Here is a 72089-nt window from a genome sequence, read left to right on the forward strand (position 1 = left end):
CCAACCAAAAACTTTTAAAAGTGAATGAAGGATCTTATGTTGAGATTTCTTGTGCTCTTTGTGATGTGAGTGAAGTTTTTTGTGAATCTCTTGTTCCCACTCCTTCCCTCATTCCCCATTCCAAAAGAAGAAACTCAACATTTATCCTTCATTTCCTATTTCTTTTCCCTTTTTGTCCCAACTCCAGCGCTTGAGGATTCGTTTTCCTCTATTGATCCTAATGATTCTCCTTTCCCAAAGGAGCATGAAGAAGGGAGTATTTCTTTTGTTTTTCATTTTGATTTTTCTTACTTTTGGTTCCCTACCCCTTGTAGGCATAGAGTTGCATTCTACTTTGTGCTTGCATCTCATTTGACTCTTGCCTACTTGTTACTATTGGATATGTTTGCCATTGCATATGACAAACTATTGCGATCGTTGTCGGGGTATTTACTAGAGGTAAAAGTCGTCAAGCTAATGACGTAAAAAGAGCGCTTCTCGGGAGGCAACCCGTGGGTGTTGGCCATTTGGCCCATGTATACTAATTTTACTTGATTTTTGAAGTTTTTTGTGGCTCAAGGTTTCTTGATGTGGAAATTTTTGCATCCATCTTTTCCATGTCCGGCTATTCTTATTGGTGAGTTCGTTGGTTATTACGGTTCTTTGCTGGACTTGCTCCCACGATATTTCCGGTAATATCATTCTAACTCTCTTGCATTCTTTGGGGTCAGGCATCATATATGCGGGGCATTGGTTGGATGGGTAGTTGTGCCCCTCCTATTTTCGTTTTAGGCCTTGAGGACATAGCCTAATTCGAGCTTGGGGGGAGATTCTATTGTTTGCTACTTTGATCTCCGTGTGATGGATTGCTTGATTTTGTGAATATTTTGGATTTTGTGCATATTACTTGATTAGTTTCATTGATTTTGTGAATATTTTATTTATTTTCCTTTTCTTTTTACTTTATTTTTCTTTTCCTTATTTTCTTTATCTTTTCTCTTTCTTTCTTTTTCCTTTTCGATCTTTGTCAAGGCAAGCTTTTCTAGCTTTTTAGGCATTATTCTTGATTTGGGCAAATAAAATTGGAACTTGTAGGCTAGAATGCTTTTATTCCTAATTGGTATATGTTTGTACGATTTTCAATGTCTTGGGTCGAATCTAGGATTTAGGTGTTGAGAAAGTTGGTTGAACTTTGGGTAGCATGCGTCTTGAACCCTTGGCTTGTGGTAAGATGGTGTCGATCTCTCTAGTGACTTGAAACCGGAGAGAATGGTATTTGCTCCCATGTGAGGTTCATGTTCAAATTAGCCCAAACACATACACATATATTGAGTGGCATAGATCCTTGGCATTGACTTTCTTATCTCCCGAATTTGACTATTTCCTTCCCGAGACCGCGACCGAACTACTTTAGGGGACGATAGAGGCATTTCTTTCGGTGACTATTTTTCTTTTTAGTTTAGGACTTTATTTTCTATTTTTCTCATATATTTTTGTTTGCATTTGCCCCCTTCCTAGCCATTTGAGCCTTGCCCCTTCATTTCTTATAAACACATTACAAGCCTAATAGCCTTTGTTTTATTTTCACCCTTAGAAGTGATAGTGAAGCTTTGAGTTATGATGCTTGATGGTTTTGAATGATTATGCAAAGTTGAGGAATGATTGATATTGGTATGAATGGAAAAGTTTGGGAAGTATGGTGTACATAGTGAATAAATGATGCAAAAGCAAAAAGAGAAAGGAAAGTTTTGAAAAAGCCAAAAATAGAGAAAAACAAGGCAATGAGAAAAGTTTCAATTGAAACACAAAAAAAGAGAAAATTAAATCAAGAAAAGTTCAAAAAGAGTTTTAGTTTAGTTTTGTTGTTGAATAAGCTTGGGGGTACCCCAAATAAGTGGTATGAATTTGTTTTTGGTTCGATTTGCTTGAGTTGAGTTCTTTCATAGCGCTTAACTTTAGGTATGAGCACCAAATTACCAAATTTGTTCCACACCTTACCCCTAGCCTACGTTACACCCTAAAAAGTCCTCTTGACCCTTTTGAGTTGAGTCATTGTCGGTGGAGGGAGGATTTGGTCAAGTTTATGGAATGGGATTGTCATGCTAAGATGTCGGGTGGCCTAGTCTTGTTTTCCGGCGCCTTCGCGGCGTCTCGAGACGCTATTCTCAAGGGTGGATAGGATCTAGAGATTTGACGTGGTATGCTCGGTTGAATAGGAATTGATTAGTGTTTGCCCTTAGTTCTCTTTGCTTGGCACTTGAATCTTTCACTTGACTTAGGACATTGGTTATCGTGCATTTGTTTATTTAGTTAGTAATATTAGCATTCTCTTGTGCTCGTTCCATAATAAAGGCCCTTATCTTGAGTTTTGTAGTTTCGTTTTTCTTTCTTTTCTTTTCTTTTCCTTTCTTTTCTTTTTCTTTTCTTTCTTTCTTTTTCTTGGTTTGCTTTTCATTTTAGGTCTTGCCTTGATTCAAATTTTTGGAAGAGTTATGGGTGTTTCTCTTTGGAAACCCTTGCGAGATCCCACTCGCCCTCATGAGCGATTGTGGGGTTCAAAGAGCTTGCTGCATGCGCTTAAATGCAACCGTGATTCCTACGAAAGTGAGTTAGTGTGCATTCTTGTAGTTCCTATTTTCGTAATTTTGATTTTTAATAAATAAGCTCATTCTCCTCCCCGTTTCTCATTCTAGCTTTGCTTGAGGACAAGCAAAGGGTTACCTTGGGGGAGTTTGATGAGCGACATTTATGTCGCTCCTAGCTTAGGATTTTAGTTCATTCTATTAGCATTTTATTATTATTTTTGCTTACTTTTACCGTTTTTAGTTCGTTTGTTGCATTTTTGCATTTATCGTTACATTTTCTCATTTTGCGCATATTTTAGTCGTTTTTGCTCTAAATATGCCTTTTGTGCGCATTCTCATTGCGTAAGGTTCATTTTGAGTATTAACGTGTTAATATTGTGTCATTATGCTTGTCGACGAGTTATATGTTTTACGATTTGTAAAAATGCTAAACGAATTGATATCTTGATTTTCGATTTTTAATAAAATGCTTTACGATTTTATTGAATGTGCTAGGCGAAGCATTTAACTTGGCTGCTGTGTTTGAGTCTCGTCGCTGCCCACAAGTGCACTCACAGCTACATACACGCAGCAGAACAATAGTAGCGTCACAGCAACACGCTACATAGCAGCAACAAGGCACGTAAAGTAGCTGTGCACTCAGCTTCGTTGCAGCCAGGCTCAAGCTCCTTGCAGCATCTCTTAGTGCTCATTTGATTGCCATGATCCAATCCTTGCTGCAGCCACAACCTGGCACAGCAATACAAGCAGCAACACCCAAGCAATGCAGCAAGAGCACAGCAGAAGCAAAGCATCACAGAACAGTCGCAGCAGCATAGCGCAGTCAGAACTAGAAACTGCAGTTCTGTTCGGTTGCACAAGGCTTGCTGTGCGATCGAACAAGGCTGTGCGAGCAAACACGAGCTGCTGTGCGGGCGAGTTGCTAGACAGAATGACCTGAATTTGGTATGCGACCGAATGTAATTTTTTGTTCGACCGCACAGATTTTGTGCGACCAAACACACCCCTTGTGAGACCAAACACGGCTGCGGGGATGATGCTATAAAAATGTAAATTGCAGCATTGTAAACGGGGGGGAGAATCCACGTAATTCATTCTAGTTTTCATTTTTTAGGCTTAGCTTAGAATTCTAGAGAGAGAATTAGTTTGGGGATTAGATTAGTGATTAGGATTAGAATTCTTAGCTTTGAATTCTTGATTCTTAGTTTAATACAATCATCAAATTTCAGATTTCTTTTCTCTTTCTCTTGAGCTTTGTTCTTCAATTTTGTTCTTCAAGTTTGTTCTTCAAGTTTGTTACAATTTCTTCAATTCAAGTTATAATTCTTCTTTTCTTTTTGATTTGTTCTTTAATTCTTTAATTGCTTCATTAATTTCGTTTATGCTTTGATTTCATGCTTGAATTCTAGAATTAGTTTCATGTTTTGAATTTCATTGATTTTTCCCCAATTTTTGAGGTTTGAATTTTCTTGATTCAATTAGTTTCTTAAATTCAATTAGTTTCATGATTAGGATTAATGTTAGTTCAATGTTTATGTTAATCATGCTAATTGAGTAGTTTAGTCTAGAGGTTAGGGATGAAGCCTTGGGATTGAATTTGAGGAATTTCAGGGAAATTCATGATTGATGTTGTGATTAAATATGAGTTAGTGATAGGATATCCATGACTAATTGAGTAGTAGTTGCAAATGCTATTTGATTGGGATTTGATTGGAATGCATAGGCTAGGTTTGGCAAGACATTGTGAGCCTAATTTGTGCAAGTGAATAGTAATTCCTATTATATGCAATTTGTTTAGTCTAGGATTAGGCGAAAGCTCTTCCGTAGATTAGACACTTCGCGTGCCCTATCCGAGAGGTGGCGGGCACGTCATTCGATTCTATTCCCCTATGTGCTAAGTCGTTGCATATTCATGAATGTTTTGACCTTGTGCTTCCTTTGATTCGATTTCCATAGCCGATTCCCGAAATCTCTAGAATTTCCTTATTTGTTTGCATTTCTAGCTTTCATTAGAATAATTCAAAAACTCATTTTCCATCCGAACTAGATTGTGAACGCATAGATTGAATAGTCAAACATATCCATTCCTATGGGACGATCCCTATGCTTGCCTCTATAGTCCATATAGCCGGTTAGTTAGGTGTTTTATAAATTTTGTTTGATCGGGCGATTTTCTATTCAACGACGGAAAAACACCTTATCAACGAGCAGGCCACACGCATCGCAGCCAGCCCAGCCCCGCCTTGCTCAACACGTACTGTTCTGCTCGTTGGGCGAGGCAGCGCGCGCTGTGGCGAAGCATCCATCGCTGCCCACACGCGTCTGCTTGCTCGGCTTGTGCCTTGCCCCCATCGCCCATCGCCCATCGCCCATGCGCGCAGCACACACGCCCAGGCATCACTGCCTTGCGCGCGCGCCATGCTCGTTGCCGCTGCATTCGTACCGCATGGGCGACGAGCTCCTTTGCTCGTCGTCACATGCCAGCACTATACAACACCCCTTAAGGGTAACACGTAGCGTCCATTGTTTTGTGCGTGCAAAATTCATGAGCGAATTATAAAAAATTAAAACTTTTAATTCAAATTTATTGACAAATTAATAAATTATATTAATTTCATAAATTTAGGGCGAAAAATCGAAAATTTATTAATCAATTAATTTCCGATTATCATGGATTCAAATCTAGGTCATAAAAATTTAAAATTTATCAAAAATTAACAATTTTTATGGTGGTTTTTAATCATGGATACCTAATTAATTTGTCAATTAATTATGAAAATCAAATCAAATTCTAAATTATTCGAATTTCAACAAATTAATTACAATTACAAATTAGGTTGTATAATTAACAAGCTTAGGCATATAAATTTGTTAAACATATACAGTAGGTCAATCAAAAATTCAAGATTTAAAAACAAGAAGCGCAAATATTTAATTTAACATCTTAAAATTACAAATTTTGCGTTCGAAAAACTAAAAACTTCGAAAAGTCATAGTTAGGCTTCGATTTGGGAATTCTGCGTTCGGCCAAAAAAGAGTGTTTTTGTCAAAATTTTAGAATGCCTTTTACATACAGAATTGACACAAAAATCACTCGATTTCGTTGAGTAACGAAGAAACTGCCGAAAAACCTGCGAACATATAATTAAATAATCGCAAATTTGCAATTAATTACAATTGCGAAATTAATCACCCCTTTTAATTCCTTGCAAATTTATAAAATTTAACCATGTTAAGAAATTATTGTGGAATTAATTAGAGGCTCGTGATACCAATGTTAGGTTATGATACATATAACTGAATATAAATCATGCGGAAAAACCATAAAGCCAGGAATCCAAATTAATTGCCACATAACAATTAGCATAATTTAGGATGCATACTCTTTGTAGCGTGCCCTCCGTAGCTGCGCCCGAACAGAACAAGAACAAGTCTAGGACTCCAAATATCATCCCTCCGTAGATAGTCCATAGCACGCTGAGTTTTATGTGATTTTCGGTTTTTTTATGGCAAATAAAAATCTGAGTTTTAAGCCTAAAACTTGAATGAATACTTGAATTACTCGTTATAAATTGTGAAGTATGATCACCTATTTATAGGGTAGGGAAATCGGATATTAGAATCCTACTAGGACTCAATTTAGCTAATCTGAATTTAACTTAAATTCAATTACTTAATTTCTAGTAGATTTAGGAAATTAATCTAAACGAATCCTAATCGATTAAGATTTCGTACACAAGCACAAACACACACACGCACAGCAGCCCACGAAGGGCGGCGTGCGCGTGCGCGTTGAGGCTTGGCCCAGCAGCTGCTCGCAGCCCACGAAGGGCGCGCCAGCTTGCTGGCCTTGCTCGCGGGCCTGGCCTTGCTTCGTGCTTGGCTGGGCTTGCTTGCTTGGTCGCGCGGGCTTCACTAGGCGTTGGGCCTAGCTTCGTTGCTAGTTATTTTTTTTATGGTTGTTTTGTCCAGTTCTAGTAGCTTAGCTTCAATCTTCTTTCAGGTTATGAAATGATTATGTAGTTTATGCTCCCCTGTTTCTTCTTATATGATGTTTCTTGGGCACATATAGATCACATTATTTTTTTTAGATTTGAAGATTACAGAGTTATATTAATAAAAGCACTTATAAGAGGAGAAATTCAATTACGAACCGAGGAATTCAGGATTTACACAGTGATTTGAGAAATTAAGCAAAGTACAATGAAAAAAGAGAGCTAGAACAGACCATTTAGTGTTATTTTAGATAGAGGTAAAATTTCTTTGACCCTTCCAAGTAATAATTGCTTAAGTTTTGACGGGATGCGTCTTCTAAAAGACGCTCCTATATATATATACACTATATTATACTTTTAATACTTTTAATACTTTTGATATGTTGATTATGTTAATAGTCTTTATTTTGATGCAATTGAATTTGGTTGTTTGATTTTGTAACTACTCTTTGTTTTTATGCAATTCAATCAAGAACGACATCGTATGACATTTTTAGTACTCCTATTAATTTTAGAAGCGTTTTTTCTGCGTTGTTCTTATCTCCCTTAGCTAGGGATGTGAGTCAAATGACAGAGTTAGTGTCCTTTTACTCACAAGTCATAAATAATTACGGATTATTTAATTTGTATGTTACAAGAACATTTGCAGGCCTGGATAATTGCTTGAGGTTCAGCAGGCTTGAGTTGTTGGTATTTTTCTAGTATTGTAGTCTGGGGGTTGCAGTCTTTGCTTTTTGTGCAGTGATTCAATCGGTCAGGTTAGCAATAGGTTATAGGAAGCAGGTTTTAGGTTTTGTGCAGGTGCTTTGTTGGCTCAGTTTGTTTGTCTATGTTTGATGGCTTGGTTGATCTGATATATGGTGTTGCTGTTTGTTTTGTGTTTCAGCTAGAATGCTGATTGTTAGTTTTAGGCTTGGTTGAAGTTGTAACTACACAGCGTGACCTGCATTTGCCATTTAATCTGGCTCTGCTAATTTTGGTGTTGGCTGCGGCAGTTTTATGGTGTTGTAGTTTATTTTTCTACAGGTTGGGATTCTGTAATGAGGATTATGTTTAAGCATTGCCTTGTCTTGATTAAATATTGGTGAGCTGCTGACTTTTCTGTTGCTGGAAGATGGTGAAGACTATTGGGACTGCTTGGCTGGCTGTTTGGGAAGCGCTGAATTTTCTTTTCTAGAATTTGGTGGTCTAGACCGAAGTTGACCGTGGTTGACTTTTTGTTTTTTTTTTTTTGTTAATAAATTGCTTACTTACCAAAGAAAAAATTGGTGTTTATGGATGAGAATCATGCAGACGTAAGGGAAACAAGTTGAAGATGAAAAGATAGAAGACATTTAGTTTTGGATTATACATTTTAGTTTTGGATATGATCATTTGATTTTATTTTGAACATAATAATGTAATTTTCATACATTGTACATTAAATACTATTATTTTAATTTGTTAATTTGTTAGGGAGCGGGTGTGCTCCCTTCCTTTAGTTGTTTCCTTGTTTGGAACTTATTTTGTGTACGTACTATCTTTGGGTAATAAAATTGTTATTTTATCAAAAAAAATTATAAATTTATTATTTACTATAAATAATATTATTATAATAATTATTATTATTACTATTATTTATGAACCAATTTTGTAATATTTGTTAAATTATTATATTTAATGAAAAGCATTACTTTGCAAGTGTTACAATAGATATTAAAAAGTGTTAAATATGTAATGTTACCTAAGAATAGAAAAGTGTTCCTAAATAATGAACAAGGTGTTACGTTATATGGTGAAAAGTGATACCTACGATTCAATAAAGTGTTACTTTAAATCAAAAGATGATATAAAAAAGTGATACTAATGGTTAAAAAGTGTTACCTAAGATATTACGAGTAACACTTTTAAAGTGCTACAATAGGAATGGAAAAGTGTTACATAAAATTATTTTTGGTAACACTAGTAAAAGTGTTATCATATGTTATTAAAAGTGTTATCTAATAGAATAGGTAGCACGAGCAGATGGATCACCCATAAAGTGTTACCTATTATCTATGGGAACACTTTACCCCCTTTATGTAACAGTTTTTCGGTGTTACCTAAAGTTAATTATGTACGCTTTGACATCGAGCTCACCTTGCGCAACAAGATCAACAACTTTAGCCTCCGCCTCGCCCTTCATCGTGTTGAAAGCATGCTGCCAGCCAACCATATCCTCCCGAGCTTTCTTGAGCTAGGAAATAGCGAACTCGCACTTCAGATCAATCTTCCGGATATCACCCGCATAGAGATCCTCATACCTTTGAAGATGATGTTCTTCGAAGTAGCTACATTTAGAAGTGAATGTAGTCCAATAAGAGGCCTGAAGAAAGTTAAAAACAATCAGCGAGACCTTCGGAAATGATCGAAAGGTATAAAAAATGTAGTAAATCGAGTATACGATAAACTCTTATCTCTCCCAAATGGTATTGCGCCATGCGAGAAGGGTGATTTTCAAACTCCCCAAGGACCGTCACTAGTACATAATTGAACTTATATAACACGTGTTGGTAACATTTTTTGAAATGAAAAATTACTAGATTATTAAGTAACACTTTGGTAACATTTTTTTAAAAATGTAACACTCATGGTAACACTTTTAATATAGGTAACATTTTATGGTAACACTTTTATAATAGGTAACATATTATAGTAACACTTTTCAAATAAGAAACATTTTATGGTAACACTTTTAAAATAGGTAACAGTTTATGGTAACACTAAGAAGTGTTAACTTATTTCTTAAAAAGAAAATTAAATATTTGCAATAAAAATAAAGGCTAATCTAAAAAATTAACTATTTGCCGCCAAAAGGAAAAAATGGATGTGGGTTTACTTTTTCTGAAATTAACTATTAGTAATAAGGAACACTATTATATAACACTTTGAGTTTCCTCAAATTTCCTTTTATTTTAGAATAAATCGTTTATCGAATTAATGCAAATTCTTTTTCATTCTAAAATCTGGCTAATCAAAGAAAATAAAAAACAAAGGGTTAAATAGCGTAAAAGCCTAGAAGAGTTGTATTCGTTGGGATGGAAGCCTCAGGAGCATCATCTTCGGTGACAATAGCCTTCAGAGGTGAAGGAATTTTCATAAATTCCTCAACAATTGGTTGATCCACCGAAAGCTGAGTGACCAACTCCATATGACTCTTCAGCTTAGTCGTAATACCTCGTATTTTTATAATATTTATAAGTATATTTTATTATATTTATAAAGCGTTTTACGATTTTTGGAATTTAATTCGCATTTAAATATTATTTAAATGTATTTTATTTAATTAGAATATTTATTATTTTAATTAATTACGAAACGAATTTAATTCTTGAGTCGGGAAATTAAATGGGTTGCAAGTAATTTTAAAGGTTTCGGGTTTTAAATGAAAAGTCCAATTCGTTTTATTAAACGAGCCCAATCAAAAGAATTTAATTCAAGTCATAAGCTAGCTCAATCATTTAATTCCCTAAGCCCAATTATATTCTCCTAAGCCTAGCCCATTGAAAATAGGAAGCCTATAAATAGGACTCCTCATCATTAAATGAACCCCTAAAATTTCATAAAGCCTCTTTTGCTTTGCTTGCCCCTCACTCCAACTCCCTCTTCTCTCTCGTCCGCACACCCGCACGCCAGCACGGCCTCGTGCCCTCGTGCTCGCCTGTCTCTCACCCACACTCTCTCGCCTCTCCTCTCTTGCCCGCAGCCCGCAGCGAGCACTCGTGTTGTGCGCTGTTGTTGTGCCCTGTTGTTGCTTCGTGTGCTCGCGCACACCCCTGCCTCGTCTCCCTTGCTCGTGTGCTCAGCGCATATCCCTGCCTCGTCCCTCTCTCGCTCGCACGCTGCGCCCAGCCGTGCGCGCTGCCCCTGTGCTCGTCGCCCCTTGCTGTGCGTGCACACACACGGACGTGTGTGTGTGTGTTGTTCGTGATCGTTATTCAATTCTTTTTCGCCTAATCACCCTAATTCGTGATTGTTCCATGCTATAGGCCGGATTGGTATAATTCTCTTCTTCCTTACCTATTCTATTTCAATTTCGTATTTTAACTTATAATATTATTTTTGTTTTGAGTAATTAAAATGCTGAGAATCGGTTATGAATACCGTGCTTTGAGGATTTACGTGTTGTGATTCATTAGGGTTGTTTTAATTATTAAAGGATGAATTTTCATATTTATTTATTTAATAAAGGATTGATTTTTATGATGTTAAATTGGTTTTATTGGGATTTTCAAGTTAGGGTTTTAATCTAGACCTAATGAGTCATTGATTAGCATAATTAGGTGATGATTTTAATTATGATAATCAATTATATTTTCAGATTTGAATAAAGGCTTAAAGTGTTGATTTTTATTGATTTTAAAGGCGGAAAAAGTATGTTTTTGTACTAGGGATTGGTTTTACAAATTGAGACGATTATATTATTGAAAAACGATTGAATTCTAAAGTTTAAATGAAGTTTTAAATTTTATAAAGTTGCTGGAAATTTAATGAACATGGAAATAATTTAAGTTTCATTATTTTGATGATATGAGGTGATTTCTGAGTGAGTGCTCGTTATTGCAAAGTGGCCCCTACGCTTAGGTATTGAAGGTACGTACAAGTCTAGGGCGACCACACTTTTTGTCAAGGACATTACATGATTGTTGATGATGTGAATTATATTATGTGGATTCATATATGCTTTGGTGAACGATCATGTGGATTAATATTATTGGAATTATTGAATTGTTGATTGAACAAGCATGTTGAGATTACTATGAGTATGAATTTCATTGTCAATCATGTTGTTCAATATTTATGCATGTATGGGTTGTTTCACATGCAATGAATGGATTATTTATTTGTATACTATTGTACGGGATGTCTAGCATACTTTGAGCCAATTATTCGTCCTTCGTTGTACTATTTATTTTACCACATGTGAAGGGTTAGCTCACGTAAGCCACCGCACATGTAGGGTTCAGTTGGGAATATGTTGTATGAAATGAATTAGGATTTGTCGTGCAAGGGCACAACCCTCATGTTAATGTGCATGATGTGGAATCTCACTTTTGTGAGGAGAAACATGGTAGTAATTTCGCAAGAATCTTGCTTGGTTGATCACAAGTCTTAAAACATTAAAATAAGATTGTTTTGGTTGTTGTTTATTAATTGTATGTGTGTACGTTGTTGAGTCTTGAGTTCGCCTTTAATAAAATATTAATAAACGTAAAGTGCAACCAGAACAAGCTTCAAAACTCTTGGAACGTATATACCTTGAGTATGAACAATGGGGGGAGTCTTGCCGAAAAGCTCGTACTCCTACTAATGATACAAGACGTTGTTTTATTTATATTATGCGCAGGAATTCCGTCGGTATGGCCCGACACTCGGTATGGCCCGATTTTATTATTTATTATTTGGTGTATGGTTGGATCCCATCGCCTTTTCCTTTATGGATTATTCCTTTGGCCCGTTCGAAGATTATTCTAATTAAATTGTGAGTCAAGAGTCGAGTCAAAAGTCGAGTCTTGTATTCATGATTGGTTGTTAACTATTATATGGCTTTTGCATGATGATTAGTACTTAGTGCGTGATGCATGTTTTAGTTTCATTTCACTCTATTCTTGTAAGTACTCAGCTTTTGCTGACTACGTGCTTTGTGTGTTTTGGTCATGGCCTTTGCCTTAATGACCCTATGATGATCTATCATTTGCACTTGCATTGATGGGGAGTAGAATAATATAGCAGGTTGGTAGATCGGAATCATGTGGCTTGGGATGATCGAGAGAGTTGCATGTTTTCGTATTTTGAACTATTTAATTATACTTTAATTATGTTTATAATGGTTGAACTATTTATACTTTGGGTTTTGGGCCATTATGGTTCCAAATTGTAGGAGGCCTCGATATTTCATTAATTATGTTTTTAAAAGTTAGTTGACATTAATTTCCGCTGCGTAATTCTGGTAATACCCTTAACCGTTATCACGGTGGCGGTAATACTTTAGTAATTCCTTTATTTTAAGTTGGAAAATGATTTTATAAAAGCAAGGAATTATTAGGGTGTTACATTAGTCCTAGGCCTTTGGATAAGCTTACACATATTCTTTAGTGGGACCATTTGTTTCTCTTGAAAGCTTTTGCAGCTCCGGCAAGTTCGGGACTTTCAGCAACCATCTGTCAGCAAAGAGCTTCAAAAATGGGACGCCTCTCCTTCAAAATATTAAGCACCTCGGCACTGGCACTACAACAAAAACATCAATTAATAGCGCCTAATTAATAGCGCTTATCAAAAAACGCTATTAATTATATCAAATAACAGCACTTTACTTTTTATTGCTATTAAATGAAGCAATATTAATTTCCACGATATTATAATATGTCGCTTTTCTTTAAACGCTGTGATTATATAGTAGCTGTAGTAACTTACAAAAAAAAAAGTAAAAAAAAAGGCAAAACCAAGTTAAAGAATCGAAACCATCAGCAGTTCAACACCGCCCAAATTTCTTTCCCACGTTCTCCATCTTCCTCCTTCTCCCACCACGACTTCCACAGTTAGGGATTGAAGAGTTCATTTTCCCAAATCCAAAATGACAGAGTTCCCTTCAATCCAAATCTAGAGTTTTTTTTTTCGTATTTTCAATTCTTCTTCGGCGAACATTTTTGGGCAGCGACGTATTATCTGGCGAACATATTTCCCGGCTGCGTGTGGTTGAATTACAAATTGAAAGCCTTTGAATCACTCTTAATCGTCTTGAAATATGCCAAAGATTTTCTCAAATGGGTCCAGGATTCCAATAAATTTTATCAGGTATCTCCCCCTTTTCTTTTGTGATTTTGTTGGGTTTGTTTTACAATTTTCTATTTAGGGGTTGGATTGGATTTGGGTTTTATCAATTGAAAGAGAAAATATTGTTGTTAGTATTATGTCTTTAGAAAATTCATTAAGTCTATCGTGTTAGTAGCAACACCTAGGTTTAGGATGGTAAGCGGGGCAACGCTGAAGGAGGGGACTGAGCAAGGGAAGTTGATTGAGCAGCTTTTCGAGGTGGAAGGCTTCTTAGTATGAGTTGTCGAGTTCTACGCTTCCTTTGAAGGAAACATCAGAAGATCCTGCAAGTCAGGGTAAGTGTTTTTAAAGCTGAGTACAATTTTACATGGCTATAATCAAGCAACTATAACTTGTTCTTTCCTGGGATTGTTTTGTTGCTGATCTAGGGAAGAAGCAGTGGATAGCTCGATTTGTTGCAATTGGGTTAGCTATTGTCCTAGCAGTTCTTGTAGGATCATGTGTTTTTTTTTTTACTTTTTACTGAGAAGAAACCTTCAAGGTAACAGTATCGATTTGGTTATTGTCCACATATTTCTTCATTCGGGTTATATAGAAGCTTCATAATGTGCAAACTACAGATTTTTGAGGAATGAACAATCCCTTGTTTGATTTTGCTAGAATTATAACTTCTCTGAGAAACATAAGCTATGAGATGGTGGTTTTGGCCCTGTCTTCAAGGTAAGAATTTAAAAGAAATCTAAGGTTAATCGTTGTGTTCATGATCTGACAATCCAAAGCTTTGAAACTGAATTACTCACCTGTACAATCTTTATAGGGTGTCTTGAAAGACGGAACCAAAGTTGCTTCCAAACGGCTCTTTAATACATCTAATCAAGGAACGGATGAATTTACAAATGAAATTCTGCTAATCATGAGGTTTTAACACAAGAATTTGGCCAGGCTATTGGGATTTTGCGTAGAGAGAGCTGAAAGGCTGCTCATCTATGAACTTACGTCTTCTGGCGGCTTAGATTCATGGCTTTATGGTACTGCAATGAGAATGGTCTTTTGAATGAACCATCTAATTATGTTTGCTTGGGATTAATTTGCTTCTTCTGTTGCGATTACAGATCCACAGAACAGTGCACAGATGACGTAGCCGGAGAAAACGACTTGACATCATCAATGGGATTGCTCATGGAGTCCTTTATCTGTACGAGGATTCCCGACTGACAATCAGATATCGATACTTAAATCCTAGCAAAAACTGTTGGATTCAGATTTCAGACCTGAATCCTAAGATTTCAGACTTTGGAAATGCCAGAATCTATGGAGCTGAAACTGAAGCAAGCACTGCCACTATAATTTGGTACATAGTAAGTTCTTTTACCAGCTTATTTATTCTGCAACCATGTCCTTTCCCTTTCGGTTTTCCTGAATAGATGACTAATGCTACAAAAGAGGAGATGGCATCATACTTGAAGCGTGGGTCCATTGCCGGTGCTACTGGAAGCACTAATATGAATAGCCAGTCAAGGTACTTGCACACTAATTTAATTCCAAACCTTAAAGTTCAGTAATTTTCAAACATATCCTGCTCGTTCCTGTCCACCTACATTTTCCTCTGCCTCAAAATGTTTTGCCTACCTTTGAAGTTTGTGAGTCACAACAGGGAAATATTTGGAGCGGAGGGAGTACTAATATTGTGGTTGTTTGCCTTACTTTTTCTAGAGAAGTCAGCGAAATCCTTGCTGAGATGTTATGGTTTCTTATTACTCCCTCTGTCCCAGATTAGTTGTTACACTTTCCTTTTTCGTCCGTCCCAGAATAGTTGTTACACTTCTAAATTGGGAATGACCCCACAATTATTATATTGTCTCTCTCTTGCCACTAATTTTTTTTTGTCCCCACACCCTCTCACATTAAATTAAAAAAATACCCCACTAACTCATATCACATCTACTTTTTTAATAAAATAACACTTGATAACCAAACAACCACTTATCACCTAAAACTTTGTGCAAAGGTAAGTGTAACAACTAGTCTGGGACGGAGGGAGTAGATTAAAATATTATTTTCAGGTGAACCGAAGTTCTGTAAAGTTGGATATTTACAGGAGGTTCTCAAATGCACTGGTTGTTTCAGTGATTGCTTCAGTTGCATGGATAGTATGCGAGGTATGTTTTTTTTCTAAATTGAAATCCAAAGGTGGAATACGTGCTAATAGTAGTACTAGAATATACTTTAAGCCTTGTAATACTTTCTTGGATGCAGTACAAGATTACAAGTAGCAAAACGATATAATAATAAAAGAAGAATACTTGAAAGAGAACAAAGACTTAAGCTGTAGAGCACTCTTTGAAAGATGCAGTAGTCTTAACTAGTTTTCATATTTCGTATAGCATACACGTAAGAAGAGGGGCCTTCAAACGAAATCATGGGGATGTCAAGAGTAAAACATGGCCATTGTAGGAGAAATGATATTTTTTATGGCCAGGAGCTTTAGTAATTAGATTTTTTCCTAGAAAATAGTTGATACTCTTAAAAGGAGTCATTTAGAATGTCTTTTGTATTTAATTATCACATGAAAAAAATAGAGAAACATTGATCATATTTTAATTTGGGTCATAGAAGGGGTGATCTATAATAAAAATATATGTCCTTTTTGCTACTGTGTTTCCCGTGTGTTGGCTAACATTTATTTTTGACTTGTCCTTTTGGCCATGCAGTTTGGCCAACAAGCAACGGGCGAAGTTTGAGTTAGTCACTCATTTTTATTGGTGAGTTCTATTCTCGCTCTACCTTATTCTATTAAGCTAAAAACTATAGATTGTTGGTTGGTCCAAGTAAAAAAGGTCCAGTAGCTTTCAGATCCTATTAGGAGACAGTCGGGTGCAGAAAAAGGCCATTTTTTGAGGTGGTGGCTATTGCCTTACTCCGAGTATACTTAGTCTGGTTTATTTGCCTCATACAGGTGTATTTCAAGGCTACATATCCTTTTAATGAGCGGTAGCAGAGTGCTTAAGTTATCACTGTCTTTTGGGACATTCTGGCATTTGCAGTGCTATGTATAATTTGCTATCTATGGACTCCATCTCTGAGCTCTCAAAGGTAAGGTTGAAGTCTATATTCACTAAGTTGTGACCTTTTGAGTCACCTCTTCTCGTCTGGGGATCTGCTTGCTGAGCAGTGATTCATGAATGTTTGTTTTAGAGACAATTGAATTAAGCAGGAGTAACAGGTGCTCTAAAATAATACACAGAACATATCACTTTGGCAAAGATGGAATGTGTGACACTAGTTATCTAATTATCCCTCCATTTTCCTTTATGCATTTCAAATTTTACTACAATATTTGCCAAATCTGCACACAATTTTCCATTTTCTCTGTTATGAGAGACTTGACCAAGTATGTGCTTAGCTGCTTCTTACCTGTGTTCAATTTTTTTTTTTTTATTTTTTTTTAAATATTTTTGTTTTTTGTAGAGAACTTTTTGGTTTTCAAAGTGAAAAAGGATTGAAGAATATTAAAAAGGGAGCACTAAGTGGATACATATACAAGTGTGTCTTATGATTATGTAATACCCTGAATTTTTAATACTCGATTAATTATGCTTAATTATTTTTATTTAGCTTAAAATCGTTTTAAATCCTAAAATTCGAAGTTTATTTTTAATTAACGAAGTTTTATTTCGCTTGAATTTTTAAATATGGTTACACTATTTATTAATTTTCAAGTTCTATGATTTAATTTCAAATTTACGAGCTTAAGCTACTTTTTAAATATTAGTTATTTCGTAATTGAATTCGGATTTTTAATAATTTCAAAACGTTCTTATTTATTCGGAAACTAAATTCATTTTTCGTTAACGATATTTATATAAAGGATTATTTTAAAACTTACTTTTAATTAAACATTTCTATTCAAATTAATTTCCTAAAAATAGAAATCAATTTTCTGAATTTTTGCCTAACTAAAGTGAAATGACAAAACAACAAAATGCCTTAAAAGAATAAAAACTTCATTTTTTTTGTTTTCTTTCTTTGCTCTTCACGTGTACCAGGAAGAAGGAAGCAATTCCTTTCTTCCTCTCTTTCCCTCAATTCGGTCTACATTCAACCTTGAGCCCCAAGCAAATTCTCCTTCTCATTCACTCGATTTGACTCTACAAATCAGCCATACATGTCCAACTGAATTTTAACCAAAAAAAAAAAAACAAAATCAAATTTCAATTTTTTCTTCTCTTGTTTCTGTGATTCGAACCACCAAACCACCATCCACTCCAACCACCAACTACCACCGCCGTTTCCCATCACCACTACCACCGTTAACCACCACATCCACCTTGTAAACCAACAGCCGCCCCCAAAAACTCCGGCGAACCGTTGCGCCGCCGCCCAGAACCAAACTGAAATACCCCCCTCCCCTGTTTTGCGCAACCTCTCCCCTGCCTTTTCTCTCCTTCGCGCCCAGCCGTTGGCGCCGCCGTGCTGCCACGTTCCTCCTCTCTTCTCTTCTGTGCGCAAGCCACGACCACCGCACCTCCCTGAACCACCCCACGTTCCCCTCCCCTGTTCTCTCCCATTTTCGCACCCCCTCTCTTCCCCGTGGTCCGCCGCCGCATAACCACCATCACTGTTGCCATCACCGGCGATAACCTGCGGCGCCACCCTACCCCAGTCACCAGCCACCACCTAAGCCGCCGTTAACGAGCCACCACTCAGCCACCGCTTTCCCCTCTCCTCTCTTTCCTCTGTTTTCGAGCCTTCCTCCCCTGCTTCTGTTCTTCGTGGCTTCGTGCCCAGTTTCACGAGAAACAAGTTCCAGTATTGGAACTTTGTTCCTTTTTGTTGCTCAAGCTAAGCCCAAAACTCTTAGGCCCAAACACCCTAAGTCAGTTTTGCCATGCAATTTAAGCCCTAAATAAATTACTACTTATTTTAGCATTGTTATAATTTAAATAAATGATTTAGAAACTACTTTGATTTAAAATTTGATAAATATTTCGTGTGTTGACTTATGAAAAATATTATTGATTTTTTTAAAAGTATTTTATTGATTTATGAAAATATTTCATGTATTGATTTAATGAAATTTAATAATACTTTATTTAAGTTATTTTATGAATTTATAAACTAAAAGTATTTATAAAAATAATTAGTTTTAAAGTAGTTATCGTTTTAATACTAATTCAATCATTAAATACTTTGAAAGAAATCAGACTCGGAGCTCAGGGCGAACGAACCAAGGAAAAAGGCTTTGCAAATCGTGGAATTGAGGTAACGGTTATTGTTGTACCCGCAACCCCTTCGAAATGTATTTATAAATGATGTTATGAATGATTGATGTTTGATAATGATTTTTTATGATTTGCGGGATTACAAGAATGATTCGATTGAATTGTTTTATGATAATGCAGCTTTATGCAAAGTATCGATTTAATGAATTATTATTCCTGAAAGAATGATTTAATGAAATAACGAGATTTAATGGTTTTATTGAACTATCCTGAATGAATGAGATTTTCCTGATTAATGTTTTATTAAAAGAAATGTAAACATGATAAAGGAAAGTGTAAGAACTGGTCAAGTTCCCCTGATATGGAGCCCAGACTCCCCTTGATAAGAAGCACTGGCTTCCCCTGATATGGAACCAAGGTTCCCCCTGATAAGAAGCACTGGCTTCCCCTGTTATGGAGCACTGGCTCCCCCTGTTATGAAGCACTGGCTTCCCCTGTTCGTAGGAGACGTCCTACCATGTTTTCCTGTAAAGTCCTGACGACCAGAATAATATTGTTAAAAGGAAAAACGTTAATGAAATGATGTTCCTGAAATGATATTCCTGAAATTCCTGAAATGATATTATTGAAATGATGTTTCGAAATGATGCTTTTGAAACGATAATTTGTTAAATGTTTTACTATATTCTATCCTCCCTGTTTATTAAATAAAATGAATTGGAATGATGTTACGATGCTAGGGTAACTCGTTACTGAGTCTTCGGCTCACCGTTTTGTTTTCTGTTTTAGGTACTGCTGGGGACCCCGGAAACGAGTAGTGGCGAGAATTTCACCATTACAATGTTCACCTAAGTTAATGTTAAGTTGTAACAAGTTTAAGTAAAGATTCTTGATTAAGTTACGTACTTTTATTAAGGAATTAAAAAGGATTATTATGTTAATTTTGGAGTTTAATAGCTTATGATTGATGGTTACCTGGTAATTCCCAAGAGGGAGTTACGGCAGGTAATGTCCCGACCGAATTAGGTTGTTTCCGCTGCTAATTATGCTTTAATAATTGAATTAGAGGTCGGGGCTTTACAGATTATGTTTATTATATTTTTTATTTGTTTCTAAGTATTTATAAATAATTGGTTTTACTTTGCTTGTGTAGTGTCCTTGGCAAAAGAATGCAATGGATTCTGGATATTATGTCATGAGATACATGAAAGAGATCATCGACTATAAGCAAACTCGAATATTTGAAGATGTATGTATTTTTCTTTGTTCAATTAAGCCTAGACGTTATTATATGCATTGTCACTAATTATGTTAATTTTCTCATTTTGTAGTACTTTCATGATTGCAATGTTCCAAATTATTATAAAGGACAAATTGATGAAGTCAGAGCTCAATGGAAGCGTTATGTTCTTCTCGTGTGAATATTGTAGTGGATTAATTATGTTTTTCGACTGGAATTTCTCTAGAATGTTTTAATTTTAGTTTATCGGTTTGAAATTAAAAGAAGTACTATATGACAAGGATACTTCTTTCTGTTTTCTAGTGTGTTTTTAGGCACATATGATTTTAAGTTATGCATGAGACATCGAGACGTTTATTTTATATGATAGAAATGAAGTTGGATCTTATATATATTCAATTTGATTACCCTGTGTAGGCTCTAAAATGTTTTTATATGTTATTACACATATTTAATAATTAAAATTATAATAGAGCCCGACAAAAATTAAAAACTACACTTAAATAACAACGCTTTATACTTACACGCTATTAACTAATTTAAATTAAATTAATCATACAATTTCCCGCCATACCGAAGCTTTAATAGAGCTTATATATTGAATGCTGCTAAATGATGTAATAGTAATAGCGCTTTTTAAAAGCGTTGTCATTCTTTTAACAGCGCTGCTAATTAACAGCGCTTTAAAAGCGCTGTCTTTCATTGAAAAAAGCGCTATTAAAAGCTTATTTTGTTGTAGTGTGGGTCTTACCTTCTCCTTCGGCGCAAAAGTATTTCTCCTTTGCTTCTCCTTTTGAGGAGATCTTTCCTTTTCAGGAGACTTCCTCCTCCGCTTCTTCTTCCTCTCCTTCGCGAGAAAGAGAGGACAAACATCAACATCATAACTAAAGATCGAAGAAGAGAAAAGAAGCGAATAAACTCAAAGATATGTTACCTGAACTTTAAGAGTAGAAGCTTCTAACAAAGTTGGGGAAGAAGCAGAGGGAATATAGCGCGAAGTAGCAGAAACTACTAGACCTTGAAGATTCGAAGGCCAAACTTCAGCCCTCGGCTCGAAAGTCCAAGAGTAGTGTAAATAAGAATTTGAACTATGGGAAAGAAAGCTTACAAGAGAAGATGTCATAAGAGAACAGGGCACGAAGTTCAAAGGGATTGCATCAAGCGGATTCGCAAATTCCCAAGGTCGGCTCTCACGTTGTTCACCCGGGCTAGCTGGTCATTGGAAAGCCGATATTATTCTAACTTCAGATTTCGAGGATTATAGTTACAGAACTTATAATCGGGCGAACGACTTAGAATCCCATCGTGCTTCCGAGTGATGCCAAAATGTTCCAACTCAAAAGCTGCAAGCCCAGTCTCTGCACAAAAGAGGTTAAGAAAACATTAGATTCAAGAAAAAAAACATGGATGTCAAACCACTGAAGCACGATCTCAGCAAATGAATATCTCACCCCTGTCATAGATGTTGCTGAGACCAGTAGCAGCAAGGATGACCTTCCTACAAATGTAATGCATGTTCGGGAGCCAATGCTCTGGTATTTAAGACCCTCGGTCCTAGACAAATACCATTGAAGAAGGTTAGTGTAATTAGTGCTATTGCGATTGGAAGCTCCCACTCCGGCATATTCAGACCGACTTCGACATGCCACTTCGGGGGCCTATAGAACTTCGGATGCTCCGAATCCACGGGAACCCGAACATTGAGCCATTGTCCTTTCCAATCCTTATCCGAGGAAAGGTAAGGATGGGCAGTGATGTACGATGGCTGGCCTTTCTTTGCCCTCTTGTTCAGAATGGTCCACGACCCATACCCATTGATGCCCACAACGGCAACATTCTTCTGCAGCTCATGCAGTTCTTTGAAGATTGACACTGAAGGAAGAAAGTTCAGGAAGTCACACACCCATCAAAAGCCGATGATATGTCGCATTGACTTCGGAGTCAACTTAGCTAAAGATATGTTATACCCCACCAAAACATCATCCATGAACAGATCCAAAGGGAATCGAAGTCCTTACTCAAGGTGACGAGTATAGACTACGATGAAACCCCTCGGGGAATGAGTCACCCTAGCATGATTTTGGGTGGGGAGCTCGCACCAATATCCTTGAGAATATTGAATGTCGTATAAATCCTCATCCACGTACCCGATGATAGTGACCCCTTATGGCCTCCACTAGCCACACTCCATCTGGGCCTTTGTTCAACGGCCGACCAAGAGCATCCTTACGATGGAAAAATCACGCAAGTTTGGATTCGAGATCCGCTTCCTCATGGAAACTAGGATGGTCACGACGAATGACATATCTCCCCAAAGAAATGCGTCCCGAGGTACCAATTTTCTTGCCAGACTTGACACAATTATCACCCTCGGTTTTATCCAACAACAGTGCTTCTCGAAGCACCATGTCTACGAGAAATCTTCATGGCCTCTGAAAAGGAATTTCCTCCTCCTCCTTCTTCTCACTGGAGGACTCAACAATGAATTTACACTTTCCTTTATCTCGAGCCATTTCCGGAAAACCTAGACTAAGGTTTAGACGGTGGGGTGGAAGAGAAAAACAAAGGAATGTGAGGAATTAACAAGAAAGATACCTTCTTCCAAAGAGAAATTCGCCGACAAGTTGAACGCAACGGAGTCCCGAAGAGAATTTCCAACAATAAGATGATGATCTACGAAATTCACAGAGCAAGTTCGCCTGAATTTGAGAGAATTTTGAGAAAGCAGTGAAAAACAAAGATTGGAATGAAAGATTGGGCCTTATATTTATAACGGAGCAACCCTAAAAACCGCCCAACTTCCACTCAATTTACACTGTGTGATCATCTGAAGTTGAAGTGACGATCTCGACAACCGTTCGACACTTGTCATCAATGCCCGGATCCAAAATACCTTTTTGAATTAAACGGCGGGACTTTTAGACATCAAATAATCATCAAGTTGCATTTGGATACTAAATGAAATGGGTCTAGGGGGCAGTTGTTTGGGTGCCTAATTGGCTACTAATTGGGACTTCTGCCCAAAAGCACACTTGGCTAACATAACGTAATCCAGCTCTCCATCAATAGGCTCCACGCCTCTTATACGCGGCCCACGACCCATTTATAGAAAAGCCCAGTAGCATTTACTATACACACACACTGTATATATATATATATATATATATATAGATATATATATATATATATATAGATATAGATATATATATATATATATATATATATATAGATATATATATATATATATATATATATATATATATATATATATATATATATAGGACCAGGTTCTGGTGAGAACCTCCCTTAAGATGAGAACCACCTTATAATGAGAACCTCTGCGAACCGTTAGATTTGGATGAAACGAGCGGCTGAGATCGTATGTCGCGAATTAAATCATGCGTGATTCTTTTCAATCTCCTGACTTAACGGACATTTTCTCTCTCTACAACCCTCGCTCATCACTCACTCACTCACTCACGTTTGTTTCTCTCTCCTCACTCAAATTCAAACGCAATTGTCTCTCTCCTTAAACGATTTGCTTGAACTACTTCAAAAATCGCAATTATATCTTAATTTCACGATGATTACAAAGATTTTGAGGTACTTTTACTGAATTTTTTCGATTTTGTTCCTTTTTAATGTCGAAATTGCTTGATTTTTGCTCGAAATTCTGCGATTTTTGCTCGATTTTCTGCGGTTTTGCTCGAATTTCTGCGGTTTTTGCTCGAGTCTCTGCAAATTACACCACAACATGTTAATCCTACTATTTTGATGAATTTACAGCTTGAACATTGCATTTTCTGGTGCCGGAGCTTCTATTTTTCCGGCGACTGAACTTCTAAGGTAATTTAACCTAACTTTTGATTAATTTTGAAGATATTTTGTTTACTTCTCAGGATATTAAGTGTAGTTTTGAAGCAATGTTTTGTTTAATTTTTGAATTTGATTGTGAGTTGATAGTCAGTTTTGGTTCTGGAATTAGCTGATTTAGAAACTGTTTTAGAGAAAATTTGTGTAAAATTGGAATTAGGTGCTTTAGAAGCTGTTGTAGAGAAAATTTATCGGAGTTGTTCAGTTGGTGGGAGTTGTTCCATTATAATTTTGTTGCACGTAGTGATTATCTAACTCAAAAGTAAAGCAAAAACTGAAAAAAGTAAATATAAATGATCTAAAAGTAAACAAAATATTGCTTCAAATTTATTTTGCGGCACTCAGTTCTTTACTCGAATTTGAAAATTCATGCTCAAAGTCAGGTATCATTTGAATCTGCAAATTGATCTCAACACGGTTGTTATTCCCTAAAGTACCAGAACTCGTTAATGTTCGGCTTGAATTTAAAATGTTGCGAAGTTACAGTAGATAATGGTAAGAGTTGTGAAACCAGTCACACTCGATTTTTTAATTTCTTTAGCTTCATTGCAAAACGAATTTGTGAATTCAAATTTTAGGCCCAACTCAAGTTTGCTGTATGTGGTTTGGTGTGTAGCCAGTTCGTTTTTTTCAATTGGGTTAGAGCAACAGCTTCTTCCTGTTCTAAATTCTAATACAATAATCTGATTGCATTTTTGGTCAATTTTAATTCTTGATAGAAGTGAACAAATAGCTATTAAAATGTGTTGAAGTAAATGAAAATTGTGCTAAAGTAAACTTAATATCGCTAAAACTAAACGAAATTGTTCTTGTGTTGTTGTTTTGGTCTTTGATTCCATACTTTAAGTTATTTTGCCAGGTTTAAGCCAAAATTATGTCTGTTGGTCAGTTTTGGTCGTTCTATTCTGTTGCAATTGTGTTTTTCTTAATTTTTGGCCTTATCGAACTTTATTTTGAAAAGTAAATTAGTTAGACTTGTAAGTAAATAAAGAATCAGTAAAAGTAGATTAATTAAACTTAAAAGTAAATAATGGTTGGATGTTTTGTCGAAGAATCACTTGTTGTTGATAGCTACTGATTATGGTGCCACTAGGTATGTTATTATTTGATCAGGTTTTGGTTGGTGGTTATTGTGAGTCAGGTGAAGCAAGTTGACCAAGGTTGACTTTGTGATGTTGGTTTCACTAACTGTTGGTTTTACCTTAGTTGACTAGGGGGGGGGGTGCGCAGTGTGATATTGGTCTGCAATGGCTATATAGCTGCTGTGGCTTGCTGTTTTATTTTGCAGTATTGATGTCAGGGTAAATTTATGTGTTGTTCTGCGTTGTTGTTCTGCTTTGTTGTGCTGCTGCAGTTCTGCTTCTGTTCTGTTGGAATGGAAGCATGTAAAGAGAACTAAGGACATAAGAGGGGAAACTGGGAGATGAATGCAACTGAATAATAAGGTCTGTCATCGATTTTTCTTTTCCAAAACCACCTGTTGTGCTGCTTAGATGATGTTGTTTGATCAAGACTGGTGAAAGCAGGGTGAATTTAATATCGGATTCTCTGCAACAGTGGTTTTCATTTTTTCAATTCTGTTTTCTGATTTGAGATTTTTTATTCTAAACTTTCTGGTTGATTTGTTCAAGGATTGTTTCTTTTGGTACTTGTGACACTCCCTGCATCCGAATTCCCAAATGAAGTCCAATTTTTATTTCTTGTATACTATTATGACTATACAGAAATGTCATCGTTTTATAACCATTCTAAGCTGTGTTTATATATATTTACGGTTACTGAATATTTGTGTTTAATGTGGTTTAGATGGTTGATTGATCTATGTTGCCATCTAATCTTTTTACGGCTGACTAATAAAGTAAACTAAATCTCTATAAATGTAAATAAAACCTTTCTAAAAGTTGATAAGTGGAAGGAGGCTGATGTAATCTGGTTTTCGGGTCTCAAAAGCAATGTGTAATGCCAATAGCATAGGAGTTGTGGTTTTTCTTTTTCTGTTTTGAGTTTGCAATACAGATTTTGTGAGCTTGGTCTGTTCCTACTTAGCAGCAGACCAGCAACAAATGTGGCTGCAATTTGTTAAGTCTCTGTTCCTACTTAGCAGCAGACCAGCAACAAATGTGGCTGCAATTTGTTAAGTGTATGTAGGTGGCTTAGCCAAAATTATAGGACGGGTTCAAAGTTGTTGGCAGCGTATAGTTCATGCAGTCATGGTGGTGTCAAACCTGATCATGTCTATAGTAAATCTAGGTGTTTGATGCTGGTTTTTGTCTGGTTGCTTGAAGCTACTATGAAAAGTCAATATGATATTGCTTACCTATGCATTTGAGTGTGTTATGGGATGTAGGTTAGGTTGTATAAATGTACTAATTCAGCTACTCATAATCAAACGACACTATATTGAATTGTTGTATGCTTTGTATGATTATAACTGTTCCGACACACTTTAATGTTTCACAGCGGTAACAACCAAAGACGCAAGAGACATAACAAACCTTAATGAGCCGAGCCAGTAGCAGCTGGAGTAGCTTACGCTGTTAAAATCTTAGGGCACTTGCGAGGTTGAGAACTGCTTGTGAGAGAGAAAAGAGCGAACTTTCTTCAGTAGAATCAAATGACACTCTATTGAAGTGTTGCATGCTCTCATGATTTGTGTCGAGGCAATCAAAATGAATTGGGGACGAGACTTTGTGTTGGAGTTTAGGTGTGTTTAATTAGCTTTACTAAGTATTTCTTAAACCTATTAGCTCAAATGGTAGAGTACTATGCATATGCATAGGGGATGTAGGTTCGATTCCTACATAGGTTGTTTCGAAAAATAAAGTAAAAAATAAAAAGTAAATAAAAGAAACTCAAAAGTAAATAATAATAAAGCAAAAGTAAATCAAAATATTCTGAAGTACATGTACAATTAGAAAAGAATTATAAAGCTTTTTTCAAATGGAAAGCTTAAAATGTTGCATCTGATCAGAACTGAAAATATGCCAACAAACAAGATTGTGTTCTGAAAATATGCAAGCAAACCAGATTGTTGCAGGATCAAGAGGAACATAAAAAAATCAAAAGTAAATAATATTAACTCAAAAGTAAATTAAAAATCTCAAAAAGTAAATTAAAAAAAAAACTCATAAGTATCTGTTACAACATAGACACAAGTATTGGAGTACATGGAGGCCAAATTAAAGGTCTTCAAAATAGAAATAAACAGAACAATACAAAACGTAAAGATTAACCTACGCGGGATTCGAACCCACATCTTTTGTGCATTTGCACAATGCTCTGCCTGTTGAGCTAGTAGGTTGTTTTTAAATAGAATCAACAAAAGTAAAGAAAAAGCCAAAAAAAGTAAATCAAAATAGTTCGAAAGTAAACGCTATGTATTTCGACCCTCCAGCAGAAGAATAGGTTGTGCTTGCAGTATTAACTTCATTTCGATCAGGAGTCTTAGGACAACCAAATCAATCGTTCACTTCAAGATGTTCATTCTATTTTTGTTTGTCCATAAATCAGATTCCGCAATGTATTGTACATGCATGCGAGACTAAAATAGATTAGTATTAAATAGATAAGTGACATACACAGAGAAAAAAAAGAAGATGTCTTCATTTGAACAAGTAAAACTTGTTGCACTAAAGCTACATGATCTTTCTTCTTCCATGATCGAGATCAACATCTCATTGCCCCTAACAAAGATCCTACTTTTAGTGACAACCACTACCCCCCTTCTACAATACGCCAACACCACAAATAAGGCACCAATAAGAGAAGACAAACATACCAGAACAACTACAATCTGTGCAATACCATAAAACTATCAGGGTTATAATAAACCAAGCATGAACTGGAGCTATTCGAGATAATAATACAAATAGCAAGCCACAGTAAGATCCTGTATCACAAGAATTCACCAGTACCCATCCAGCAGCATGTCAAATTTAAGTCAAATGGAATATGCAATAGCAAAGCCTGCAATAGTTTGGCTTAACATCAGAATCTGAAACAAAATTAACCTGATTAAGCAGCAACACATGAATGTTAATGGCTACTGCACCTGTCACAACAACAAAAAATAGCAAGAGCTTTCAACAAGTCATTCTTGGCTGGTAATTTGCTTCTAAAATTAGGGGAAGCTGAGATAAAAAAAAAAAATTTGAATGAGATGCAAGTCTAAGTTATAGGAGAAACCATTCAAATAAAAGTAAAGATACATCACATAAAGTAATTAAAAAAACTCAAAGTAAACTAATGGATACGATGCAAGTATTATAACAATCTTCATCACTACTCTCATCCATTCAAAGTTCTAGAATCAACAATAAAAATCGCAATCGCAATAAGCCCTAATTTTATAAATCAAAATCGCAGAAAATGTAACAAAATCAAAATTTAAAAGCCTTAATTTTAGCAATCAAGACAAGGAAACTTGAAACAAATTCGAAATTTGAAAATCCCTCCTTTGAACAATCAAAATCGAAAATTGTTGAATCAAATAATGTAAGAACCCTAATTTTAACAATCGATCACAAATAATTGAATCAAACTTTAACAAAACAAAACGAAATGAGCAAGTAACTTAATGAAGGAAATAATGCCCTTGGTCCAAGTATGCATTCTATGTTAAGTCTAATAAATGCGGTTCAGTATTAATTAACAAGTTAATAATTCAGTGAGATCAAGTGAGCTGAATGCCTAGCTAGAGGCCGCTTCAGTTCAAGTGGAATTAATAATATTAATCCACAGCTTACTCTTGACTGAACCCGTAGGGTCACACAAATAGTACGTAAACGGATCAAGTATTTAATGGCATTAGATACTCCATCTATGGATATTCGGAATCGACGGATCTTGGTTTCAGTGGGAGCTGAGATCGTCACAGGCAAGAAATGAATACTCCGGAAACGATGATATTGCCGGAAACGGAAATATGGATCGTATCGGAAATATAAATATTATCCAAGTCGTAGATGTTGCCGGAAACGGAAACATGGTACGTATCGGAAAATATTATCGGAAATGGAAATATTACCAGAATCGGAAATATTGCCGGAAACGGAAATATTGTCAGAATCGGAAATATTATCGGAATCGGAAAATAATTCCGGAAACGGAAATATTAAATATTTGTTCGAAACGGAAATTGATTCCGGAATCGGAAATATTAAATATTGTTCGTATCGGAAATGAATTCCGGAACCGGGAATTTAATCGGAATCGTATCGTACGAATTAGCATCGGACGAGGCCTGCCGGACGAAGGCCCAGCACGAAGTCGGGCCATCGCCCAGCAAGCCAAACGCGCGCCCAGCCAAGGCAACGCCCAGGCCCACCGCAAGGCAGGCCCAGCGCGCGCCAAGGCCATGGCCTCGCTGCGTGGGCTGCTGCTCGCACGCACACGCATGGGCGGCCCATCGTGGCTGCCGTGTGTGTGTGAGTTTGTGTTCATGCACGATTCCTAAAACTATTAGAATTAGTATATGATTAAATTCCTATTCCTAAAAGGATAAATTAATTAATTAGAGTTCTTGTAGGATTCTAAGTTTAATTAATTCGTATCCTACTAGGATTCCAATTCCCTTTCCATAACTCTATAAATACGTGCCTAGGGTCACATATTTTGAGAGATTAATTCAAGTATTCAAAGTGAGTTTTAAGAGAAAAATTCAGCCATATTTCTTACCTAAGAGTGCCGAAAATTCTAGTACCTTAAGGGCGATTCTAGTTGGTCAATCTTAAGGCGGATCCGGACGTGCTGTGGACTATCTACGGAGGGACGACACTTGGAGTCCTAAAGACTTGTTCTTGTTCGGTTCGGGCGCAGCTAGGGAAGGCACGCAACAAAGAGTATGCATCTAAATTATGCTATATGATTATGTGTAAATAATATGTATTCCTGGCTTAATGGTTGTTTCCGCATGATTTATGTATTGTCATATGTATCATAACCTAACAGTGGTATCACGAGCCCCTTATTATTTTCATAATCTAATTGCATGAACATGGTTAAATATTACAAATTTGCAAGAATTAAAAGGGGTGATTAATTTTCGTAATTGTTAATTAATTGCAAATTGCGTTTATTTAATTATACGTACGCAGTTTTTCGGCAGTTTCTTCGTTACTCATCCAAATCGAGTGATTTTTGTGTCAATTCCGCATGTAAAAGGCATTCTAAAATTTTGACAAAAACAGTATTTTTCTGCCGAACCCAGAATTCTCAAATTCGAAGCCTAACTATGACTTTTCGAAGGTTTTAGTTTTTCGAATGCAAAATTTCGTAAATTTAAGATGTTAAATTAAATATTTGCGATTCTTGTTGATAAATCTTGAATTTTTGATTGACCTACTGTATATGTTTAACAAGTTTGAATGCCTAGCCTTGTTAATTATGCAATCTAATTTGTAATTATGATTAATTTGTTGAAAATTAGAATAATTCAGAATTAATTTGATTTTCATAATTAATTATAATTTAATTAGAAACCTATGATTAAAAACCACCATAAAAATTGTAAATTTATGATAAATTTTAAATTTTTATGACCTAGACTTGAATCCATAATAATCGGAAATCAATTGGATAATAAATTTTCGATTTTTCGCCCTAAAATTATGAAATTAATATTATTTATTAATTTGTCATTAATTTTAAATATAAATTTTAAATTTTTATGCGATTCGTTCATATAACTTGCATGCACAAAGCAATGGACGCTTCGTGTTACCCTTAAGGGGTGTTGTATAGTGCGGGCATGCGACGACGAGCAAGGGAGCTCGTCGCCCGTGCGGCACGAATGCAATGAGCAAGGGCATGGTGCACGAGCACAAGGCAGCAGCCCTGCCTTGTTTCGTGGGCCACGAGCTATGAACAAATGGGCATGGGCGAAAGGCAAGCCAAGGCAGTCGCGTGTGGGCAGCAAGCGAGCTGCGCCACAACGCGCACTGCCTCGCGCAAGAGCGCGCAGCCTCACGCGCAGCGAGCGCAAGCTCGCGTGCCACGAGCGCTGCGCCCAGCGTTGATCGCGCGCGATGGCTCGCGCGCACAGCGAGCGATGTCGCGCGCACAGCGAGCAATGGCTCGCGCGCACAGCGAGAGATGTCGCGCGCACAACGAGCAATGGCTCGCGCGCACAGCGAGCGATGGCTCGCGCGCACAGCGACCGATGGCTCGCGCGCACAGCGAGCGATGGAGCGCGCGCAGCGTGCGTTGGCGAGCGCGCACAGCGAGCGATGGCTCGCGTGCGTCGAGCGCTGGCGCGCGCGCAGCAAGCACCACAACGTGCGATGGCTTGCGATGGAGATGCAGCAGCTATGCGACGAGCGCATGGGCTGCGCGCACATGGCCAGCGATGGCTGTGTGCGTGCGGCCCATGGGCGTGCAATGCGTAGGGTGTTTGCGTTGCGATTAGATCGTTTTGAATGTTTAATTTGAAATTTTTCAGTTTACGTAATTTTAATTAATTTTAAAATTAATAATTTAAATTATTTTCTTGGATTTTAATTCTGAATATTGTAATTATAATAAATTTTATTTATTCTAATTATTTTACTAAAATTAAAATCATGAATTAATTTAAATACGACTGAAATTAAATTAAACTTTTTGGATTCAATTATAAATTTATATGAGCTTTAAATTTTAATTAAATTTGTATGTTTCTGGTTAGACTTGAAATACATTTTTATGTTTAAAATTAGTAAAGCATATGAATTTATTGGTTTAAGTGGGAGCCCTTTTAGTCATAAACTCTTGATTAGGTCTACAAATCCTTAAGGTTAAAACAACTTGATTAGAATTAATAAGGACTGAATAATTGGTAGATTATTGGTGCCCTTGATTAATTGCTGCAAATGTTTACGTGATGCATAATGTGTTTTACTAACCAGCTATGTGGGCCATTTATGATAATGAATGGGTGAATGGTATATATTGTATATGTACTGTTTTGCAGGTTATGAAGTGACTAGTATGGCCCAAATAGGATAGAAAATATGGTATGCGTACCATTAATTTGAATGTAATTGGTCTAAAGTACCAAAGTTGTTTTTCAATTCAAATATGGTCTGCGTACCATCAAATAGTTGTAATCACTACAAAAAAACGCGGCACATTGTGACGCTTTTTGGGACAAATTGTGACGCTCTACAGTGTCGCTATTTCACATAGCGACGCTTTGGGAGAGGGTCGCTATTTTCATTGCCGCTATTTACCGACGCTTTAGAGCGTCACAATTTGCAAAATATCGACATATTTCTCCGTCGCTATTTGGGATATAGTGACTCTTTAGAGAGTCGCAATATTTAGACTGTATAAAGCGTCACTATTTGCACGTGTATAGACACATTTTTCCGCCACTATAAACCACATAGAGACGCTTTAGACACCCGAAATATATAGACTCTTATTAGAGTCACTATATGTTCACTTTCGTGCGAGGTCCCCCCATTCCCTCCAAAATAATTTAGACCCTTTGGAGCGTCACAATTTGCATCATATTATTTTTCATATATACATAATAATTTAGACGCTTTGGAGCGTCACAATTTGCATATATATATATATATATATATATATATATATATATATATATATATATATATATATATATATATATATATATATATATATATATATATATATATATAATATATATATATATATATATATATATATATATATATATATATATATATATATATATTAATCTAAAATCATGAATTATCTATAAAAATATATATCGACCATAGATAATTAATCATAATCAAATACATTAACTTACTACGTACGTACACTATATATCTTAAAGCAACATATTAACTTGCTATGATTCATATATACTTAAGTAGTTAATTTAGGAAAAGTGATAAAAATCATCTATACATTAAATTAATTCGCAGAGTCTAGTCAAACTGAAATAAAAGCGATATTTTAAAACAAATAACTTTCTAACTAGCATTATCATTTTTTCTACAAGATAGTCCAAAACTAAATAAAAACAACTTCCTGACTACGAACAAGTAAACATATCGTTATGCTAGCTTAGCTTCAAGATAACTTGTTCATCTCTTGATCTACATTTACTATTACCACTTGAATCATCAATAATCTGCAAAGAAAATTTAATGTCAAATATAGTATGATGAACATTCCATAAAATCAAGGGAAAATTAACAGTAATCCTAACCAGCTTGATCCTAACTACTAGTCGTCTTCTCAAAATAATATCAACTATTAATCAAGGGAAAAATGCATGACTATTAGAAATATAGACATGAACAATGAATATATATATATATATATATATATATATATATATATATATATATATATATATATATATATATATATAAATTAGTTAACTTAATTACCAAAGGTAGAAACCCAAACAACAACCAACAGAAAACAACAAGGGAAACAAAAGCTAAGGGAGCACAGCCCGCACCCAAGCAAAAACAAAAAACACTAAAACATTCTACAACGACACCAGCCAAACTCGCAAAATTTGAGTTATAAAAGGTCATTTTTTACAAATTTGCAATGCTTGTATAATAACACTTTAAACATTAACATTTGATTTTTGCCTTGTTTTTTCCCTGTATGAATTAAAGGTTAGTTCCTACTTCCTAATCAATGGCGAAGAGACAAAAGTTAAAAGTGCTAAGTGTACTTGACGTAGCAAAGACACAATGGTACCACTTGAAAGTTTTCATGATTCTTGGTATGGGCTTCTTTACTAATGTCTATGAGATTTTCTCCATATCTGTGGTGACCAAAATCTTAGGCCGTCTCTATTACACTGAGCCAAATCCAACTAGCCCAGGGTTTATACCCATGAATGTGGCCTTGTGTGGTACCTTTGCTGGGCAACTCATCTTTGGGTGGTTAGGTGACAAGTTAGGAAGGAAAAAGGTATATAGTCTTACCTTAGTCATAATGGCTTTCTTATCCTTAGCCTCTGATGTTCATTAACTTGCTGCTTAAACTGTGACTTTCTTTAATTATCAGGCTTGCCCATTTGAAAACCAAAAAAAAAAAAACAAGACACCAGCCCAACAAGCTACACAGCAGAACCAGACTGAACAACACAAGGTTTGCACAAAAGAACTGCACAACAGCAAGCCAGCCTGAGCAGAACAGTATGCCTGACTGACTGCAAACCTGAAAAACTACGCAACACCAAGACTGAGCAGTAGCAGCAGCTACAACAGCAGGACCTCAAGAACTTTCAGTTTTCAGATTCAGTAGCAGTAGCAGGACCTCAACATCAGGACCTCAACAACAGTAGCAGTAGCAGCAGATTCAGTTTTCTCATGTTATCAAAGCTGTAGATTCTTAATCTTTCGAGTTTAGTTCCTCTTGTCAGTTATAGATTTAGATTAAGACCCCAAGAACTTTCTTTTTTCCTTTGATATAATATTCAGGCGTGATGAGAAGCAAAGCAAGTGATGCTTACAAGTACAATAGCTAAAGAATTTGTACTTGGTATTCATTTATTGGTAATTGGTATTCATTTCTTATGATTTTCTTTTTACTGGTGATTTTAGATGGATGAGGAAATGCTAGAGGAGGAAGTTGGGGAAACAGAAGAAGAGACAAGTACCAAGAATATGTGGGAAAGTGTGGAAACTCTCACTAAATATTATAAGGAGGCTGTTTAACTGGGGATTATCAGACCATTACAGAATAGAGATCGCTGTTTACCGACTAGAAACAGAAAAGAACGAGTTGGTTGAGAAATTATCAACTTTGACAGAAGAGATAACTTCTGGAAAGGATAGATTTATCCGCCTGCAAGCTGACTTTGATAACTTTAGAAGGAGATCAGGTAAAGAGAGACTATCAGTTCGAAGCGATGCACAGGGAGAAGTAATTGAGAGTCTTCTTCCAATGGTGGACAACTTTGAGAGGGCGAAGCAACAGTTACAACCAGAAACGGATAAGGAAAAACAGATTGATACGATTTTTCTAAGATAGTACTATGAGTGAACAGACCAAAAACGAAACAGACTATAGAAGTCAATCAAACAGAAAACAAGCTTATACTATGAGCAATTTCTATGGCAACTAAAACTTTTTATAGTAGTTGATTTCAGACTTATCTCTCACTCATGGTCAGAGTTCGAATGAGGTTTTATTAGGAGAGTAAGTCGGAGTCGCTGCTGTCTTGGATTGACATTTAACACTGTGTTTTCTTTACGCGTTACAGAAGGAGCATCATAAATTAACTAACAGAAACCATAGTTTGTTAACAACCCAGACCTAACACCAAACTCGTGTTTCAGCTAATATCAACATAATACCTTATTATGATAATACTAAATCTAAACATCTACCTTCTAATCTCACCATCATCCATAAATAATCGACAACTATAAAGCTTGTTTAAGCTATAAGTTTATCTATAAAGCATGAAATGCAGTTAATTAATTCCATATGAAATTACCTTGCATTTGGCAATAGTGTCAAAGTCTCATTTCTCGGCCTGGTTGTCACCATTGCCACCAGAATCACCAGTAATCTACAAAAAGCATTTTAATATGTAAATTAGATATGCCACATTTCAGGTAATGATACATGATGCTCAATCAGAATAATTTCCAGAAATAACTAACCATATTTATTGCTGATTCCGCACCATCTAAAAGGTTCGATGAAACATTCCCTTTGCGTACTTCCTTCAAAACTTGTCCCAAAAAAGAAGCAATCATTTTAAATGATTGTGTTGTTTCTTCAAACTTGGTGTTTAGAACTTGATTTTGTTGCGCAAGGTCCTCATTTTGCTTCTTGACAACTGATATTTCACCTTTCATGTTCTCCACTTCCATAGCATTGTTGTTAACATAGCTTGACCCTTCTTTCCTCAGCAAACCTTCCACTCCAAAGATGTCGCTTTGCTTCACTCCAAATCCATAATTCAGAGGACGTTTAGGTACTTCACCTTTATACATGAGCTCATTAAAGACTGCATTCTCAATTTCAATTACGGGCTTTGAAGAAGAGGAACTCGCAAGATTTTCTTGGACCTTTTTGTTGGCATCCTCCTGTTATATAATATGAAAAGATCACTCAAAATCTATTAACCAAGAATACTATGTACAAGCAAAGAAAAAAATAAATAGACTTCAAGAGACAAGATTGATTTATAGAATTAGCTCAATGCAATGATACCACAAATTGATGAGGAAGTGTGCCCTCTTTAAAGCTTCCATCTTCTTTGGCGTAAACTGATTTGAAAAATGCCAATTCGCTAAACACTCCTTTCTTCTCTTTCTGCAATTTCAGGAAAAAAATAAATTGAAAACTGAAATTTTGAAGTTCTTAAACCGACTATCACTATATTTGTTTAACACTTTGAGTTGTTATCCCCGTAGTAGGGTTGCTGGGTGCATTGCCACTTTGCAAGGGGTGACAGAGTCGGCAACAGAGGCAGTGACATCAGCAAGCTCTCTGCTTATTGTGTCAGGCTAAGGGGAATTCAGGAGTACGTTTCCGTGTAGATGCAGGGAAGATAATAAACAGAAGAAATATCAGCCAATAGTTGCTTTATACCTGTATTCAGTTTGTTTTGTTTCTGTAACAAGTGGCAAATATTAGTTCTAGTTATTAAGATATTAGGTAAATAAGTTTTTGCAAACTTGTTTGCAGGTACATTTTCTTTGCATTGTTTTTAGTTTATCTTACATGATCCAATAATTAAAATCAATATGGACATTGATGAATCCCATGATCCCAGCTGGCCTCTATGCTTTTGACAGAGGACTAACAGATAATCTATCGATTCTTATAATCTGATAATGTAAACATTGACAGATAATTTGACTACTAAGTGAGTAAATAAAATGAAAACCCAGACCAATTGGACGACTTCGACGCTGTCCCACGGGCACCATAGGGTTCCGATTTCCCCTCATAAGAAGGAGAAGGAGAAGGAAAAGCCTAACTCTTTGAAGGTTGTGAGGGCAGCACCGAAGGCAGAGTCGAATACCGATGCTAAGAGTGGAGTTCAGAAGTTTAGGGTCAAGCTGTTGCCTGAAAGTGGTGGCCAAGAGTGTCATGGATGTTCTCTGTATGGTATGTTGTTCTTGCAGCCGTTTACATACGTTTTATTCTGTTATTGTTGTGTTTATTGATTTTGGCTTCTGTATATCCTTTAGCGAGCTTGGATTTCCTGTTGGTTTTCAGTTCTAGAACAATGTATTGTCATCATGAAGGGGATTAGAATTTCCTGGAACATATATGGTTTCCTGAATGAATACTTTATTGGTTTCGAGTCAGATGTTTGGGAAAGAACCGGATTAGTTGGTTGTTAACTTTTTATGTCAGCTAGAATTTAGCTAAATTAGTGAGTTTTAGTGCTGAATGGCTTGATCAATTATCAAAAGTTCTAGAACAATGTATGTCATCATGAAGGGGATTAGAATTTCCTGGAACATATATGGTTTGCTGAATGAATACTTAATTGGTTTCGAGTGAGATGTTTAGGAAAGAACCATATTAGTTAGTTGGTTGTTAACTTTTGATGTCAGCTAGAATTTAGCTAAATTAGTGAGTTTTAGTGCTGAATGGCTTGACCAATTATCAAAAACTCATTTTAAAGGATCAAAGACATTATTTCGGGAATAAATTATATGGTGGACTGGTGGTGGTGAGGTGAAGCTTTGTTATTTTGGTTGAAATGTTAATAGAGAAAGGAATGTTGTTGGTTGTTTGTTGATTGGATAGGTTTGAATTTGTGTAATTGATTTACTCTTGAATTAGTCATGTTTAGGCTGTTGTGCTTGATTAATCTCAAATTAGAAATAATAATGGTGTTGATTTGCAACATTTGCAGCTCACAAGGCCGCACTTCACATCATCTCTAATTTTATTTACATTATGCTATGCTCTTATTAATGCTGGTTTTGATGTCTCAGCCTTACTTCAATAGCTGGGAATATCATCAACTGAAACAAGTGAGAAAGTTGGAACATTTTCACTTGCATATGCAGCTCACAAGGCCGCATCTCCGATAAAGTTTCTGCCTACAGTTGCCCTAACTCCATTGTTGCTTCCTGGATTTCAAGAAAGTAGATAAAGATAACTAATCCCAGAATATATGACTACTCTGTATATGACTTTTCTTCCATTTGTGTAATACCAGAATATGTTATTGGATACGTAGCAGAATCAACTCTTTGTCATTTCATTGTGAATTTGCATTTTAGTGTGTTCAGAGCAAATGCAAGAACCATTAATTGTTGGCCTATCTCAAACATAGATCTCCATAACAATTTATCTGTTAACAGCTACTTACTTGATCTGTTCTCACTAAGACCAACAATGTAATTTACAGGCTACACCTACAGACTAACAGCTAAACATGTTTCGTTCACAATTAATTGATTATCATTGCAGGGTTTTTGTTGTAAAAATGCAGATCGAATAATGATTAGTTATGCTTAATTATGCATAATTTTTATTCTTTGTTATTGACTTTTAGTTAGAACTTTGTGAACAATTTTTTATCGCCTTAAGTTTATGGGGATAATGTAATAGAATGAAATACTGCCTTTGTTGTTTAAATTGAATAGTTTTTGCAGCTTCATGCACTGCAGATGGACTTCATTGCCTCTGCTTTCTGATTTTTTCTACTTTAAACTTGGAGTAGCCACGCACACCCGCTCCCATCCCCAGACCACCCTCCAGAATCATACTTCTTAGTTCCTGTTAAAAAGTTGACTCTATTTGACAGTAATAGTGTCAGGTAACCCCGTTTCCTGATCCTAAAAGCTCTAAGTTCATGAGAATCTAGGACAACTATCTCCAAAACGTTTGAAGAGTCACATAATGTATACTTCTGCAACATGGTTTATAACAGAAACGGAAAGTAGGAAGATTTTCCCAGCTGCTGCTTTCAATTCCATTTGCCCGCATAGCCAACTTTTCTACATTTCTCTACTTTAACATTAGAAAACTAAAGAATGTCCTTATGTGTGAGATTAGATATGCATATACGAGTAAATATTACTCTTATTTGTTTATGAATTTTAGACTTTTATATCACTCTTATTTGTTTATGAATTTTAGACTTAGCACCTATAGCAATTGAAATGCTACAAACCAAATAGCTAGGTTGAAAAGCATACCATATCAACTCTTCGATTAGCAAAGCTTGTAGCACCACTGTTGTGCTTATTGCCTTGTAAAGCTCGAGCATTTTTTCCCATTTCAGATTTTTCCTAGTTTCATGAAACCAATGTTAGCATATATAGGTTAAACAAATAAAACTTACTAAATTTAGGATATTTTGGGGTCACAAACCATGGCCTCTGGTAAAAGCCAATAATCTACCAATTCCGTCCAACTCCTAGTGGACACTCCATCAGGCACGTTGGCATAGTTCTCTTCTCGAGATTTATTCACTGGATCGAAAAAATCCCTCTTCAATTTGTATCGATGATTGTTCCATGGTTTGTCAATACGCATCACTAGTGCCTTGTTAACTAGAGGTCCATCAGGTAACACAAAATGTTTCTTCAAAAAAAAAAAGGAAAAATTAAGTTACAATGTTAACAAAATAATTTGCCTAGCTAGTTCTGATCAGATCAGATCAGACTGATCTGTCTGATCTGATCAGCACTGATCTGATCAGAACTAGCTAGGTGAACTTAGTGATTCTGCAGAAACTTAACCCGGGGTCGGAACCCCCATGACCAAATAAAAACCTGAAAAACGGGCAACTGATTGATGAACACAGATGGAAACAGAATAAATTTAAAGCTAATTACACAGTTAACCAAGCTAAAATAAAACTACAATTAACATAAGTGTTAAGAACAATAAATCCACATACCCGAATCATTGTAACAACATTAGTTTTTAACTGATTGTTCACAGCACGCCAACTTGGGACTCCCACTGGACAAAGTGAATCATTTTTTGCAATATCTCCAAGGAAGCTCACAAGGATCTTCCTACCTTTTCGAATAGGTTGGTTGAATTCATTGAGCTTGACAATGTATCTGAACCCCTTTGCATCATGCCAAACGTCTCGAGGCAGAACTGGTCCCTTTACCAGATGTCGTATTCCATCAGCATCTGTCACAGGAGCTAAATCAGACTAAAAAATCACCAAGATCGATAATTTACAGTTTGCATATTTGATGTAGAGACATGTTTACCTATAGCTATAGCCTCCACCTTCTCATCAAACTCCCTCGATTCTGGCCAATTTGGAATAATGATTCGATGTCGAAGTGTTGCTTTCTTCACAGCAGTATCACTTCCTTCTCCTTGATCAAATTCATTTTCACTCTCAGAAGCCGATTCTTCAAATTCGTCCCAGTTGTAGTTTGGCATAACTTCACTCTCAACCTGATTGGATGGAGGAGATCGCAGAGGTTGAAATGCATTCTCACTCACATGCATGTATGTTGGAGGCAACTGACCTTCTTGCTTCCCGTTTCTCTTTTTCATTGCCATGGTGTCTGGTGGTGTAGGAGATTGTGACATCACATGTTTTGTTGCTCCCAAAGGTGCAACAAATGCTCTTTTCTCTAAATGTGGTTTGACACTTGTAAAAGAAGATACCGGCTGTTGTGTAGCTTTTTGAGGCTGTTGTGTAGCTTTGTGAAGCTGATGGGTAGTTTTTTGAGGCTGATTGGTAGCTGTTTGAGGCTGTTGGGAAGCTTTGAAAGGCTGCAAAGAAGGCTGCAAGGTAGCTTTGAAAGGCTGCAACACAGGCTGCATAGTAGGCTGGTGTGGATTCGGTGTTGACGCTTTTTGTGTTGCAATTTCAGTCAGATTGGGAAACGTAGGTCCTTTATACCATCTACTTTGTGTTGTTCCTGTAAGAGTGGGCCGAATTGGTTGTTGTAATGGGTTAGAGGATGGTTTTGTCTGGGTAAAGGATGGTTTTGATAATGCCTTCAGTTGTGGCTTTGAAACCATGGAAGTAGGCCGAGGCAAGGATGATTGTGGTGCAACCATGGTTTTTTTAGCAGCTACTGGTTGCTTAATGGGTTGTGATACCGTCCCAAATGTCTGTGACACTCCAAGTGTTGGAGGACTGAACGGTCCCCAGTTTTGGGTGGATGGATCAGAAGATTTTGGGGACTTGGATGCAGCAATGCTCGACCCTTCGTCAATAGCTACCAATGTTCTTTTAGTCCTGTAACTCATATTTTAGTTCCTGTTCAGAAAGTAAGAAACACAATCAGCCATGAATAAAAAGGTCATTAAACCAACTCAATTGCTACAAGAATGAATCACTAAATAGGATAATAGGTATACACTCAAAGTGACAATCATACACGTTAAATCAGTTTAACATTTTCACATAAACAAGAATTACAATGAGCAGAAAACTCCGTAAATATAGAAGCAAAGTGCAAATCTGATTGAGAAAAAGAAATTCATCCTGGCTCTAATTGGTCGTTAGCTCACTGAGTGATCTAGAGTCTAGAATATACAAGTCATAGACTCAAAAGTCTGAAACCTTCAAGGAACTTGAAAACTTTATATTGGAAGGCCTTTTGCTCCGTTCATCCCTTTATTAAGTTTCATTATAACCTGTCACATTACAAGCATAAGCACGAAACAAGATAGAGAAGGCAAACCAGAAAGGAAACAACTAACGGAAATGCACTGAAGATATTATCAGAAAGTGAAGATATTAGCACTATGGAAACAACCAACCTCCAGGTGGCTACCAAATCTCCCTGGAGGTCGAATTAGCACTATGGCCCCTACGAATGTGGATGCGAATGAGTGTGTAGCAGCTTGGTGGAATGAGGAGGGTGATGGATGGCATTTGGAGGGATTGATCTCACATCTTTGGGTGCACGAACAGGAAGCTATCAAGATAATGAGGGTAGCAAGAATTTTGTTTATCTCCCTTGAACTCAAATTATCCCTTTATTGGTTTTAACATGTATTTTGTTTCTGCAGAGATACTTGAAATTTGAAGAATCTGCAGGTGACCCTGCGCGTGTTCAGATTCTATATGAACGTGCTATCACTGAGTTTCCTATATCTAGTGATTTGTGGACTGACTATGCACGCTATATAGAAAAGAAGCTCAAGGTACTTTCTCAATTTCTGATTTTAACTGTTTTGGTTGAGAAATCTGCTAGCTAGCTTATTGTCAGTTGCCAAAAAACAATTTTTTCAGTTCTGATGGATCAAAGAGATGATCTCATAGCTGGCACACTTCCTTTTTTTTGGGTGTAGTTTAGACTGAAGTTATAAGCAATATTTTAGTTGGCCTACACTCATTTACTACACTTTTGCTCTACAGTTATGAGGGAAAGGGCAAGATGAACCTGCTACACCCTCCTTTTCTGAGATTCAGACTACAGTGAAAACTCTCAATTTTTATATTATCATGGCACCAGGAAAAAGCTAAAGAACAATCTAAAACAAGTCATCAAACAAATCAGGAAGCTGTGAACCAGCAAAACAACATCAAGCAACAGTTGCATGTCTGACATGTATTAACAAAATGATTTGGCTACCTTATTAGTTATTCCCCATTCTGTTTTGAAAAGAAAGGAGGGGAACCATACCTAGAATAAAGATCTTTGCTGCTTGATTCAGAGAGCCTAAATCAGTAATATCCTGAGCCTGTAGTTTTAAGAAAATGATTATCAAGAGAGTTATACATTCCATAGGAGAGAAAACAGGCGATAAAAGGATCAATATTACAATACAAATGAGCTTAGAGAAGCTTGAAAAAAGCTAGCTATAATTATATAAAGTCGGTGGTCACATATGATTCTCAAAGTCAAAAGACATAGAAAGAGGATCCAATGGGTGATCCAGCAGCTTAGTATAGTAGTAAATGGCAGCTTTGAAGAGGTGGATGCACATTGTTAATTGTTAACATGAATGCAGAACACAAACATCTAAGGGAGAATCAAGCCTAAATTGCAGAACTCGAAACAGACAGAAACATAAATGAAGAAGTAAAGAGGTAACGTGTTGATACTTGTGTAATATTGGAAACTACTAGAGTGATGTTTACTGTTATAAACAATGAAATCTAGTGAATTGTTTTTAGCAATATTTTACATTGGAGTCATTTCATGATTAACTCACAGCATTTCACTAATCTTACAGATTCAAAACCGGTTTGTCTGTGTGGTTCTCCTTAGATAGCCAGGCATGATATTTTGGCAACTCTGACAGATACGCTTTGTCAAAGGGGGGTAAAACTTTCAGAACCAAGACAGATGCATACAAACAAGAATCAATCTTTTCCCAATAAACCTTATTGTTTAGTTATAATGGACCAACCCACCCCTGACACACATTTTCTTGTGTACCACAGGCGCAACAAAAAAGGGAAGAAAAGCAACAACAACACTGCAACAACAATGAACCAAATCAAATACAAAAGGGGGAAATCACAAAAAATAAAGATAAATTGCCCCCTTTTCACGGAATAACGGTATAAAAATATCTGTATCACCATCAAAGAAACTAGTAGTAGGGTACTTGGACATTAGTAGACAATAAAATAAGTGAGTATAGATTAAGTATATAACTCATTATTCAACCAGATTAAACAATATGACTCACAACGTCATGAACAAATACAAATCCAAAGCAAAACAATAAAAAATAAGCATGATCAATTGGTCCCACCCTCTTCCTCTACTGGTAAAGAATCCCCTAAATCAAACACATCTCTAGGCTTGTTCTTAACAACATGCAACCATCCCTTTTGTATCTCATCTTCTATGTAAAAAACTTGTTTTGCTTGAGATGAGAATACAAATGGATCATCTTGCAACAATCGTCCAGAATGCATCAATTTAGAGAAATTGACACATACTCCGCCATTTGGATATGCTTTTACACCCCTATGAATGTCTACCCAATCACAACGAAACAATACAACTTTGTAATCTCCGTAATAATCTAATTCATAGATATGTTTCACTTTTCCATAGTAGGCATCTCCATCCGCTTCGACCATAATTCCAGAATTTTGTGTCAAAAGACGAGAATCGCGATCCGTGGAAAGGAATTTGTATCCATTGATTATGTATCCTTTTAATTTTCTACCATAAGAATGCAAACCACCCGCCAAAGCTTTTCTTAGTTTCCCATCTTCGGTGGTTGCATCTATGTAATGTACCTACGATGATACATCATTAAATCAAATACATTTTTTTTAAAAGAAGTATGTATTCACATTAAAAGAACTTAAGTAACCTTATTTTGCAGCCACCCTCCAAACTCATTGATGATCCAGTTACTTTCATCACTCTCCGTGACAGGATTTTGTAAGTTCATTTGATGTTTCTCGGTTAAAAATTCACTTCATGGAAGAAGAACAAAATTAAAAATCATCTATTATAACAATTGATAATTCAAAAGAAAACCAACATAATACTTACTCCAGATCCCCTTTTATCTCATCAGAGTGAAGCAAAATGTAGCGATGAGCTTGTTTTAAGCTTTTGTCATCAAGGCGAATGCTGACCTCCTTCCCAATAACTCGACCACCAGAATTAAACAAGTAATCATTGGGATTTGGAATGTCATCATCCATCCTTTTAGGTATGTTGAAAATGGTCTTAACACCTTGAAGATATCTCGAACAAAACCTAATTGTCTCCTCTAAAAGGAAGCCTTCTGCAATAGATCCTTCAGGTTGGGCTTTATTGGTTACATGTGATTTCAAATGGGACAAGTACCTTTCAAATAAAACATTTGTACTTAATATATGATAAATGTGAAATATTAAATAAAAAGAATATAATTTAGACGTGTAAGATATTAACCTTTCAATGGGATACATCCATCTGTATTGCACAGGTCCACCAAGTTTAACCTCCTCCACTAAGTGAATCAACAAATGGACCATGATTGTGAAAAATGAAGGCAGAAACTCCTTTTCCAACTCACAAAGAGTTAAAATAATTTCATTTTGAAGACCATCTAAATCATCTGGATCAATAGTTGTAGAGCACAACTTCTTGAAAAAGGAAGACAATCTAGCCAACAAGTCAATTACTTTTGTAGCTTTAGAGGCCCTTAAGGCAACGGGAAGGATATCCTGCATTAGAACATGGTTGTCATGACTTTTGAGGTTAATCAACTTCCTTTGCTTCATATTCACACAACTAGAAAGGTTGGATCCATATCCATCAGGAACTTTAATTTTCTGCAAAACATTTAGGAACCTCTCCTTCTCCTCCGTAGACATAGAATAGGAAGCCGGAGGCATGCATTCACCTCCGTTAGGATTAGTACTCAGCCAAAGGTGAGACTTTATTCTCCATGCTTCAAGGGCTTCTCGATCATTCCTACTATCTCTACTCTTATCCATGCTAAGAAGAGTTCCCAAAATATTCTCAGACACGTTTTTCTCAATGTGCATCACATCTAAATTATGCCTTAGAAGATTATGCTCCCAATACACCAAATCAAAGAATATGCTTCTCTTGGTACCAAAGTCACTTTCATCTTGGACATCATCGTCATCATCGTGTCCTCTTTGCCTCTTTTTCGGTGGTGCCTTCGACTTTCCGTAAACATGCTTCACCTTTTCTTGCTGCCTCAATATATCAGTGCCGCTAGGACGAGATGGGGCTTTACCCCACTCATTAGTTCCAAACTTCTCACAAAACTTGTCACCTTGACATCGATATGGGTGATCTGCAGGTAACCATTTTCTATAGCTACAATAGCAAATCTTGCTCCCAAATCTATCAGAAGGCGTGGAATCTAAGCATATAGGACATGCATTGTAACCTTTTGTGCTCAAACCAGAGAGCATTGCATAGCCGGGAAAGTCATTAATAGTCCAAAGCAAAGCCGCACGCAAATTAAATTTCTCTCCGGCAAAAGCATCAAAAGCTTCAACCCCTGTCCACAGCAATTTCAATTCATGCACTAATGGCTGCAGATACACGTCAATATCATTTCCGGGACCTGATTTTCCAGGAATAAGCGTGGACAGAATGAAAGAAGACGGTTTCATACATAACCATGGTGGAAGATTATAAGGAATCAACATCACTAGCCACGTACTATAAGTGGTGTTCATTAAACGGTAAGGATTAAAACCATCACTCGCAAGACCTAATCGAACACTACGAGGGTCTAATGCAAAATCACTGTGACGCTCATCAAATGCCTTCCATGCTAAGCCATCTGAAGGATGCCTTAAAATCTTCTTATCATCTTCACCCAATCGCTCTGTATCATGCCATCTCATATCTTCTGCTGTTGATGATGACATGTAGATTCTTTTTAGTCTCGGTATAAGAGGGAAATATCGCATTACCTTAGCTGGCACACCTTTCTTACAAGTATCCGTACCTTGATCACTTACAACGTTGCCCCTATCCTTAGTTTTCTTCCACCTCGATGTACCACAAACATGACACTTGTCTTTCTTTAAAAATTCACCCCAATACAACATGCAATTATTCGGACAAGCATCAATCTTTTCATACCCAAGGCCCAAGTCTTTTATCATTTTCTTACTGTAATAATAAGATGAGGGAAAATCAAGTATTTGAGGAAATGCATCTAGAATTAGCTTCAACAACATATTGAAAGATTCTATGGACCAGTGATTCATACACTTCAAGTGAAACAAGTGTAACAGAAAAGATAACTTTGAAAAATTGATACACCCCTCGTACAATTTCTCCTCAGAAGCTTCAAGCAACTTCTTATATGTCACATCTTCTTCTATTGTAGAATAATCATATTCTACATCTGTGTCATAGGCCAAGGGCTCCTCAATCCATTCATCATCCTCTCGTGCTTCTAAATTTGGGCAATGGGGAGGCATATTAACACTAAATGCTGATCTTAATAGCCCTCCCATATTATCTCGACCTACAAACCCACTTTGGTTATCAAGGGATCCTTCACTAGTAATCCCTCCATCACTCTCAAACATACGCTGAAACGTATCCCCTTTACCATGAAAAATCCAATCCTTATATGGCTTATAAAATCCCTTAAACAAAATATGCCTCTCCACTTCATTTACGGAGAACCATTTCTCTACCTTACAGTTCTTACATGGACATCTAATTTTTCCTTCGACTAGATCTTTCTTGGCAAACTCAATAAATTCCATACAACCGTCGATATATTCATGATGACCAGTGGGTAGATCGATCCAACTTTTATCCATATCTATACGAAATTAGTTGAGTAATTAGTAATATACGTCGGTCGCAGAATAGGAAATTTTTATATGTACTTATTAAAATATTATAATCATTCTTAGAACCTTGATATATCACACGAGATTAATTTAAGTCACATAACACCTCCGTACACAACTCTTCTTAATTCATACCATAACTTATGGTTTTTTGTTTAATCATTCTTCCTTAGTGACTAATATTTGTGATCTATCTTCATCTTCTAAAAGTTATTACCCTATATCACTTCCATATTATATTTTCTTTTTGCGTACAAGATCATACTTTCAACTTCACATGAATTTGCAAGGAAAATAAAGCATGTGATTTTAGCGCACAAGGTGATATTTTCAACTTCACACGAAGACAACAATATAAATCCATTTTTTAAAAAGAGTAAGAGTACCTTAAGTAACGTGGCATCACATAATCAGAATTTATGGTAAAATTTCTTGGATTAAATGTAATTAAGCTAAGCAAAATTATGTAGTGGGGATAATGTAATTAGACAAACAATACCAACACAAAATGCCAAAGCTAACAAAAATACGTACTTACAAATTTGAAGCTATTATATCAAAACATTTGAAATTAAATCAACAGGAATACAATAGAAAGATCCAACTTTTGCATGATTGACGTAAGTTATGATAGCACAATAAACGTTGGTATATGCTCATTGTATATATATTGGACATCGAGGAAATGTAAAGCCACGGAAATTATATTCTAACACTTAACAAACCTAACTTGCAGAGTTGTAGCCCACCCTTGTCCATACAAAATTAGGGAAATAACAATTGTCCAATAAAAAACCTAAAAGGGACTTTATAGTATACATACCTCTAGTATCAAAGAGCATATGCAACGTACGAACCGATGCAGAACCTACGAACAACGCTAAAGACTTGCAGGAAACCTTGAACCGGTGTAGCAACGCACGAACTGATGCACGAACCTACGAACAACGCTAAAGAATCACAGGAAACCTTGAACCGGTGTGGTCGGCGAAACCTGATAATGTTGATAAATTATGGTCAAAATATAAGGACAACAACATTATCAGGAATTTAAAATCTAAAAAATATAGTAGATGAAGTTATCAACTTAAACAGAAAACACTACAAACATATCAATTCATGACCATGAATGCTCCATGAAAATGAACAAATGTAGGGAAGCAATGTGCTAAGCGCAGGTCAAAGAAGGGTGTTTTTTCTACATGGAAAGTAAAAGCAAATATTATCTGCAATCTACTCCGCGATAAGGGGATCAAGCAATTGAGTTTACGAAAGTCGTTATTGTGGGGCGACAAAAATACCAGAGGAGAGAGAAAGGAGATAGTGGTGAACGTAGAGGGACAGGAGAAGAAGTGAACTGATCAGAAGTGAACTGATCAGAAGTGAACTGATCAGAAGTGAACTGATCAGAAGTGAACTGATCAGAAGTGAACTGATCAGAAGTGAACTGATCAGAAGTGAACTGATCAGAAGTGAACTGATCAGAAATGAACTGATCAGAAGTGAACTGATCAGAAGTGAACTGATCAGAAGTGAACTGATCAGGACTGATCAGGATTGATCAGTAAGGACTGTTCAGAACTGATCTGATCAGGACTGATCTGGACTGATCTGATCAGGACTGATCTGATCAGGACTGATCTATTTTCTATGTCGTCTGAGAGTGCAAGTGTCACAGTCCATAGAAAGCTAGCTATTCCATTTATTACTCAAAAGTGATCACCATACTCCGTATTAAGCAGCCATATTATCTCATATTCAAGGAAGTTGACAGAACACAACACATAATTAAAAAGACTCCCAAAAGTTTTATAATAATATTAATCCTACCTTGTTATGTCTAATCTAAATATTAGTCATTATAGATTACTCTTCTATTATGACTCATCAATTCCACGATCAATTATTTATAACTTGTACACCGTAGCAATCAGTATGTATTACTCCACTTCTTAAGCTCTTAGCTAGTGTTTGTTTGAATAATGAAATAAGAATAGTAATCACAATTTTGGATTAGATTCTATTAATTTGTTAAGAATAGAGTTATTCAAATAGAACGATAATCTCATGATTGAGCTTAAACTGATTTAGTGAAACACTCCTATCCGGTGCAATTGCATAGCCTCTAAAATGTTTTCTGTTAATGTTTCCCATTTTTTCCCGGTTATGCGCAACACATGATGTATATAGTTAAGGTTCGATAGTTATATTAGCAAACCAACATAAATTGGGATGTTTTCCAATTCCAATTACATTATTTATGTGTGGGATAAAGTAATTAAACCTAAACAACACCAACACAAATCAGGAGAAGAAGTGAACTGATCAGAACTGATCAGGATGGATCAGTAAGGATTGATCAGGACTGATTTGATCAGGAATGATCCGATCAGGACTGATCTGATCAGGATTGATCAGAGCAGGACTGATCTATTTTCTATGTCGTAAATAGCCTAGGACTGATCTATTGTCATGTAATGCATGATCTATTGTCATGTAATGCATGATCTATTTTCTAAAATCAATAGAGATAAAAAGTTCAGGTATGTAATAAAAAATACTCTAAACAACTCTATAGAGAAGCACTAAAAAAAGCTAGGTAACGACTCTTTACCATAATTCCATAAACCCTTACTCGCAAGTTCAAAATAATTCAACAGAAGAATACAATGTCGTTCTTTCTAACAATAGAACCTAAAGTGTAGCCAAACCATCCATCTCAAAAATTTGCTACTGTTACTTTTAACTCGATACATGTTGAAACTAACTGATATGTTATTATCAAAGCTCGTAGTCATAAAAACCATTTATGCATGCTGCAGTTTATCGGGGCAAAGATGGGGGCCTCAGGACTACAAATACAAACAGAAAGTGGCCTAATTAGCATCCCTAGTAATATCTGATGTGTTGTTGTGAAATATCTTCCTAGAGGTGCCCTAAAGAAATACCTCATTGATAATCGAAGGAAGAAGCTAGCTTTTATGGTTGTCCACCAGTTGGCGCTTGATCTTTCTAGAGTGACAAATAATTTTGCAAACTCAGATAAATAATACCGGATGATAAGCTATAGTTCAAAGCTACTCTCAACTTGGCATGATAAACCCAGATAAACAATAAGCTAGTGCTGATAAGATAATATTTGGTTAGCTATGACAGTTCAAAACCGGATGATAGAAACTCAGAAATGGTTATCTGAGTTTATCATCCCAGCTATGACAGTTCAAAAATCAAAACCGGATGTTCTATCCCTTAACTCAGTTAAGCTATAGTTCAAAGCTACTCTCACTTCTCTGTGTTTTGAACTGCATATATTCAGATTAGGGTGCTTACTGCATAGGTTTATTCCTTACTCCATACAACTGGTAGTCAAACCTATATTTGGTGCCAACTAAAGCAGGGAAAGGCAAAGAAATTTATAATAAAGACAAGCAAAGTGCTGATAAGATAAGATATTTAACACTGCGATACACTGCCACTACCTAATACTACAGTTATGACATATAGAAAGCATGCAGTAGCTTAACATAACGATGACAGACAGACAATGAGCTTATCAGTCGCCTAATACTAAGTTCTGCTTTGTAAAGCTCAGTTCTGTTTTGTGCAAAGTTTGTTCAGTTCTTTTCTACTTACAGTCAGTCCATCGGTCACACATTTCACATAATCAGTCACAGAAAACAGTGTAGCCTCAAAAGAAGTTATAGATAACAGTAGAAAATGCTAAGTGAAAGGGTTCAAATAATTAGTATAAGTTCTATAGCGACAAATAATTTTGGAAACTCATCCAACATGCTCATTTGATGCACCAAGTTTCTCACTAAAGACAACCTAAACTAACCAAGTACAGCTAGGTGTCTTAAAGATTGACAACAGATTTTTCATACTAAGTACCAGATATCTTGGTCAGAGATTATCACCTAAATCTCACTAAATGTCTGTGTGTTTTTATACAAAGCATTGCCATGTATCCAAATTTCAAAGATTCTAGGCCAACTAAAAGTTGCAAATTTAAAACTATGAAAATTAGAAATAGATAGACAATACCTACAGTAGAAACAACACGGAAGAAGAAGTCAGACGTTCACCACTTTCCAACTATCGTCCAAATTACCAACTATCTGCAATTGAAAACTAAAATAAATGAAATAGCAAACACTCTGTAAGCGGTATATAGAAAATCACAGAAACTAAGAAGACCCATTCTAGTTTTTTTCTTGAATTAAGGATGCAATATAACATGGAAAACTTAAAGGCATATGATTGACATTAGAAATTGACATGAAAAAACGTGAATTAACAATATATGACGGAAATTAAAATAGTGAATCAAACCTAAACATTGTTATATGATAAAAATCAAATAGTGAAGGCGTGAAGCAGACCAAAAATACCTGGCGAATATATCCGGCAACACCGAGGATGAAGCAGCAATTAAGAAACCAGAGTATGCTTGAATTTCTCCAATTAAAAACCAGAGAGAGCAACGAATTTATCTTGAATTTGTTGAGCGAATTGTGAATTCAATAATTGGGCTTTTTCATGAATTTATAGGATGAGGAGTGAGATAGCTTATACTGGGAGATTTGACTTTGCTAACGTAAAGGTTGAAGACGGAATTCATGGAATTCGTTAATGGCCGGTGCTGAAGGTGAGGAGGAGAGATACGAATTCATCGGAAATCTGACGAGGGTGGTTAGTTTCAGCAAGGTATGTCGGTGGGAGGAGGTTGAGAGAAACGTGGGAGGTGGGTTGAGAGTTAGGCGGGATTCTGCGAAAAAAACAGAGAGTTAGGCGGGATTTTTTGCCCAAAAATTCAGTTGCATTGCTGCCTCACAAACACGTGCAACACACGTATCTTTTTTTTTGTAAATAGCGACGCTTTAGAACGTCGAAATATTTTGCGGCTCTCTAAAGCGTCGCAATTTACAAATTAATATTCGCGCCCCAATTTCCTTGCGACTCTTTGTTAGACCGTCACAATAATTCCGTCTCAATATGTACCTCTTTTTTGTAGTGAATTAGTTCTAATTATAGCTTATCCTATTTGAAGAAAATGGTGCCTCCCACGGAGATTTTCAAGACGGAATTTGAAGTCAAAGCTTCAAGATGAAGTCGGGCCATACTAGATCACATTTATCTTATGCATGTTTTAAGTTATTTATTGCTTTTAAATATGTCTTAAAATGCATGAGATCAAAAGCTTGATTATGTTGCATGATTAAGGATTTTAGTTCACTTAAAATCTAACCAACATAGTAAGAGCCTTAAGTTCCAAACTTAAAAATTGAGTTAAAAGGTGCCATGCCAAAATATACACTTGCTTGGATATCCTTTACATCAATCTAGTAATAGTTTTCGCTCAGCGAGGTGTTACTTATTGGTCCTAAAGGGGCAAGGTACACAAATAATTGTGAGTACATGTTAGTTTTGGTGAAACTCAACGATATAAGTAAGGAGTCCTTTTATGTCGTGGCAAAATCGATAGGTTTACCTAATAAGTTCTTAGACGTACCTATCAACCAAGAATAGTTTCTAGACTATTAGCAAAAGGCTTTTGCTTACCTAAGATGTTTTAGGATTAAGTCGACAAACTGTGCTTAGTTCTTCAATGATTTTAGGATCTTGGAATCATTTTATTCACACCTGCCGGAACAATAAACTCGAATAAAATGCTAATGACTTGTTTAAATTGCATGATTGCTTTAATTTTCAAGTTATTACTCATGATAAATGTTTAGACTTTGCATGCTTCAATGTATGTTTTAATTATTGTTTATAATTAAATATCTTGCACTGCAGTAAATCCTTTTAGAAAGGTAACAGTAAATTTCCTCGATTGGTAGTGAATCCAAGAACGATTCACGGAAATGAGAGAAAGTGAGCAATTTAAAATGTACATTTCTTATAGCGACTTTTATGGTTGTTTTCGAACATCAAAATCGAATGGCAAACCAATTGGTGCTTGTGAATTCAAAATACAATGTAGTTTTGAGATCATAAAGCATTGAGCTTAAAACGCTCAGCTTTACCAATGGTTAACAACCTAATATCTTTGTCCATTTAATTCTCGAATGAGTCTAGTCCCTAGACATTCGAATAGATCGATGCTTAGAGAACTTTAGAAGCTTCTAGTAAGATCATCTAGTTGAAACAAAATATTCAACATAAATTAAAATGGTAAAGAACCTTGTTGGTGACATTGGACATGTCTAACAAAGTATAAAAGTCAACACTAAAGAATTCAATTCTTAAGACTATAAGAAAGGGTACAAGAAATAGGAAAACAAGGAACAAATGAAAGGAATTTACGATTCCGTTTCTACCTATAAGTTTATGTTTAAAGAGAAGTGACCTAGCAATCAAACTTCCTTGGTATCATATACCGCTTGAGGTTCTTACTTCGGTAATATCTCAAACAATGGAAGCTAGGATACACTAATGACCTACAAGTGGGAAATGAAGCATGGCAATCCTACATTAATTGTAGGGTCATCTAGTTTGTTTTAAATCCTTTCAAAGGCTGGAACTAAATGGCTATTTTGTTCCATAATCAGCATACCTAAATTTCTGCTTCAAACACAGAAAGACTCACATTCAGAAGAACAAAAACAATGCTTGTTTGTTTGTTTATTTGAATGAAATGGTCAATTACAGGTTGAGTCAATATGCTTGATTAAAACAAACAACTCTTTAAAGAACTTTACTAGGTTCAAATCAAACCCTTGATTTGAGTTCCATTAATCTCTGGCATTGTTGCTTAGACCATATCAACAAGTTAACATTCATAAGCTCTATTTTGATGGACTTTTTGAAAGTTGGTTGATTTCTAGATCAACTTAAGACAAGCTAGTCTTACTTGTTGAAAGTAACAAAGAATATGAACTATTGTTAGAACGCCTAGACGATAGAGTTCAAAGCTAAAGAAAGGTTTTATGACTTTATTATTTCACATGGATTTGAGTGAATATAGGTTTATTTACTCAAATGTGATATAAGTTAAATCTGTTTGGCTAGTTCAAAGATTCAGAAGTATAAAATCCACTTGGCAAGAAATCATAAAGATCTAGGTTAGATCATGTTGATGATTACTTGAGACCAAATATGATCATCAATGGTTGTGTGTTGTAATTTCATAATCTAGCTCCATAAGATATGGCATATCTTAGTTGGAATAATCGAAGTCAATTAGTATTTGATTCGATTAATGATGAATCATAAAGACTTTTCCTCTAATTTCTAAAACAAAATGCTCAACTACCACCAAACTAAACCAAATTCGTCAAAGCTATTGAAAAGTAATTTCAGAATAACTTTTCATAAAATATATCTAGAGAGTTGCAAAACTCAGTGGGAGCTTAGTGTTTGTCATTCGACAAACTAAGGCCCAAGTATAGATATATGTTTCATTGTGATTTATTCAAATGAGACACAAGGGTATTGTTTCTACCACGAATTTTTGAGAACATAATGTTTGTTTGCTCGAAATGATGTCCTTTTGGAGATTCGTTTCCAAAATGACAAGTGGGAGAAAATAGACCTCGAAAGTCTTCGAGGCGAACAACAAACATAAACGGACATTCCGGAGGCTTTTCGAAGTGCTTCAGAAAATCCGAACTTATTCTTTAAGGACTTTAGAAGTGGCTTTAAAGAATAGACATCTCTTAGAAGACTTTACAAGTGCTTCAAGGAGAACAGAATATTCAAAGGACTTTCAAGTGGCTATTGATATTCTATTGTTTGATGTTCTATACCCAAGTAGGCATAGAGTTCAAGTCACTGGAACTATGAGATTCTTCTATTAGATAGTAAAGAAACATAGAGTTCTGGTCAATGAAACTATGAGATTCTTCTATTGGATAGTGAAGAAACCTACAACTTGCAGTCAAACTATTATCATGTAGATTAATGAGTTTGTGACTTGTAAGAAAGCTATGACGAAACCCAGATTTCCTAAAATGGTTAGAGGCCATATATAGACTCAAATGTTTTAAATGGTTAGAGGCCATAAAACATACTCAATGTTTTGATGACAAAATGCAAGAATAGTTTCACACCTATTGGTTGCAAGTTTGTTTTAAGGATAAAAACCATCAAACATGGAATTGTGTTCACACACAAAGCTAGATTAGTTGCTAAAGGTTAAAAGCAAATTCGTGGCATGGATTGTGTTGAAACCTCATGCAAAATCGTAATGCTTAAGTCTATAATTCAAGCAATGATTGCATATTGGTACATATGGCAATTGGATGACAAAACGTATTCCTCAATCAAATGTTGGAATATAATATGTACATGGTATGTCACAGAATTTGTGGATCCAAATAAATGCTTGAAAAGGAAAGCTAGCTTATAAAATCTAAGTACAGATTTAAGCAAGCAATTGGGAATTGGAACTGTATTTTAAGTGAAGCTAATAAGCATTTTAGTTTCATAAAATATACATGATTCTTATAGATATATAAGAAGTTTAGTGGGAGTACTTAAAACTTAATTGGTCCTATGTGTATTACACACATATCTCTCTATTGTGAAATAACATTCAAATGCTAATGACTTAGATTTGAAATTATTCATCAATGATGGACCATGGCGAAACTTAGTACATACTGGGTATTAAGATCTATTTACAAAGATCTTATGATATTGTTTTGGATTAAGTAATGGCATTTACTAAACCAAACACGAAAGTCTCCATTGGAGATATTCGACCCATGTGAATAAATCTAAGTAAAGGATGTTTGAACTATGTATAAGCATTTACTAAGTTAAACATCAAAGGATCTAAATAAGATTCTTAACCTATATTATATGTCAAAGAATTTAGCTGAATTTAGTATCTACTGAAACTAGATAAGCTAAAGTTACATGAATAGAATTTAATTGGGAATTATTCTGCAAAAGAATTTATCATGTATGATATAATATGAGGATCGCCAAAAACGTATCGTATGACTTTAGCCATGACGAACATATACCAATCTCTATTGATCTAAGTAAAGATCAACTAGATTGAGATCAAGAATACTTATGGTACTTGAAAAAGGTACATAGGAATAGTTCTTGATTCAAGGAAATAAAGATATGCTAAATATTGATGCTACACGCATAAACACTGGCAAAGGATCAAGCAAGACCCTTTGGAGTTAACCATTGATAAGGACGAGCTATAGAGCATCGTGTTTTGAAAATGGCAACATGGATTGGAGACCATGAGTTGTTGCGTGGGAAATTAAAATATTAATTTCTATGTTCTAAGATACAGCTGGAAAGTCTTCCACATATCTGTGAACTGCTTGGATAAGCAAATCCAAACAAAGCATCACTAGCAACCTAAACAGTTGAAGTAAAAGTACTTATTGCCTAAAAAGCAATAAAACAGGGTTGTTTGTGTTAAAGAGTTCTTCACTGAACTTGGGAAGATCACCTATCTGCTGGTTTGATGGTTCTTCATTGAAAAATGCGTAGAACCACTCTTGAAGCAAGAAAAAGGTCTGCTAACTTGATGGTTCTTCATTGAGAAATGCGTAGAACCACCATTGTAGCGAGAAAGACTAGATCACAAAATAAACATACTCAAAAGATCTTATCATCTATCTCGAAGAACATTCGATGAAAAGGATATTAAGATTGGCAAAGCATGATAACTAAACCTATGCAACAAGTGAGAAGCAACACTTACATTGTAGCACTGGAAATCAAGCATAGCTTTGAAATTCCATGAACTGTTTTAGAAGATGGGTTTGAGGCCCATGGTTGTAAAACACTGGGGTTGAAACATTTATCATATATGAAAAGTATTTTCATATTCCATTTAATCTTGGTTTAGTATTAAATGATGAGTCCCTTCAAATTTGACGATATATTCAAGATAGACTGTCAGGACCAGTCCTGTGACTAAGAAATGTCTATCAAGTGAACTTGAATGTCAAAGGTTGAAAATGGTCCCTAGTCAGAGTTTTCTATAAAATTGGACGCATAGAAAACGTTAGACGATTAGAATGCAAGATGACTAGTAGTTCTGTTTCTTGAACTATGTGGACATGGCAATGTCATAATCATTTGCATAGATACTTACTTTGGGAAGACTAGTATCGGACAAGACCTATGAAACTTTAGTGTAAGAGATGAAAGTCTGTCATAAGTAAATTTCATTAAATTATTAGACACTAAATCCTCAATACCTGAGTGATTTGAGATTACTTGTTTGAGAACTGGTTGCTTTGACGTTGACCAACCGTCGCACCGTAAAAGGAGGCTATAAAGGCAACGCTCAGGTAATCACCTATCAAACGAAGTCTAATCTCAAGATCGCAAGATTGGGATTGTCCTCCCATAAATCGGGATGAGATGCTTAAAAGTTGTACAAGGCCACTCGGAGAGCTAGAAACTGTGAAATGCATGGCCGTGCTCGGATGAATCATAGGCTATGATTATCTGTTTATTTGATCAGTTGAACTCTGAAACCGAGAAACACCTCTGGACATAATAAGGATGACAACTCTTACCTTATGTTCAAGAGCAAGCATCGAGCGACAAAGGAATTAGGAAATGCACACTTGTCCCTAAGGACAAGTGGGAGACTGAAGGAAATAATGCCCTTGGTCCAAGTATGCATTCTATGTTAAGTCTAATAAATGCGGTTCAGTATTAATTAACAAGTTAATAATTCAGTGAGATCAAGTGAGCTGAATGCCTAGCTAGAGGCCGCTTCAGTTCAAGTGGAATTAATAATATTAATCCACAGCTTACTCTTGACTGAACCCGTAGGGTCACACAAATAGTACGTAAACGGATCAAGTATTTAATGGCATTAGATACTCCATCTATGGATATTCGGAATCGACGGATCTTGGTTTCAGTGGAAGCTGAGATCGTCACAGGCAAGAAATGAATACTCCGGAAACGATGATATTGCCGGAAACGGAAATATGGATCGTATCGGAAATATAAATATTATCCAAGTCGTAGATGTTGCCGGAAACGGAAACATGGTACGTATCGGAAAATATTATCGGAAATGGAAATATTACCAGAATCGGAAATATTGCCGGAAACGGAAATATTGTCAGAATCGGAAATATTATCGGAATCGGAAAATAATTCCGGAAACGGAAATATTAAATATTTGTTCGAAACGGAAATTGATTCCGGAATCGGAAATATTAAATATTGTTCGTATCGGAAATGAATTCCGGAACCGGGAATTTAATCGGAATCGTATCGTACGAATTAGCATCGGACGAGGCCTGCCGGACGAAGGCCCATCACGAAGTCGGGCCATCGCCCAGCAAGCCAAACGCGCGCCCAGCCAAGGCAACGCCCAGGCCCACCGCAAGGCAGGCCCAGCGCGCGCCAAGGCCATGGCCTCGCTGCGTGGGCTGCTGCTCGCACGCACACGCATGGGCGGCCCATCGTGGCTGCCGTGTGTGTGTGAGTTTGTGTTCATGCACGATTCCTAAAACTATTAAAATTAGTATATGATTAAATTCCTATTCCTAAAAGGATAAATTAATTAATTAGAGTTCTTGTAGGATTCTAAGTTTAATTAATTCGTATCCTACTAGGATTCCAATTCCCTTTCCATAACTCTATAAATACGTGCCTAGGGTCACATATTTTGAGAGATTAATTCAAGTATTCAAAGTGAGTTTTAAGAGAAAAATTCAGCCATATTTCTTACCTAAGAGTGCCGAAAATTCTAGTACCTTAAGGGCGATTCTAGTTGGTCAATCTTAAGGCGGATCCGGACGTGCTGTGGACTATCTACGGAGGGACGACACTTGGAGTCCTAAAGACTTGTTCTTGTTCGGTTCGGGCGCAGCTAGGGAAGGCACGCAACAAAGAGTATGCATCTAAATTATGCTATATGATTATGTGTAAATAATATGTATTCCTGGCTTAATGGTTGTTTCCGCATGATTTATGTATTGTCATATGTATCATAACCAAACACTTAAATACGTACCTGTCGAAAAATTAAAGAAGTTGATGTGAAGAGATTTGCACGAGGTTGAAGAGGTGAATCGCAAGGTAGAGAGGATATGGAGGAGGACAGAGAAAACGGAAGGAAGAGAGAGAAAGAATATCTGAAATTGGGAAGAAAGAGGGGAGGTCATTCAACATGGATGAAATTATAAGTTTACCCTTATTTTTTGATTTGGTCGCGTAGCTTTTAGGCCATTAGATTGATTTGATCGACGGTTGATATTGTTTCTCAGTTCTCATCTTAAGGGGTAGTTCTCACCGGATCCCGATTATATATATATTTTGTCCTTGTGCACATACCAAAGTACGTTCATTTATTGTCTTCACACTTATATTTCTTTAGAGTACTCTTTCTAGATCCGAACCTAGTGCTTACTTAGGCATCGGAGGGGCTTTTTTTTTGGAACCACCCTCGATGCTAGTAATAATACTCGTGTGCAGGTAATTCTTGGACTACAGAGCAAGCTAGATTTAAAGAGCAATCTAGATCTAAAAAGGAAGCTAGATCTTCCATACAACGAAAGGGCCTTCAATAATCTAGATCTTCCATACAACGAAAAAGGTTCAACGAAAGGCCTTCAAGCTAGATTTTCCATACAAAAAAAAATGACCTTCAATTCGAATCCCTTTTTTCGTACCCGTAACAGATATATTGTACTTTGGTTACTCGCATGACACCACTAATCTAACATTAATCGAATAAGTCCTTTTGTTCCCCGTTTTTCTTATTATAATATAATATATGATCAAATCATCCCATTCATCCAGCATTATGTTTAACTATACGTAGACACGTAGTATAATATGAGTAATATACGAATTATAATTTTGAGCATCACCACTTTGCTGTCCATACAACGAACGTAATCAGACATCGAATACAACTCAACTTTTCTCCATTGCACGTATTTTAGTGATGAACTTGCGTTACTTGTACGTTGTGCTTATTATTGCTTAAAAATAGAATGCAATACATATATGTTAAATATGAAACTTTGAATTATGAAAAACGAAATACAAAAACTAGATTAGGACGAGTTAATCTCTGTCCTTAGGATAATATTAGCCCCCACTATATTGCTGATGGGATTCAAAGCTATTCTACCCCCAGGATTCCCTAATCAAGAACGGATTACATCAAATTAAACCATTCTCCATGAACAAGTATTTTTGAAGAAACTGACATTGTGATAAATATGAAGGAAAACGTAATTAACATAATCAATGTGCATTAGATTAAATAGGAAACCATATGGCAGTTACTAATAACCGCCCTTTGTTATTATCCTATTTAAAATAAATAATTAATTAATATCAAAATATTAATTAACTAGTAACCGCAAAAATATTAACGTTAATTATGTCATTAAATAACCGTGCGCGTGCCACGTGCAAAGTGCAAAGTGCTAAGTCTTGATTAGTAATATATAGCTATATTACCAACCCAATACTAGCACACCAAAGCCCAATGCTCCATTTGGCCCAACAACTTAACCCACCACATATTTAATATACTATGCACGTACATGGGTCTATTTAATGACATCACAAACTTCATATTTCTTCCATGTGGGAGAATACTCCCATACTCACAAATAGAAGACTATTATCTAACAATCCCCCACTTAGTCTTCAATTTGACAGAATGTGCATACATGAAAGTATCTTTCGATTTTAACTTTCACTTAGTGACAGTTCTTCAAAACACTAACGAAATTTATGGCGGTTGAAAGCTTTTGAGCCAAAATTCCTTATGTTAGAATCGGAAAAACCTCACACACAAATGTCCTTCAACATGTTCATAAACAAGGTAGCACCATTATGCCCTTGTGCTCTACCTGGTTCATAGACATTTACAAAAGTTTGACCTTAAAACTTTTGTTAGAAGTGGCACCACTCCTTATGTCTACATAGGTGAAATTCTTCTATCACTAGAATTTCATTAAGAGTACATAACTCACCCTAAAACATACACCAGAATAATTGATAATCTAGTGTGACATAACCAGTTATCAACAATTTGTTATTACCACATTGAACCTTTTATTATTGGTACTCATAATAAAAGGTTGGGTTTCCAATGTTGTTGATTAATCAAATAGGTCTCAAACCCATTTCCCGGCTTGTTCCATAAACAATTTCTCTCGGAAGTCCTTTAGTGAAATTGTTACAAGACCTTACATAAATTACAGTTATAATCCCGTCGGATATTAACTGTCTTACATATGCATGTCTCAAACTGATGTGTCTAGACTTACCATTATAAATCTTATTATAAGCTCTAGACAATGTTGCCTCACTATCGCAATGCAAACAAATAGCTGGCATGGGTTGTGGCCACAACTTTATATCCAATAACATATTTCTTAACCATTCCGCTTCTTTGCCTGCTGCCCCTAAAGCTAAAAATTCAGCTTCCATGGTGGAATGAGTAATGCAAGTTTGTTTCTTTGAGGCCCAAGAAACAGCACCACCACCGAGCATAAAAATCCAACCACTTGTGGATTTATTATCCCCGTCACTAGATATCCAAATAGCATCTGTGTATCCTTCAAGTACAGATGGAAAGTTTCCATAGTGTAAAGCATAACCTTTGGTTCTTTTCAAATAACCAAAAACTCTTCCAACTGCTTTCCTTGTTATGTACTAGGATTGCTAGTAAACCTTGAAAGCTTGCAAATTGCAAATGCAATATCAGGTCTAGTACAATGAGTAGTATACATCAAACTACCAATTGCACTAGCATACTCTAGCTGAGCTACAGCTCTTCCACTGTTCACACCAAGCTTACAAGATGTATCATATGGAGTATTTGCTTCTTTGAAAGTCAAATGCTCAAATTTCTTAAGCATCTTCTCAACATAATGAGACTGACTCAAAGAATAACCCCCACTATTTTTTCTCACTTTGATACCTAAAATAGTATCAACCTCATTTAAGTCTTTCATCTTGAAACAAGAACTTAAATAAGCTTTGGTTTCATTTATGCCAATCATGTTCGTTCCGAATATTAACATATCATCAACATATAGGCATAAAATGACACCATATTCCTTTGTAAACTTAGAATATATACATCTATCAGCAGAGTTATGAACAAAACCATGAGACAATATTGCAGAATCAAATTTCTCATGCCATTGCTTTGGAGCTTGCTTTAATCCATATAATGATTTAAGTAGCTTACAAACTTTATGTTCATAACCAGGAAGGACAAACCCTTCAGGTTGCTTCATGTACACCTTTTCATCTAAATCACCATTTAGAAAGGCAGTTTTAACATCCATTTGGTGTACATGCAATCCATTCAAAGCAGCTATAGCTATCAAGACTCTTATAGATGTAATTCTAGCCACAGGAGCATAAGTATCAAAATAATCTACTCCTTCTCTTTGACTAAAACCTTGACCCACAAGTCTAGCTTTGTAAACTTTAATCGATTCATCATCCACATTCTTCTTTACCCTAAAAACCCACTTACATCCAATAGCTTTGGAACCAGGAGGCAAATCTGCCAAGACCCAAGTCTTGTTAAATACAAGAGAATCCATCTCGTCATCTATTGCCTCTTTCCAAAAAGCCGAATCTCTAGAAGCCATTGCTTCCCGAAATGTCTTTGGATCACCATTCTCATTTTCAGTATTGAGAATCATTGGGATTTTATTGGTAACTGTTTCTCTATCACCTTCCACCAGAAAAGCAATAGCTTGTGAATTAATGAAATCAAGACCCAAGTTGTTTTCCTTTCTAACTCTTATACTTCTTCTAGGTTCACTAGCTTCACTAGAATCATTAGGATTTAACCTCACATTGCTAGAACAAGGATTAGAACTTGTTTCAGTTTGTGGAACTTACTGCAAAGACTCATCAACTGTTTTGGAATCACTTCGAAATTTATTTTCAAAGAATTCTACATCTCGAGATTCCACAATGACCTTTGAGTCTAAGTCCAAAAGTCAATATGCCTTAGAATTTTCAACATATCCCATAAACACACTTTTCAAAGCTCTTGGGCCTAATTTAGTTTTCTTAGGATCTGGGACCTTGTAATAAGCTAAGCATCCCCATACCCTAAAATAACTAATATTAGGTATCCTTCCTCTCCAAATTTCATAAGGAGATAATTTCAGCTTCTTTGAAGGAACTCTATTGTGTACATGACATGCAGTTAGTAAAGCCTCACCCCATAAATTCGTTGGTAAATTGGAGTTAACAATCATGGCATTTACCATATCAACTAAAACTCCAATTTTCCTTCTGCCACCCCATTCTGTTGAGGTCTATAAGGTGCACTAACTTGGTGAACAATGCCATTAGCTTCACAAAATGAAGTAAATTCAGTAGGAAAATATTCCCCACCCCTATCACTTCTCAAGATTTTCAGTTTCTTGCTTTTTTGTGTTTCTACCATGGCTTTGTAAACTTTAAACATGTCAAATGCTTGATCTTTTGATCTCATTAAATAGACATAGGTAAATTTAGAACAATCATCAATAAAAGTAATAAAATACCTACTGCCACCTCTAGTTAAAACACCCTTTAACTCACAAATAACAGAATGTACAAGCTCTAAAATTTCAGATTCTCTATCAACCTTTGGAAAAGGTTTCCTTTTCATTTTCGCTTGGACACAAACTTCACACTTTTCTTTGTGTTCATTGCTATAAGAAATAATTCCGTTTTTACACATGAACTTCATTGTTTGATAATTAACATGTCCCAAACGATTATGCCAAAGATTAAAAGTTGTACATTCTATATTAAAACTGAAATCAAAAGACTGCACACAAAAATAATTAGAACTTTCATCTTTATTGATACTTAGCTTAAACATGCCATCTGATACATAACCCTTTCCAACAAAGGAACCAGCCTTAGATAAAATAATCTTATCGGACTCTAAAACAGCCTTGAGTCCTTTCTTACATAAGACAAAACCAGAAACCAAATTCTTCCTAATAGAAGGAACATGTAGTACATTAGTAAGAGTAACTTTCTTTCTAGAAGTAAACTGGAGCACCGCACTTCCTGTTCCAAGAACCTTCCTAGTGTGATGATCTCCCAACAGAATTTCATGCCCATCAACGGCATCAACATAATCCTTAAAGAGAGTGCGATTATTGCAAATATGGGTGGTAGCACCAGAATCATACCACCAATCATCACTTGTAGCAACTGCAGCCATGTGCAACTCTTGGATCATTCCAATGTGCAAATAAGAAACCATACAAGTAATCTCGTTGTCTTTTTGTTCAACAACTTTTGCAACCGCCTTCTCTTTATTACTCTTCTTCTGGTTTTGGTTCTAATTTTGCTCCTTTTCCTTCTTAGGGTTCCTGCAGAAACGTTTAAAGTGCCCTTTATTTCCACAATTATAACAAACAATTTCAGAAATATCCTTCTTTCCCTTTTTGTTCGGGTTAGAAGAATTTGGATTATTATTTGCCTTTCTCTTACCCTTCTGATTCTTCTGACTAATATAATTCACTTTAGAACTAGAAGCAATATTCAGATCCTTCTCACGAATACGAGTTTCCTCTTCAATTCGTAAGTGTTTCTGAATCTGTTCCAAAGTAAATTCCTCAGAAGTATGCAGCAACTTTTTCCTGTAATCATTCCAGGATGGTGGTAACTTTGCAATAATCCCACCCACAATTAGTTTCTAAGGAATAATTATCATCAGATCTTTAAACTTAGAAATCAATATCAGAAATTCATTCACTTGATCAAGAATAGAAGTGCCATCAACCATTGAAAATTCAAAGAATTTAAAAGTAATAAACTTATCTGCCCCTTGTTTTTCAGCATCATACTTAAACTCCAGGGATTTCCACATCTCTTTTGCAGACTGAATTGGAGTGTAGAGATCATATAAACGATCAGAGAGGGAATTCAGAATATAACCTCTACACAGCATCTCATCTTCAGTGCGCTTCTTACGATCCGCAACCATCCCTTCCGTGTCCTTGTCTGACGGTTCTGGCAATGGCCCCAACTTCGGATCCAGAACATAGAAAATCTTCAAAGCAGTAAGCCAGAACGAAATCTTCTCCTTCCAACGCAGAAAGTTGGTTCCATCAAAACGATCTAGTTTCACAGTATCATTACCGAACATCTTCATCGTGCTCTCCATAATATTATCCTAAGATTGTTAAATACGAAACTTTGAATTATGAAAAAAGAAATACAGAAACTAGATTAGGACGAGTTAATCTCTGTCCTTAGGATAATATTAGACCCCACTATATTGGTGATGGGATTCAAAGCTATTCTACCCCCAGGATTCCCTAATCAAGAACGGATTACATCAAATTAAACCATTCTCCATGAACAAGTATTTTTGAAGAAACTGACATTGTGATAAATATGAAGGAAAACGTAATTAACATAATCAATGTGCATTAGATTAAATAGGAAACCATATGGCAGTTACTAATAACCGCCCTTTGTTATTATCCTATTTAAAATAAATAATTAATTAATATCAAAATATTAATTAACTAGTAACCGCAAAAATATTAACGTTAATTATGTCATTAAATAACCGTGCGCGTGCCACGTGCAAAGTGCAAAGTGCGAAGTCTTGATTAGTAATATATAGCTATATTACCAACCCAATACTAGCACACCAAAGCCCAATGCTCCATTTGGCCCAACAACTTAACCCACCACATATTTAATATACTATGCACGTACATGGGTCTATTTAAAGACATCACAAACTTCATATTTCTTCCATGTGGGAGAATACTCCCACACTCACAAATAGAAGACTATTATCTAACAATCCCCCACTTAGTGTTCAATTTCACAGAATGTGCATACATGAAAGTATCTTTCGATTTGAACTTTCACTTAGTGACAGTTCTTCAAAACACTAACGAAATTTATGGCGGTTGAAAGCTTTTGAGCCAAAATTCCTTATGCTAGAATCGGAAAAACCTCACACACAAATGTCCTTCAACATGTTCATAAACAAGGTAGCACCATTATGGCCGTGTGCTCTACCTGGTTCATAGACATTTACAAAAGTTTGATCTTAAAACTTTTGTTAGAAGCGGCACCACTCCTTATGTCTACATAGGTGAAATTCTTCTATCACTAGAATTTCATTAAGAGTATATAACTCACCCTAAAACATACACAAGAATAATTGATAATCTAGTGTGACATAACCAGTTATCAAAAATTTGTTACTACCACATTGAACCTTTTATTATTGGTACTCATAATAAAAGGTTGGGTTTCCATTGTTGTTGATTAATCAAATAGGTCTCAAGCCCATTTCCCGGCTTGTTCCATAAACAATTTCTCTCGGAAGTCCTTTAGTAAAAGGATCCGCCAAATTGTTACAAGACCTTACATAAATTACAGTTATAATCCCGTCGGATATTAACTGTCTTACATATGCATGTCTCAAACTGATGTGTCTAGACTTACCATTATAAATCTTATTATAAGCTCTAGACAATGTTGCCTCACTATCGCAATGCAAACAAATAGCTGGCATGGGTTGTGGCCACAACTTTATATCCAATAACATATTTCTTAACCATTCCGCTTCTTTGCCTGCTGCCCCTAAAGCTAAAAATTCAGCTTCCATGGTGGAATGAGTAATGCAAGTTTGTTTCTTTGAGGCCCAAGAAACAGCACCACCACTGAGCATATAAATCCAACCACTTGTGGATTTATTATCCCCGTCACTAGATATCCAACTAGTATCTGTGTATCCTTCAAGTACAGATGGAAAGTTTCCATAGTGTAAAGCATAACCTTTGGTTCTTTTCAAATAACCAAAAACTCTTCCAACTGCTTTCCAATGTTCTATACTAGGATTGCTAGTAAACCTTGAAAGCTTGCAAACAGCAAATGCAATATCAGGTCTAGTACAATGAGTAGCATACATCAAACTACCAATTGCACTAGCATACTCTAGCTGAGCTACAGCTCTTCCACTGTTCACACCAAGCTTACAAGATGTATCATATGGAGTATTTTCTTCTTTGAAAGTCAAATGCTCAAATTTCTTAAGCATCTTCTCAACATAATGAGACTGACTCAATGAATAACCCCCACTATTTTTTCTCACTTTGATACCTAAAATAGTATCAACCTCATTTAAGTCTTTCATCTTGAAACAAGAACTTAAATAAGCTTTGGTTTCATTTATGCCAATCATGTTCGTTCCGAATATTAACATATCATCAACATATAGGCATAAAATGACACCATATTCCTTTGTAAACTTAGAATATATACATCTATCAGCAGAGTTATGAACAAAACTATGAGACAATATTGCAGAATCAAATTTCTCATGCCATTGCTTTGGAGCTTGCTTTAATTCATACAATGATTTAAGTAGCTTACAAACTTTATGTTCATAACCAGGAAGGACAAACCCTTCAGGTTGCTTCATGTACACCTCTTCATCTAAATCACCATTTAGAAAGGCAGTTTTAACATCCATTTGGTGTACATGCAATCCATTCAAAGCAGTTATAGCTATCAAGACTCTTATAGATGTAATTCTAGCCACAGGAGCATAAGTATCAAAATAATCTACTCCTTCTCTTTGACTAAAACCTTGACCCACAAGTCTAGCTTTGAAAACTTTAATCGATTCATCATCCACATTCTTCTTTACCTTAAAAACCCACTTACATCCAATAGCTTTGGAACCAGGAGGCAAATCTGCCAAGACCCAAGTCTTGTTAGATACAAGAGAATCCATCTCGTCATCTATTGCCTCTTTCCAAAAAGCCGAATCTCTAGAAGCCATTGCTTCCTGAAATGTCTTTGGATCACCATTCTCATTTTCAGTATTGAGAATCATTGGGATTTTATTGGTAACTGTTTCTCTATCACCTTCCACCAGAAAAGCAATAGCTTGTGAATTAATGAAATCAGGACCCACGTTGTTTTCCTTTCTAGGTTCACTAGGTTTACTAGAATCATTAGGATTTAACCTCACATTGCTAGAACAAGGATTAGAACTTGTTTCAGTTTGTGGATCTTGCTGCAAAGACTCATCAACTGTTTTGGAATCACTTCGAAATTTATTTTCAAAGAATTCTACATCTCGAGATTCCACAATGACATTTGAGTCTAAGTCCAAAACTCAATATGCCTTAGAATTTTCAACATATCCCATAAACACACTTTTCAAAGCTCTTGGGCCTAATTTAGTTTTCTTAGGATCTGGGACCTTGTAATAAGCTAAGCATCCCCATACCCTAAAATAACTAATATTAGGTTTCCTTCCTCTCCACATTTCATAAGGAGATAATTTCAGCTTCTTTGAAGGAACTCTATTGTGTACATGACAGGCAGTTAGTAAAGCTTTACCCCATAAATTCGTTGGTAAATTGGAGTTAACAATCATGGCATTTACCATATCAACAAAAACTCCAATTTTCCTTTCTGCCACCCCATTCTGTTGAGGTCTATAAGGTGCACTAACTTGGTGAACAATACCATTGTCTTCACAAAATGAAGTAAATTCAGTAGGAAAATATTCCCCACCCCTATCACTTCTCAAGATTTTCAGTTTCTTGCTTTTTTGTGTTTCTACCATGGCTTTGTAAACTTTAAACATGTCAAATGCTTGATCTTTTGATATCATTAAATAGACATAGGTAAATTTAGAACAATCATCAATAAAAGTAATAAAATACCTACTGCCACCTCTAGTTAAAACACCATTTAACTCACAAATATCAGAATGTACAAGCTCTAAAATTTCAGATTGTCTATCAACCTTTGGAAAAGGTTTCCTTTTCATTTTCGCTTGGACACAAACTTCACACTTTTCTTTGTGTTCATTGCTATAAGAAATAATTCCGTTTTTACACATGAACTTCATTGTTTGATAATTAACATGTCCCAAACGATTATGCAAAAGATTAAAAGTTGTACATTCTATATTAAAACTAAAATCAAAAGACTGCACACAAAAATAATTAGAACTTTCATCTTTATTGATACTTAGCTTAAACATGCCATCTGATACATAACCCTTTCCAACAAAGGAACTCGCCTTAGATAAAATAATCTTATCGGACTCTAAAACAACCTTGAGTCCTTTCTTACATAAGACAAAACCAGAAACCAAATTCTTCCTAAGTACATTAGTAAGAATAACTTTCTTTCTAGAAGTAAACTGGAGCACCACACTTCCTGTTCCAATTACCTTGCTAGTGTGATGATCTCCCAAAAGAATTTGATGCCCATCAACAGCATCAACATAATCCTTAAAGAGAGTGCGATTATTGCAAACATGGGTGGTAGCACCAGAATCATACCACCAATCATCACTTGTAGCAACTGCAGCCATATGCAACTCTTGGATCATTCCAATGTGCAAATAAGAAACCATACAAGTAATCTCGTTGTCTTTTTGTTCAACAACTTTTGCAACCGCCTTCTCTTCATTACTCTTCTTCTCGTTTTGGTTCTGGTTTTGCTCCTTTTCCTTCTTAGGGTTCCTGCAGAAACGTTTAAAGTGCCCTTTCTTTCCACAATTGTAACAAACAATTTAAGAAATATTCTTCTTTCCCTTTTTTTTCGGGTTAGAAGAATGAGGATTATTATTTGCCTTTCTCTTACCCTTCTGATTCTTCTGACTAATATAATTCACTTTAGAACTAGAAGAAATATTCAAATCCTTCTCACGAATACGAGTTTCCTCTTCAATTCGTAAGTGTTTCTGAATCTGTTCCAAAGTAAATTCCTCAGAAGTATGCAGCAACTTTTTCCTGTAATCATTCCAGGATGGTGGTAACTTGGCAATAATCCCACCCACAATCAGTTTCTCAAGAATAGTTATCATCAGATCTTTAAACTTAGAAATCAATATCAGAAATTCATGCACTTGATCAAGAATAGAAGTGCCATCAACCATTGAAAATTCAAAGAATTTAAAAGTAATAAACTTATCTGCCCCTTGTTTTTCAGCATCATACTTAAGCTCCAGGGATTTCCACATCTCTTTTGCAGACTGAATTGGAGTGTAGAGATCATATAAACGATCAGAGAGGGAATTCAGAATATAACCTCTACACAGCATCTCATCTTCAGTGCGCTTCTTACGATCCGCAACCATCCCTTCCGTGTCCTTGTCTGACGGTTCTGGCAACAGCCCCAACTTCGGATCCAGAACATAGAAAATCTTCAAAGCAGTAAGCAAGAACGAAATCTTCTCCTTCCAACGCAGAAAGTTGGTTCCATCAAAACGATCTAGTTTCACAGTATCATTACCGAACATCTTCATCGTGCTCTCCATAATATTATCCTAAGATTGTTAAATACGAAACTTTGAATTATGAAAAACGAAATACAGAAACTAGATTAGGATGAGTTAATCTCTGTCCTTAGGATAATATTAGCCCCCACTATATTGCTGATGGGATTCAAAGCTATTCTACCCCCAGGATTCCCTAATCAAGAACGGATTACATCAAATTAAACCATTCTCCAAGAACAAGTATTTTTGAAGAAACTGACATTGTGATGAATATGAAGGAAAACGTAATTAACATAATCAATGTGCATTAGATTAAATAGGAAACCATATGGCAGTTACTAATAACCGCCCTTTGTTATTATCCTATTTAAAATAAATAATTAATTAATATCAAAATATTAATTAACTAGTAACCGCAAAAAGATTAACGTTAATTATGTCATTAAATAACCGTGCGCGTGCCACATGCAAAGTGCAAAGTGCTAAGTCTTGATTAGTAATATATAGCTATATTACCAACCCAATACTAGCACACCAAAGCCCAATGCTCCATTTGGCCCAACAACTTAACCCACCACATATTTAATATACTATGCACGTACATGGGTCTATTTAAAGACATCACAAACTTCAAATTTCTTCCATGTGGGAGAATACTCCCGCACTCACAAATAGAAGACTATTATCTAACAATCCCCCACTTAGTCTTCAATTTGACAGAATGTGCATAGATGAAAGTATCTTTCGATTTGAACTTTCACTTGGTGACAGTTCTTCAAAACACTAACGAAATTTATGGCGGTTGAAAGCTTTTGAGCCGAAATTCCTTATGTTAGAATCGGAAAAACCTCACACACAAATGTCCTTCAACATGTTCATAAACAAGGTAGCACCATTATGCCCATGTGCTATACCTGGTTCATAGACATTTACAAAAGTTTGACCTTAAAACTTTTGTTAGAAGCGGCACCACTCCTTATGTCTACATAGGTGAAATTCTTCTATCACTAGAATTTCATTAAGAGTATATAACTCACCCTAAAACATACACCAGAATAATTGATAATCTAGTGTGACATAACCAGTTATCAACAATTTGTTATTACCACATTGAACCTTTTATTATTGGTACTCATAATAAAAGGTTGGGTTTCCATTGTTGTTGATTAATCAAATAGGGCTCAAGACCATTTCCCGGCTTGTTCCATAAACAATTTCTCTCGGAAGTCCTTTAGTGAAATTGTTACAAGACCTTACATAAATTACAGTTATAATCCCGTCGGATATTAACTGTCTTACATATGCATGTCTCAAACTGATGTGTCTAGACTTACCATTATAAATCTTATTATAAGCTCTGGACAATGTTGCCTCACTATCGCAATGCAAAGAAATAGCTGGCATGGGTTGTGGCCACAACTTTATATCCAATAACATATTTCATAACCATTTCGCTTCTTTGCCTGCTGACCCTAAAGCTAAAAATTCAGCTTCCATGCTGGAATGAGTAATGCAAGTTTGTTTCTCTGAGGCCCAAGAAACAGCACCACCACCGAGCATAAAAATCCAACCACTTGTGGATTTATTATCCCCGTCACTAGATATCCAACTAGCATATGTGTATCCTTCAAGTACAGATGGAAAGTTTCCATAGTGTAAAGCATAACCTTTGGTTCTTTTCAAATAACAAAAAACTCTTCCAACTGCTTTCCAATGTTCTGTATTACGATTGCTAGTAAACCTTGAATGCTTGCAAACTACTAATGCAATATCAGGTCTAGTACAATGAGTAGCATACATCAAACTACCAATTGCACTAGAATACTCTAGCTGAGCTACAGCTCTTCTACTGTTCACACCAAGCTTACAAGATGTATCATATGGAGTATTTGCTTCTTTGAAAGTCAAATGCTCAAATTTCTTAAGCATCTTCTCAACATAATGAGACTGACTCAATGAATAACCCCCACTATTTTTTCTCACTTTGATACCTAAAA

At 36.0% G+C, this 72089-nt stretch overlaps 2 protein-coding genes and 2 long non-coding RNA genes across 19 annotated transcripts; 2 read left to right on the forward strand and 2 right to left on the reverse strand.

The window, feature by feature from the left end:
- Nucleotides 1-12991: 12991 nt before the first annotated feature.
- On the forward strand, nt 12992-20220 carry LOC110806144 (uncharacterized). 16 transcript variants are annotated; one of them, XR_008923026.1, is made up of 11 exons: nt 12993-13372; nt 13527-13686; nt 13780-14071; nt 14169-14379; nt 14464-15510; nt 16063-16113; nt 16308-16444; nt 16820-16911; nt 18549-18613; nt 19363-19822; nt 19905-20220. It is a non-coding gene; the product is annotated as an uncharacterized lncRNA (long non-coding RNA). The 16 variants fall into 16 exon arrangements; XR_008923027.1 differs by having other exon boundaries at nt 18556-18613; XR_002538232.2 differs by lacking the exon at nt 16820-16911 and having other exon boundaries at nt 14464-14870; nt 15450-15510.
- Nucleotides 20221-23313: 3093 nt separating this feature from the next.
- LOC130462484 (uncharacterized) lies at nt 23314-25365 on the forward strand. The gene is made up of 3 exons (XR_008922765.1): nt 23314-23416; nt 23600-23659; nt 25041-25365. It is a non-coding gene; the product is annotated as an uncharacterized lncRNA (long non-coding RNA).
- A 9903-nt stretch (nt 25366-35268) lies between these two features.
- LOC110787009 (uncharacterized) lies at nt 35269-47852 on the reverse strand. Its single transcript, XM_056832348.1, has 8 exons — nt 47686-47852; nt 42229-42286; nt 39844-40853; nt 39516-39760; nt 38984-39196; nt 38809-38901; nt 35852-35953; nt 35269-35724 (listed from the first exon to the last, which is right to left on the reverse strand). Exons 3-8 carry the CDS (start codon nt 40841-40843, stop codon nt 35269-35271), a joined length of 2109 nt encoding a protein of 702 aa, XP_056688326.1. The 5' UTR covers nt 40844-40853; nt 42229-42286; nt 47686-47852.
- Nucleotides 43296-46829, reverse strand: LOC130463268 (uncharacterized). Its single transcript, XM_056832349.1, has 4 exons — nt 44455-46829; nt 44068-44367; nt 43883-43988; nt 43296-43805 (listed from the first exon to the last, which is right to left on the reverse strand). Exons 1-4 carry the CDS (start codon nt 46827-46829, stop codon nt 43296-43298), a joined length of 3291 nt encoding a protein of 1096 aa, XP_056688327.1.
- Nucleotides 47853-72089: the final 24237 nt, after the last annotated feature.

The sequence above is a fragment of the Spinacia oleracea genome, chromosome 6 (assembly GCF_020520425.1).
Source record: "Spinacia oleracea cultivar Varoflay chromosome 6, BTI_SOV_V1, whole genome shotgun sequence".
In the NCBI taxonomy this organism is placed as follows: Eukaryota; Viridiplantae; Streptophyta; class Magnoliopsida; order Caryophyllales; family Amaranthaceae; genus Spinacia; species Spinacia oleracea.

Bases quoted from the DNA above. Each gene is read 5' to 3' on its own strand.
- LOC110787009 (XM_056832348.1), bottom strand. From the start codon at position 40,843: ATGAGTTACAGGACTAAAAGAACATTGGTAGCTATTGACGAAGGGTCG. The intron at 38,902-38,983 runs GTTTGTGACCCC...TCATGAAACTAG, and splicing joins GGCTTTTACCAGAGGCCATG to GAAAAATCTGAAATGGGAAA. The intron at 35,725-35,851 runs GTATCATTGCAT...ATTATATAACAG, and splicing joins CACTTCCTCATCAATTTGTG to GAGGATGCCAACAAAAAGGT.
- LOC130463268 (XM_056832349.1), bottom strand. From the start codon at position 46,829: ATGGATAAAAGTTGGATCGATCTACCCACTGGTCATCATGAATATATC. The intron at 44,368-44,454 runs GTTAATATCTTA...TTTATTTGAAAG, and splicing joins TGGATGTATCCCATTGAAAG to GTACTTGTCCCATTTGAAAT. The intron at 43,806-43,882 runs GTTACTTAAGTT...GTATCATCGTAG, and splicing joins GAGGGTGGCTGCAAAATAAG to GTACATTACATAGATGCAAC.